General features: G+C 41.3%; 1 protein-coding gene, 2 long non-coding RNA genes and 1 pseudogene across 7 annotated transcripts; 3 read left to right on the top strand and 1 right to left on the bottom strand.

The window, feature by feature from the left end:
- The first annotated feature begins 12,087 nt into the window (after window positions 1-12,087).
- On the top strand, window positions 12,088-21,965 carry LOC149982913 (uncharacterized). The gene is made up of 2 exons (XR_016496746.1): window positions 12,088-12,380; window positions 20,343-21,965. It is a non-coding gene; the product is annotated as an uncharacterized LOC149982913 (long non-coding RNA).
- A 17,207-nt stretch (window positions 21,966-39,172) lies between these two features.
- On the top strand, window positions 39,173-40,924 carry LOC149982912 (zinc finger BED domain-containing protein 4-like; annotated as a pseudogene). Its single transcript, XR_016496922.1, has 2 exons — window positions 39,173-40,187; window positions 40,323-40,924. The product of XR_016496922.1 is annotated as a zinc finger BED domain-containing protein 4-like (transcript).
- A 3,927-nt stretch (window positions 40,925-44,851) lies between these two features.
- Window positions 44,852-45,772, bottom strand: LOC149982911 (uncharacterized). Its single transcript, XR_016496745.1, has 2 exons — window positions 45,350-45,772; window positions 44,852-45,141 (listed from the first exon to the last, which is right to left on the bottom strand). It is a non-coding gene; the product is annotated as an uncharacterized LOC149982911 (long non-coding RNA).
- sncaip (synuclein, alpha interacting protein) lies at window positions 45,061-71,790 on the top strand. 4 transcript variants are annotated; one of them, XM_021606782.3, is made up of 10 exons: window positions 45,061-45,192; window positions 56,917-57,014; window positions 57,317-57,368; window positions 57,485-58,329; window positions 58,443-58,622; window positions 59,026-59,139; window positions 61,033-61,158; window positions 66,209-66,378; window positions 68,216-68,305; window positions 68,425-71,790. In XM_021606782.3, exons 2-10 carry the CDS (start codon window positions 56,958-56,960, stop codon window positions 69,422-69,424), a joined length of 2,634 nt encoding a protein of 877 aa, XP_021462457.3. In that variant the 5' UTR covers window positions 45,061-45,192; window positions 56,917-56,957; the 3' UTR covers window positions 69,425-71,790. The 4 variants fall into 4 exon arrangements, with proteins under 4 accessions (XP_021462457.3, XP_090094299.1, XP_021462456.3 ...); XM_090238173.1 differs by having other exon boundaries at window positions 45,080-45,192; window positions 56,932-57,014; XM_021606781.3 differs by having other exon boundaries at window positions 45,080-45,192; window positions 57,296-57,368.
- Window positions 71,791-72,089: the final 299 nt, after the last annotated feature.

Below are 72,089 nucleotides of genomic sequence, written 5' to 3'. Positions count from 1 at the left end.
CTTATTTGATAAATCTGTCAAGTATAGTTAACAAGTTTCGGCAGAATGGGATTGTCTAAAACCAGACTGAATGTACTTTATAATCATGATATATGATGATATCAATATATATCAATTATCATAAATAAAAACATTTTTAAATAAAACAAATGACATCATCAAAAGACTACCTTTTATGCACATATTTACACCCATTTACAAGCTGGTCTATTTAAATCCTCTCAGGCTATCCCAACCAAAATCTAGGCTGCACAGAGGGAAACTAACATAACAGAAAAAGTAGAATTGGTGCTGTATGCAACAGTGTAATGTGTGTAACTATATCGATTATAATTTAAATGTTATACACCTGAATGCCACTTACCGGTTTTGATTGAATATGGTCCAGCATTTTTGTTCAAAGTGAAGTTTCCCATAACAAGCACTTGTTTACATAGATTTCACTATTTAAATGCATGCAATTGTCACTGACAATCTTAAATAAACTCAAACTAAAAGAAAACTATCTCGAAGAGGAAAACGGATCTTCTAAACTGTACCCTCCGGTAACCCGGAGGAAAATGGTAAAGTCTAAAAGAGATCCTTGGGACGTCCCAAACATTCCAGTTAGCACTAACGGAAAATAGCAGGCTACGATTCGTCAGCTCCCCATGTCAGAAGAAGCCTTTGTGCTTTTGCAAATCAGTCTAGATTAGCGTCACGACGGCAACATTAGCGTCCCTGCAGCAACATTAAGACTTCTGGTTTTCCGATTTTGCCTTCAAAATAAAAGTCTGCGACAAAACGATATTATACGAAAATGCTGTTACAAAATTATCTACTTCGGGGGTAAATCTAAACTAAAGATAATTAATACTTTTTGTGAGATAAATAACATTTTAAGTGCAGCATATTGAGAAATGGTTGGATCTGAAGTAAATGAAAGTTAAGAGCATAATATTCAGACCCTACTGATCTAGCACTAGAGTCTATATATGGTTCTTTTTCATAGGGGACTTGAGGTCTAAATACCCAGCAACACGTTCCACTGCACCAGTTCAATTGGTCCCAATAAAACACTGGAAGCCTATAAACTATATATTGGCTTATAGAGAGAACTATTCAATGTGCTGATGTAAATGTGGCATTGGGAATACTCAGTAGTGTCTGTAGAATCTATATATGGTGTTTTTTCATGGAGGACTTAGGTCTAAATACCCAGCAACACATTCTACTCCACCCATTCCATTCACTGCAATGCAACACACTATAGGCCTATGAATTACATATTGGTTTACATATTGGCTTTGAGAGAAAAATATATAAAAGTACAAAGTTAAAGTGGGGTTGGAATTACTCTGTAGGATATGTAGAAGTAAGTGGTACAGTGCCTTGCGAAAGTATTTGGCCCCCTTGAACTTTGCCACCTTTTGCCACATTTCAGGCTTCAAACATAAAGATATAAAACTGTATTTTTTTGTGAAGAATCAACAACAAGTGGGACACAATCATGAAGTGGAACGACATTTATTGGATATTTCAAACTTTTTTAACAAATCAAAAACTGAAAAATTGGGCGTGCAAAATTATTCAGCCCCTTTACTTTCAGTGCAGCAAACTCTCTCCAGAAGTTCAGTGAGGATCTCTGAATGATCCAATGTTGACCTAAATGACTAATGATGATAAATACAATCCACCTGTGTGTAATCAAGTCTCCGTATAAATGCACCTGCACTGTGATGGTCTCAGAGGTCCGTTAAAAGCGCAGAGAGCATCATGAAGAACAAGGAACACACCAGGCAGGTCCGAGATACTGTTGTGAAGAAGTTTAAAGCCGGATTTGGATACAAAAAGATTTCCCAAGCTTTAAACATCCCAATGAGCACTGTGCAAGCGATAGTATTGAAATGGAAGGAGTATCAGACCACTGAAAATCTACCAAGACCTGGCCGTCCCTCTAAACTTTCAGCTCATACAAGGAGAAGACTGATCAGAGATGCAGCCAAGAGGCCCATGATCACTCTGGATGAACTGCAGAGATCTACAGCTGAGGTGGGAGACTCTGTCCATAGGACAACAATCAGTCGTATATTGCACAAATCTGGCCTTTATGGAAGAGTGGCAAGAAGAAAGCCATTTCTTAAAGATATCCATAAAAAGTGTTGTTTAAAGTTTGCCACAAGCCACCTGGGAGACACACCAAACATGTGGAAGAAGGTGCTCTGGTCAGATGAAACCAAAATTGAACTTTTTGGCAATAATGCAAAACGTTATGTTTGGCGTAAAAGCAACACAGCTGAACACACCATCCCCACTGTCAAACATGGTGGTGGCAGCATCATGGTTTGGGCCTGCTTTTCTTCAGCAGGGACAGGGAAGATGGTAAAAATTGATGGGAAGATGGATGGAGCCAAATACAGGACCATTCTGGAAGAAAACCTGATGGAGTCTGCAAAAGACCTGAGACTGGGACGGAGATTTGTCTTCCAACAAGACAATGATCCAAAACATAAAGCAAAATCTACAATGGAATGGTTCAAAAATAAACATATCCAGGTGTTAGAATGGCCAAGTCAAAGTCCAGACCTGAATCCAATCGAGAATCTGTGGAAAGAACTGAAAACTGCTGTTCACAAATGCTCTCCATCCAACCTCACTGAGCTCGAGCTGTTTTGCAAGGAGGAATGGTAAAAAATTTCAGTCTCTCGATGTGCAAAACTGATAGACATACCCCAAGCGACTTACAGCTGTAATCGCAGCAAAAGGTGGCGCTACAAAGTATTAACTTAAGGGGGCTGAATAATTGTGCACGCCCAATTTTTCAGTTTTTGATTTGTTAAAAAAGTTTGAAATATCCAATAAATGTCGTTCCACTTCATGATTGTGTCCCACTTGTTGTTGATTCTTCACAAAAAAATACAGTTTTATATCTTTATGTTTGAAGCCTGAAATGTGGCAAAAGGTCGCAAAGTTCAAGGGGGCCGAATACTTTCGCAAGGCACTGTAAGTAAGCCTGGTTTAGTGGTAAGCCTGAACCCTCCAATATTTGCCTCATCTGACAAAACTCACTTCAGTGTATACTCACTTATTTCGATGTCAAGCTCTCCAGTTCCATGCTGCTCATCTGATTCAGTTTTCATCTGATAAACCTCTACCACAACTTTCTTTCTCTAAGTGGTTGTAGGGTCATTCCACGAAATGAGTTCCTTTTGATATTTTAAGTAGAAATTGTACACCAATATTTAATTTTAAAGTCCTGTTAAATTAAATGAAGTGCCCTTTAACATAGTCCAGATGGAGAATTCAATAAATCAAATTTTAAATACGAAAAAAGGCATGCTAAAGTGCCAATATTCAGCATTTTGACACGTCCTTCCGCCAACCCTGTGTCACTTCTAGGAAGATTTTAACCCACTTAATCCCCAAAATGTCTCTAAGTTTCACCATCATTGTAAAGCCCTAGTTATTTTGTTGCTTGACAAAGTAATTCCTGAAGATAATTATTTATTTCATATGATTAATAATTCATTTACGTCTGGCCCTCATTTTAAGGTCAAGCCTGTTGTGAACTGAACTCTCGTATTAATATGGTGAAACTATTCCTTTTTAAAATATTTATTTCAATACAAACATTGAACATCTAATAGTCAAATCATAGAGTAAAATCAGGTGATCTGATTATACTCTTTTTACCCATTTTCTGGTGTTTAGTGGTGGAAAACTGAGCGGGTCGAGCATAACATGTCAACTCTGTTACCCGTAGATAGACAGGACAGACATTTTTCAACAAGAAAGATGTTTTAGTGAAGCTTGCTTTCAATTGCCACTTCCTGCTGCACACAACAAGCTTCCATTCCCCCTGTCTCAATGGGATTTATGGGTGATTTAAGAACAAATCGACAACCCTGTTACTTTATTTGGCACAACAAATACTTATTTACAATGACTACCTATCCAATACATCAATAAGCACCATAAACAACCATTACACAATACATATCTATATATACATCAATTACACAATACTTGAAAAGCAAACAAAACACGAAGAGCAAAACACAATCATAAGAAACAAATACATACTTCAGTATAAAGGTTCTCTAACATGCGCCTCTTGATACTCCCCATCCTGGATCCGGGAGCGTAATCATCGACTGACATTTATTAGCATAACGCAACGGACATAAATAGTACTCGAAAATATTCCTATTCATGAAAATCACAAGTGAAATATACTGAGACACAGCTTAGCCTTTTGTTAATCACCCTGTCATCTCAGATTTTCAAAATATGCTTTACAGCCAAAGCTAGACAAGCATTTGTGTAAGTTTATTGATAGCCTAGCATAGCATATTGTCCAGCTAGCAGCAGGTAACTTGGTCACGGAAATCAGAAAAGCGATCAAATTAAATTGTTTATCTTTGATGAGCTTCTGATGTTTTCACTCACGAGACTCCCAGTTAGATAGCCAATGTTCCTTTTTTCCAAAAATATTATTTTTGTAGGTGAAATAGCTCCGTTTGTTCTTCACGTTTGGCTGAGAAATCGCCTGGAAATTGCAGTCACGAAAATGCTGAAAAATATTCCAAATTAGCTCCATAATATCGACAGAAACATGGCAAACGCTGTTTATAATCAATCCTCAAGGTGTTTTTCAAATATCTATTCGATAATCTATCCACCGGGACAATTGGTTTTTCAGTAGGACCGATTGGAAAAATGGCTACCTCTGTATTTTATGTGAGAATCACTCTGAGAGCCATCAGGTGACCACTTACACAATGTAGCCGCTTATGGGTATTCTTCAACATAAATGCGTAAAACTACGTCACAATGCTGTAGACACCTTGGGGAATACGTAGAAAAAGTAATCTGGTTGATAGCCCATTCACTGCTCAATAGGGACACATTGGAACGCGGCGCATTCAATACATGAGGCACTTCCGGATTGGATTTTTCTCAGGCTTTCGCCTGCAATATCAGTTATGTTGTACTCACAGACAATATTTTTACAGTTTTGGAAACTTTAGAGTGTTTTCTATCCTAAGCTGGCAATTATATGCATATTCTAGCATCTTGTCCTGACAAAATATCCCGTTTACTTTGGGTACGTTATTTTTCCAAAAATGAAAATACTGCCCCCAAGTCACAACGTAAAGTATTTTTGAGTAAATCTATTAGTTTTTTTGTTTTGCGCAAGCCCTAGAGGCACCAAATCCACCAACTTTAAAGACTTTTATAGATCATTCCACATGAAAAGCACAAAAAAAAATTAAAGCTGATTTACTGGTAACACTTTACATTAAGTTGCTCCTATATTCCCATCAGTGAAATGTCATGGAAAACAAAATTGTGAAACACTTAAAGTTATCATTTTTAGATAAAACTATACTAAATATGTTCATATGCCACCAAACAATTGATTAAAACACAGTGTTTTGCAATGAAGGTCTAAAGTAACTTCACTCTCTGGGGAAGCACCATTGTGCCGGAGGACAGCTAGCTTCTGTCCTCCTCTGGGTACATTGACTTCAATACATAACCTGGGAGCCTCGTAGGCCTCACCCCCTTCCATAGACCTACAAGGTAATTATGACCACTTCCGGAGGACGAGCTCCAACCAATCAAAGCTTTTTCAGTATGAACTGACATGTTGTCCATCCAATCATAGCATTAGAATCAGAGAATATAACTAGTGTGTTGTATTGGGGTTGTCCGCAGAGCATTGTGGGGGGATTTAAATTTGTTTCTTCAAATTACAGGAGACGGAGGAGGTAGATTTAAATCGTTTTCTTGGTTTTATAACTTTATTTTTGTGTCCATTTAGTGCAATTTATTTCAATTTTGTCACGATCGTCCTCCTCTTCGTCTGAAGAGGAGAGGCGAGAAGGATCAGAGGACCAATATGCGGCGTGGTAAGTGTCCATGGTGAATCTTTAATAAAGAAAGACTGAACACTATGCAAAAGAGTAACGAAAACAACAAACCAAATACGACCGTGAAGCTACAAAAAATGAGACCTGTGCTGACACAAGCCACTAACATAGACAATCACCCACAAACACACAGTGAAACCCAGGCTACCTAAGTATGATTCTCAATCAGAGACAACTAATGACACCTGCCTCTGATTGAGAACCATACTAGGCCGAAAACATAGAAATGCCCTAAAACATAGAAAAACAAACATAGACTGCCCACCCAACTCACGCCCTGACCATACTAAATAAATACAAAACAACAGAAATAGAGGTCAGAATGTGACAAATTTGCCTTGCCAACTTCGAGCTACCAGCTCGAGTGTGCACCTTTCACCACCAATGCTATCGCAAATGTTGATGACTTTTTGTTGCAGAACCACTTTCATTCTCTGGGGTACACGGAAAAGGTTTGAATTAAAACCGAGGATCGACCTCTACCTGAGATCAGTTTCATGAAGAAGTGACCTGAAGAACATTGATTGTTCAGCTAAACGGCAAAAGCAGGGAGCATATAAATGCCCACGTCAGATTCAAGCTTCTGAGAAAAAGCCACATCAATCATGACGAAGGTCTGCGATTTCAAACTGCGCAACACAACGAGAAAGTAAGAAGAAACAGAGATGTTCTCAAGCGACAAATCTACACCACTGCGTTTTTGGGTATGCAATAATTGGCTTTTAGAAGACACAACAAGAGGGAAAGTTTCTCTAACAAGTGGAACTACAAGGAGTTTGCAGAGGTAATTGCACATTACGATGCTTCACTTGCTGAACATATGGAACTTTTCTGGGATGTCGAAATCAATTCAGAATGATTTAATAGCTTCCATCGCATCATCCATTAAAAGTTAGATCAAAGTGAGAGGTAGATGCAGCGCAGTTTTTCACACGCGCTCAAGTAGGATTTTCACTTTCCTCCGGTATTTACTTAGCAAAGATAAATCAGTCTTGACAGACAAGCAAATACTCATTACAAACAGTACCAGTCAAAAGTTTGGACACACCTACTTATTCAAAGGTTTTTCTTTATTTTTTACTATTTTCTACACTGTAGAATAATAGTGAAGACATCAAAACTATGAAATAACACATATGGGATCATGTAGTAGCCAAAAAAGTGTTAAACAAATCAAAACAGATTTTAGATTCTTCAAAGTAGCCAACCAGTTTCATGAGGAAGTCACCTGGAATGCATTTCAATTAAGCGTGCCTTGTTAAAAGTTAATTTGTGGAATTTATTTCCTTCTTAATGAGTTTGAGTCTATCAGCAGTGTTGACAAAGTAAGGATGGTATACAAAAGTTAGCCCTATTTGGTAAAAGAACAAGTCCATATTATGGCAAGAACATCTCAAATAAGCAAAGAGAAACGACAGTCCATCATTATTTCAATTCTTATGGATCAAATCCCGTTAGCGGGATTGATTTGACAACATCCGGTGAAATGGCAGAGTGTGAAATTAAAAAACACTTATTTGAAATATTTAACTTTCATACATTCACAAAACCTCCCCTAACCCAGAAGACGGTGGACCAATTGTGCGCCGCCCTATGAGACTCCCGGTCATGGCGGTTTATGACACAGCCTGGGATCGAACTGTGATGCTGTGCTGCTGCACCACTTGGGAAGCCACTCGAAGTCAATCTTAAATTAATCATTGTTTATTAACAGTTAACTGGAGAGGTTCCAACCAACTTGATGCACCACAGTACACGTCTGTCAGGAGCTCTTCCGGGGCTGTCCCCCGGGGCCGTATTAGATCCCTCATATACTGCTTACAGACACGTTATATAGGCATAGTTCATAGGGTTGGTTCCGGCATGTTTCTGGCACCGTCTCCTATGATAACTTATAGAACATATGCAGGTGGTAGGTCTAAACATATTTTCCCAGTTGGAGCTCGTTTATTCCGACTTCCCAGGTGTCTTGAACTCACTGATGTCAAGTTTTCGCAGTTCCGTGTTAACAGTTGTTATGCGCGTGGCACATATCATGCTTCATTGACAGCATGGCCAATGTTGAATGTTTATCATTTTAAATTTGCAAAAAGAGACACTTAATTTGGGACCACACAGCCACTCCGCTGAATAGCAGGCTCGTGATTAGCCACTGTCACCGATTCTTTCCAAACCGCTAATTGTTGATTTTGTAATTTCCAACTTGTTGTGTAAAGTTTATGTCCAATAGCCGATGAGCACCAATATGTTTTATCAATAATTTCTCTTCATTATTTCTATTCAAATGACAAGGATTATAAAGGATTTGTCAGTAGATTGTCGACTTGATTCAGGATGATGTCCAATCAATGCTACTGTACATATAACGTGATTTGAAGTCATTTTATCTGTGGCCAATGATCTTGAGCCCTCTTGGATGGGCACTTCTAATGTAACTCTATGGCAGCACCCAAGAAGCCTCAATTTTCTAGCTCTATCCTTAGACTTGGCGGTGACGCAGTGCCACCATGAGTGACAGAACACTGAGCCAATCACAGCGCAATCCTCTGTATTTTCTGCTGGCTTGACCCACCACCACAGAAAGCACTGAGCTAGGCTTAAACACATGCATTTTGGAGCTGCCTTAGTCAAGAAAACAAAAAAGAGACCATGTTAGTATGCAGCTTTATTAACTCAATGATATATATTTTTTTACATTGTTTGTAAACTGATAAGTGACACGTATTCATGCCAAAATAACATCCAAACAGACAAGCCTGTTTTTCTTTTGCTAAAAATGTGGGGTTTAAAACCCCACCTACCCTGAATAACGGTTCACCACTGATCAAGTGTAATTTAAGAACAATGTAGTTACATATTATATACTTGTAATTATCATGAACCTACCCAGGAGCAAGCAACTTAATGTAAAGTTGAACCCAGTATGGTATAATCTTGAGAATTACTACGTAGTTACAATGTAACAACGTTTGCAGACACTAGGCAATTAGGTTTAACCCTTTTAGTTACATTGTACTTACTTTTCAGTTTAAGTTTTCTTTAATGGATTTGACAAAGATTCATATTCACACCTTTCAAATTAAATTCTCAATTTCAGACTCAAAGCAATAACTATTTGAATTAGTAAAACATACTAACACAAGGTGGTGGTAAACATAGCTAACTAGCATTTCCCCATCATTCACTAATGAGTGACTAGCTAGCTAGCCAGCTAAGCACTGGCACAATGCCAACATGTTTCCAACTCGGTCAATAAACGTTACAAAACCATCATATAACAAATTAAAATTTTAGTTAACAATGTTATTTCACAATTTTGAGACTTTGTACATTTGCATATTACAACCTTTATAAACATGAACAATAGACAGAAATAGGAAGAGGCAAAGTGAGGACAGAGAAGAAGAGGCAAAGCGAGAGGGATAATTGGGCCCAAAATCTGTCTCCTCCAGCAGGTGGAGTTTTTTTTTAATTGTAAATTATTATTATAATTAGTTTTTGTCCACCAAGAGAGGAGTTCTTGTATGGAGGTCAATAAGTGAGTGTTGAATTTGGTTAACAAAACATTTAATAGCTTATTTGCTACGTGTGGCTTACAAATATATGTTTGGTATTGCTTAGGTTTTTACGAGTGTACCAATAGTAGGACACGTAACATTTGTATTTTTGTATTTATTATGGATCCCCATTGCTACTCTTCCTGGGGTCCAGCAAAATTAAGGCAGTTTAACCTTTTGCGACTAGGGGGCAGTATTTTCATTTTTGGATAAAAAACGTTCCCGTTTTAAACGGGATATTTTGTCATGACAAGATGCTCGACTATGCATATAATTGACTTTGGATAGAAAACACTCTGACGTTTCCAAAACTGCAAAGATATTGTCTGTGAGTGCAACAGAACTGATGTTACAGGCGAAACCCAGATACAAATCCAATCAGGAAGTGCCACATTTTTTAAAACCTTATAGAAGACACAACAATGTATATGGCTGTGAATGAGCTTACGCTTTCTACGTATTCCCCAAGGTGTCTACAGCATTGTGACGTCTTTTTACGCATTTATGTTGAAGAATAGCCGTAAGGGACCACATTGAGCAAGTGGTCACATGATGGCTCCCGCAGAAAATCTTGCGTAAAGTACTGAGGTAGCCATTATTCCAATCGCTTCTAATGAGAAACCAATTGTCCCGACGGATATATTATCAAATAGATATGTGAAAAACACCTTGAGGATTGATTCTAAACAACGTTTGCCATGTTTCTGTCGATATTATGGAGCTAATTTGGAAAAAAGTTTGGCGTTGTAGTGACCGCATTTTCCGGTCGATTTCTCAGCCAAACGTGAAGAACAAACGGGAGCTATTTCGCCTACAAAAATTATATTTTTGGAAAAAAGGAACATTTGCTATCTAACTGGGAGTCTTGTGAGTGAAAACATCCGAAGTTCTTCAAAGGTAAATTATTTAATTTGATTGCTTTCCTTATTTTCGTGAAAATGTTGCCTGCCGCTAGCAGAGCCTAGCATAGCATTATGCCATGATAAACTTACACAAATGCTTGTCTAGCGTTGGCTGTAAAGCATATTTTGAAAATCTGAGATGACAGTGTGATTAACAAAAGGCTAAGCTGTGTCTCAATATATTTCATTTGTGATTTTCATGAATAGGAAGATTTTCTAGGAAGATTTATGTCCGCTGCGTTATGCTAATTAGTTTGAGGCGATGATTACGCTCCCAGATCCGGGTTTGAGAGTCACAAGAAGTTAAACGATTTTAAAAACATTACAATACATTCACAGATTTCAAAACACACCGTGTGCCCTCAGGCCCCTACTCCACCACTACCACATACCTACAGTACAGCATCCATGTGTACTGTGGTAGCAGAATTACAAGAGTATTTTATAATGTTTATGCACCAAATTGTTGTTTTATGAAATAGAGCAAGGTTCTTAGAACTTTCTCTGTTTTCCTTTCCGAGTTAACTGAGAGGAGTCTTTTGATTCTTGGGCTGGCAACTGTTTGAGAGATGGCTTGGTGAGGAAAACCAAACAGCTACATTCCATTCTATGATTAGTGTTGCATGTGAGACATATGTCTCCGGTCTGATTGGGCCGGCATTGTGTGTGTGACTCAAGATAGCCTGAAGGAATAGAACAGACATCTCATTGTTTGTTCTCATCCTTGCATCTGGGAAATAGCACCAGAGGCATATGACCACAGGACTTGAACCCAAAGTGGCTTATGGTGGTCTCCAATCTATATGGATGGGGTGGAACCAGCCATGATGAAGCATTCTTGGTATCAGCTATATAAGAAACAGCATGATCTGTAAAAGGTAAGCCACTGTTGGGAAAACCAGTCTCATTATTGCATTATTGCAATAATTCACCTATATTGAAAAAAGATGATTGTTTGAAGAAATTACAAAGTCTCTCACTTGATTACAATATTCCACCACAGTACATGTGTGTTTAGTGCATATGTTATCGTGTGTGTGTATGCATGTGTCTGTTTGTGTTGCTTCACAGTCCCTGCTGGTCCCTAAGGTGTATTTGTATCTGTTTTTAAATCAAATTTTACTGCTTGCATCAGTTATTTGATGTGGAATAGAGTTCCATGTAGTCATGGCTCTATGTAGTACTTTATAAGTTTCTTATAGTCTGTTCTGGGCTTGGGAACTGTAAAGAGACCTCTTGTGGCATCTTTGAGAAAAAACACTTCATATCGGAGTTGTGCCTGTTGTTCACACGTGTATAGTCCTCACATTCACTAGAATGATCCCATCTGATCTTGCCTCCACCTGAATGCCTACTATTTTTTAAGACAGTGATTTACATTGTTAGATCGGACAATAGAGTATCTGGTCAATATATTTGAAAGTCTGTGTTGCAGAGGAGAGTGAGAGGTCAGTGTGATTTCACTTCCTGGTGAACTCTCACTTATACATATTTGTTTAAGAAAAACTCAGCAAACATTTAGTCAACCTTTTTGTTCACTATTTAGTGACGGACATTGTACATTGCACATTCAAAAGAAGAAGTAAAAAGAACCAGGAAGTGACATCACATTGATCTCTCACCTCTCACACTCTGCTGCCAAAATGGAAGCCACATGTGGCAGCAACCCACACCTGGAAAGAAGAAGTTGGTGTCACGTGTGCCTATACAGTTTAGAAAGTTTGACAGCAGTTTTACATGGCGGTAATGTGTGATACTTGGCTGGGGCCTTCATGTTGGAAATGGCAGCAAGTAGTGTGAACGAAAAATACAAAATGGAGAAAAGTTTGGAGAAGCAACAGCTGTGCTGTAATGTGAACAATATGGGTGTCAATTCTGATGATATGGAGCTGGAGGAATAGGGTCAAAGACCCGAATGGTCTGTAGTGGAAAAATATAGGAAGAAGAGATATCATGATACTGAAAGCAGTGGACCATCTAGTAAAGGAAGCATAAAGAGGGCCAAGGTAGGACGCAAGAGTAATAATGTGTTGGAGTGTAAAGTCGTGATGGTGTTTGATTAGACCACAGGGCATCATTTACACCTTATCTGACTAACCAATGCCATAGAGAAAGAGATAGGTGAAGTCAAACTAGCCCGGTTCATTGGAAAAGGTAGATTGCACATGTTTTGTGGTAGTCAGGCTCAGCAAGGGAAGATTCTGCAAATGGAAAAGCTTAATGGGATTAAAAAGATTAGAAGCCATGTCCCTGGTGCTTACACTAGGTTGAGGCCAGACATCACTGGGGTCCCAATATCTATGTCCATAGATAATATTAAATAACATGTGAAGGGAGGCAGAGTGATTCAGGTAAAAAGCTTGATCAGTAGGAAAAAGGGTCAAAGAAGTGAAAGCTTATCAGTGCTGCTGAGGTTTGTGAAGATTTTTGCCTGGAAAAGTACAGATAGGATTCCTTAGTTTCAATGTCAGAGAATTTGTCCCATCCCCATTGCGGTGTTAGTGTTTTAAATGCCAAAGAATGGGATGTGTAATTACTCAGTGTAAAGGAAATAAAAATATGTGCCAAATGTGGAGGCTAACATGATTTTGGTGAATGTGGGAGCATAGTGCAGCATTTGGTGGATTTCAGGTGCAGATAGAGAGTCTCAGAGATATAGAATCAGTCACAATGTATCATATTTAGAGGCTGTTAAACAGACTGGTGGAACTACAGTCGGACTGATGGAGCTTCCATGGCTGCTCCTGTAATAAGTGGACATACTGTCAGGGCTGGTGCTTCTGCTGGTCCTGGCATGATTTCGAGACCTGTTCAGAAATCTTGCGATCATGAATGTGCTGTGTCAAAAGAAACTTTGATAGTGAATAAAGTTAACTTCATGGCTTTCATTGGTAAGGTTATGAACACGACTTGGGTTGTGGAAAGCAGAAATGCCAGGTCTAAGCTTATAGTGGAAAAGTGCAAAATAGTTATTGGCGGTAACAGGGCCTAGCTAGCCATCTAGCTAGCTAGCTACATTAGCGAATGATGTGAAAATTCTATCTAGCTTTGTCATGAGGCTTAGAGAATGGTACAGTGTTAAAGCTAATTCCCTGCAATTATACACATTTTGCTATTATGCGCTGTCTGGGGGCCCCCCTACCTCCAGCCTACTTTCTGACACAAAATGCAATGATGTATACTGAAACTATCACCCAAAATAAAAACATTGCGCTTCAATACAGTGGCAGCTTCAATACAGTGGCAGTTTCAATACAGTGGCAGCTGCATTCATATAGACGATAATTGCCATAGTCAGTAACCGTAATGAATGTTCACTGAATTATTTGTTTTCTGCTATTTAATGAAAGACTGGACCTGTTCCTATAGAAGAAGCCTATTTTAATTGTTAATTTCTTAACTTTTCAACATACTTTTTGAAAGCTAGCTTTTCGTCCATTCAGATGCCCAGATATATAAGTGGGGACACGATCCAAAGTACATACGCATAAATACATAGATACATTTTTACGTGATTTGGGAAATGATAAATGTTGTTTTACCTGCATTAAGTACCAATTTCAGTTTAACAAAGGCTTGCTGTCTGGCAATAAAGGCAGATTAAAGCTCTGACAGAGCCTGGCCAGCTGTGGGGGAAATAGCATAGACCACAGTGTCATCTGCATTCGGGTGAATGTATTTATAATATTTTTTACAGATAAACCAATATTGTTCATGTAAAATAAAAATAAAAAACCAAGAATCGATCCCTGTGGGACACCATTTATTATGTCCAGAAAATGTTTCTCCATCAGTAAATGTTCAGTCCTTTAAATAATTTTCAGCCTACACACAGCCTGGTCCAGGCCAATAGATGAAAGCCTCTGAATGAGTAATGAGTGATCCACAGTGTCAAAGGCTTTAGACAGGTCAAGAAAAAAGTGTTTTTTCTTATCCAAACTATTAATACGAACATCATTTAAAACCAAAGAAGTAGCAGAGATGGTGCTGTGACCTGGTCTCAAACCTGACTAGTGTATAGGGTTGCAAAGCTAACGGTAGTTTACCAAAGTTACTGGAATCTTCAGTAATTCTAGTAATTAACAGAAAATCTAAGGAACTATCATCATTTTGGTAATATATACTTGAAAAACCTAAAAAAATGTATTCATATATATACTATTCTTTTTTTAATCTATCTCCATATTGTCAATTAGTTAATTGTAGATATACCGTATGGTTCAAGAAAAAATTGCCTAATTAATGAAAAAAGCATCTAATCAAGAATGGCATTATTTTCAATTAACTCTGCAACTCTACCAACTATTGACTTTTTTTCACCACTGTCACCAGTTTGTCGGCAAAACATTGACAACAAATACAGTGCCTTCAGAAAGGATTCAAACCCCTTGACTTACTCCACATTTTGCTGTGTTACAGCCAAATCAAATCAAATCAAATTGTATTTGTCACATGCACATGGTTAGCAGATTAATGCGAGTGTAGCGAAATGCTTGTGCTTCTAGTTCCGACAATGCAGTAATAACCAACAAGTAATCTAGCTAACAATTCCAAAACTACTACCTTATAGACACAAGTGTAAGGGGATAAAGAATATGTACATAAAGATATGAATGAGTGATGGTACAGAGTGGCATAGGCAAGATACAGTAGATGGTATTGAGTGCAGTATATACAGCCTTGCGAAAGTATTCGGCCCCCTTGAACTTTGCGACCTTTTGCCACATTTCAGGCTTCAAACATAAAGATATAAAACTGCCTGGTGTGTTCCTTGTTCTTCATGATGCTCTCTGCGCTTTTAACGGACCTCTGAGACTATCACAGTGCAGGTGCATTTATACGGAGACTTGATTACACACAGGTGGATTGTATTTATCATCATTAGTCATTTAGGTCAACATTGGATCATTCAGAGATCCTCACTGAACTTCTGGAGAGAGTTTGCTGCACTGAAAGTAAAGGGGCTGAATAATTTTGCACGCCCAATTTTTCCGTTTTTGATTTGTTAAAAAAGTTTGAAATATCCAATAAATGTCGTTCCACTTCATTATTGTGTCCCACTTGTTGTTGATTCTTCACAAAATAATACAGTTTTATATCTTTATGTTTGAAGCCTGAAATGTGGCAAAAGGTCGCAAAGTTCAAGGGGGCCGAATACTTTCGCAAGGCACTGTACATATACATATGAGATGAATAATGTAGGGTATGTAAACATTATATTAGGTAGCATTGTTTAAAGTGGCTAGTGATATATTTTACATAATTTCCCATCAATTCCCATTATCAAAGTGGCTGAAGTTGAGTCAGTGTGTTGGCAGCAGCCACTCAATGTTAATGGTGGCTCTTTAACAGTCTGATGGCCTTGAGATAGAAGCTGTTTTTCAGTCTCTCGGTCCCAGCTTTGATGCACCTGTACTGACCTCGCCTTCTGAATGATAGCGGGGTGAACAGGCAGTGACTCGGGTGGTTGTTGTCCTTGATGATCTTTATGGCCTTCCTGTGACATCGGGTGGTGTAGGTGTCCTGGAGGGCAGGTAGTTTGCCCCCGGTGATGCGTTGTGCAGACCTCACTACCCTCTGGAGAGCCTTACGGTTGTGGGCGGAGCAGTTGCCGTACCAGGTGGTGATATAGCCCGACGGGATGCTCTCGATTGTGCATCTGTAGAAGTTTGTGAGTGCTTTTGGTGACAAGCCAAATTTCTTCAGCCTCCTGAGGTTGAAGAGGCGCTGCTGCACCTTCTTCATGATGCTGTCTGTGTGGGTGGACCAATTCAGTTGGTCTATGATGTGTACGCCGAGGAACTTAAAACGTACTACCCTCTCCACTACTGTTCCATCGATGTGGATAGGGGGGTGTTCCCTCAAGTCCACAATCATCTCCTTAGTTTTGTTGACGTTGAGTGTGAGGTTATTTTCCTGACACCACACTCCGAGGGCCCTCACCTCCTCCCTGTAGGCTGTCTCGTCGTTGTTGGTAATCAAGCCTACCACTGTTGTGTCGTCCGCAAACTTGATGATTGAGTTGGAGGCGTGCGTGGCCACGCAGTCGTGGGTGAACAGGGAGTACAGGAGAGGGCTCAGAACGCACCCTTGTGGGGCCCCAGTGTTGAGGATCAGCGGGGTGGAAATGTTGTTGCCTACCCTCACCACCTGGGGGCGGCCCGTCAGGAAGTCCAGTACCCAGTTGCACAGGGCGGGGTCGAGACCCAGGGTCTCGAGCCTGATGACGAGCTTGGAGGGCACTATGGTGTTAAATGCCGAGCTGTAGTCGATGAACAGCATTCTCACATAGGTATTCCTCTTGTCCAGATGGGTTGGGGCAGTGTGCAGTGTGGTTGAGATTGCATTGTCTGTGGACCTATTTGGGTGGTAAGCAAATTGGAGTGGGTCTAGGGTGTCAGGTAGGGTGGAGGTGATATGGTCCTTGACTTGTCTCTCAAAGCACTTCATGATGACGGAAGTTTTAGCTCGTTTAGCTCAGTTACCTTAGCTTTCTTGGGAACAGGAACAATGGTGGCCTGGTTTCATAATGGATTAAATCAAAATAAACATCTCACCCATCTACACACAATACCCCATAATGAAAGTGAAAACATGTTTTTAGATTTTCTTTCAAAACGACTGAAAATGAAATACATAAATATCTCATTTACATAAATATTCACACCCCTGAGTCAATACATGTTAGAATCACCTTTGGCAGCAAATACAGCTGTAAGTCTCTAAGAGCTTTGCACACCTTGATTGTACAATATTTGCACATTCTTTTATTTTTTTAATTCTTCAAGTTCTGTCAAGTTGTTTTTTGATCATTGCTAGAAAGTAATTTTCAAGTCTTGCCATAGATTTTCAAGCTGATTTAAGTCAAAACTGTAACAAGGTCACTCAGGAGCATTCAATGTCATCTTGGTAAGCAACTCCAGTGTAGATTTGGCCTTGTGTTTTAGGTTATTGTCCTGCTGAAAGGTAAATGTATCTCCCAATGTCTGTTGGAAAGCAAGACTGAACCTTATCCTGTCACGTCCGTTGAATAAATAAGTGTACCAAGGCCAAAATGAAACTTACAAAAACAATAACGATTTAACGAACGTGCAAATACATAGTACACACATGCACTAACTCTAAACAATATCCCACATCGCAGATGGGAAAAGGGACATACTAAGTATGAGCCCCAATTAGAGGCAACGGTATTCAGCTGCCTCCAATTGGGAACCAGACTCAAACACCAACATACAACTCAAATAACTAGAAACCCCCCCTAGTCACACTCTGACCTATTACACCATAGAGAACCCCGAAGGCTCTCTATGGTCAGGGCGTGACAGTTTCTCCTCCCCATTCTCTGTGTTTGATTGGTGTTTTTGTATCAATTAGTTTGATTTTGACTGTGTTTCATTGACTTCAGTTTGTGCTGTCATCGTCATCTCCTATGTCATTACACATGGGTGACGGGCTCAAAGAGTTGGTCACTAAACCTGTTCCTTAATCTGATTAACAAGACTTAGAATGTTACCTCGATTCTTGTCCCACATATTCCACAGATTTTTTTACACCATGTTTAGTGACAACCCACTGGGCACAAGCGTCAATTCAATGTCTATTCCACGTTGGTTCAACATAATTTCATTAAAATGACATGGAAACAATGTTGATTCAACCAATGTGTGCCCAGGGGGAATGGGTTTTCCAATTGGAAAAGTTTTGGCAACTTCCTCCCAAAATGTGAAATATGTATTGCCATTGAAATAGCATGATAATCCCAAAATGTATTTACTTTCCCTCCCATTTTTTGTGAGTCTTAACCAGTGATGGGGAGTAGTGAAGTAGATGTAGTTCAACTAGCAATTGAATTGTATTTTCATGTAACTTGGTGGTAGTTGAACTAAATTAATATCTTGGTTGTGTATTCAGTAGTTAATTACTTTGTGCCATGTAATGTAATAGCTAACTACAGGAACTACACGCTACTTATTTTGCAAATAGAAGAGAAAATACAGTGGCAAGAAACGGTATGTGAACCCTTTAGAATGACCTGGATTTCTGCATAAATTGTTCATTAAATTTGATCTGATCTTCATCTAAGTCACATCAATAGACAAACACAGTGGGCTTAAACTAATAACACACAAATTATTGTATTTTTCTTGTCTATATTGAATACATAATTTAAACATTCACAGTGTAGGTTGGGAAAAGTATGTGAACCCCTAGGCTAATGACTTCTCCAAAAGCTAATTGGAGTCAGGAGTCAGCTAACCTGGAGTCCAATCAATGAGACGAGATTGGAGATGTTGGCTAGAGCTGCCCAGCTCTATAAAAAACACTCACAAAATTTGAGTTTGCTATTCACAAGAAGCATTGTCTGATGTGAACTATGCCTCGAACAAAAGAGATCTCAGAAGACCTAAGATTAAGAATTGTTGACTTGCATAAAGCTGGAAAGGGTTACAAGAGTGTCTCTAAAAGCCTTGATGTTCATCAGTTCACAGTAAGACAAATTGTCTATAAATGGAGAAAGTTCAGCACTGTTGCTACTCTCCCTAGGAGTGGCCGTAAGGGAAAGATGACTGCAAGAGCACAGCACAGAATGCTCAATGAGGTTAAGAAGAATCCTAGAGTGTTAGCTAAAAACTTACAGACATTTTTTGGAACATGTTATCTTAGAGGCACTAGGTCACTTGACCAAGGAGCTATTGAAATTTTACATTTTGAAAAATTAATGTAAAATCATGTGAGATGAAAATGGACAAACTAAAGGGTGCGCAATATGTATGCCCACTGAGTGTACATTCTAAACCTTGTTTGAAGTCACTAGATCACATGACCAAGGAGCTATCAGCTGGACACCAAGTCCGCATCCAACAACTATTATGCATAATTATGGAAGAACCACGTTATTAATGACAGCATCATTTTAGGTGGTAAGATGACTCTTTCAGTTAGAAGCATTCGAGTTTGGATTTGTGCACCCATGAAAACGGTTTTCAGCCCGTAACATAAGAGGACACAACATGTTATGTAGTTACACTGCATTTCTGAGATCTCCATACAAAAACACAGTTGGACAGCTAGATCCAGGATTCTTACATGGGTCAAGTTCACTGTCTAATTGAACAGATTCCTGCTTAATCAAGGTTTTTATTGCTAACTTACAAAGCATTACATGGGCTCGCTCCTATCGATCTTTCTGATTTGGTCCTGCCGTACATACCTACACTTACGTGCCTCCTTATTGTCCCTCGAATTTCTAAGCAAACAGCTGGAGGCAGGGCTTTCTCCTATAGAGCTCCATTTTTATGGAATGTTCTGCCTATCCATGTGAGAGGATAGGTCCAAGTCTGTCTTTATTGAAGACTCATCTCTTCAGTAGGTCCTATGATTGAGTGTAGTTTGGCCCAGGAGTGTAAAGGTGAACGGAAAGGCACTGGAGCAACGAACCACCCTTGCTCTCTCTGCCTGGCCGGTTCCCCTCTCTCCACTGGGATTCTCTGCCTCAAACCCTATTACAGGGGCTGAGTCACTGGCTTACTGGTGCTCTTCCATGCCATCCCTAGGAGGGGTGTGTCACTTGAGTGGGTTGAGTCACTGACGTGATCTTCCTGTCTGGGTTGGTGCCCCCCCCTTGGGTTGTGCCGTGGGGGAGATCTTTGTGGGCTATACTCGGCCTTGTCTCAGGATGGTAAGTTGGTGGTTGGACATATCCCTGTGTGTGGGGTTATATCTGGCCTGTTTGGCCCTGTCCGGGGGTATCGTCGGATGGGGCCACAGTGTCTCCCGACCCCTCCTCCCGACCCCTCAGCCTCCAGTATTTATGCTGCAATAGTTTGTGTTAGGGGGGCTAGGGTCAGTCTGTTATATCTGGAGTATTTATCCTGTCTTATCCGGTGTCCTGTGTGAATTTAAGTATGCTCTCTCTAACTCTTTTTCTCTTTCTCCCTTTCTCCCTTTCTCTCGGCGGACCTGAGCCCTAGGACCATGCCTCAAGACTACCTAGCCTGATGACTCCTTGCTGTCCCCAGTCCACCTGGTCGTGCTGCTCCTCCAGTGTCCACTGTTCTGCCTGCGGCTATGGATCCCTGACCTGTTCACAGGACGTGCCAGCTGTCTCAGACCTGTTTTCAACTCTTTAGAGACCGCAGGAGCGGTAGAAATACTCTGAATGATCGGCTATGAAAAGCCAACTGACATTTACCCCTGAGGTGCTGACCTGTTGCACCCTCGACAACTACTGTGATTATTATTATTTGACCATGCTGGTCATCTATGAACGTCTTGGCCATGTTATGTTATAATCTCCACCCGGTTCATCCAGAAGAGCACTGGCCACCCCTCATAGCCTAGTTCCTCCCTAGATTTCTTCCTAGGTTCTGGCCTTTCTAGGGAGTTTTTCCTAGCCACCATGCTTCTACTCCTGCATTGCTTGCTGTTTGGGGTTTTAGGCTGGGTTTCTGTACAGCACTTTGAGACATCAGCTGATGTAAGAAGGGCTTTATAAATACATTTGATTGATATAATGACAACTTACACTGCCATAAATGCAAGGCCAAAAAGTAATGTTTTATGTGACACGATTTTGGACAAATCCATGAAGACACCAATAGGGCTGTGGCAGTCACAGAATTTCTACACATAGCCTACAAGACACTGACGCAGGAACATCTACATTTTAAAAAGTCTAATAAATCCATGTCATATAGCCCACACTTTCACAATGAATCCATTATTTCTCTTAGACAAGTCTAAAGAAATATATTTTATCCAAACGATTTGAGAGAGAGCGCACATGCGTCTATTCTGTGTTGAGCGGTTAACAAAGAAATAGGTACTCTGTAAGGGCAATTTCTGTTAAACCTTACTGATGCTTGTATACTACAAGATCTTTCTTTAAGCTTAGTTGCTTAGGCATAAATGTTTATATTGTTAAAGAAGCTAGATCATATAAGATAAATGTGTATGCATTAGTATAGGCCTGTTTTAATTTGTGTGTGTGTAGTATAGGAACCTACCTAGGGAAGTAGGTCCCCATTGTCTGATCTGGGCCCACAGCCAAGAGCTGACCAGAGCGACCAATGGTATCCTGTTAGTCAGAAGAGAATGAACTGATTACTCTTAATCTACTGAAAACAGAGCAAAGTGTTGTATCCTGGGCACCAGTGATAAAGATGTTGTCCTGGTATTAGCTTGTTGCTGGGTGAAAGATTCATGATTGTGTATGTGTGGGTGTGAAACCATCTATCAACTTGGCAGACAGCAAAAGGCGCTTGCTGGCAAATGTATGAGGAACTAGTGATTTTCCTGTTGCTCTGACACCTATTGTCCTTTTTCCTCACTAGAAGATTAGAATAACCAGCAGTTGCTACAGGACGAGACAACCAAATTCTGTACCTTTTTATCCCAGTTTAGCCCTTTTTCTCCACGCACATACAAAGATCATGTGTTTTGTATATGTTTGCATGAGACAGCCTGACTATATAAGGTTCCTGTATTTCTAGTGTCATTTGGGCTCTCGGCCTTCCACCTCAGAGTGGAGGACTGACCAGCTGCATTATTGCAATTCTTATTAAATAAAGGTTGATTGTTTGAAGAAATGACAGTCTCTCCTCATTAATTAGAATTTCCATGACAACTCCCAGTGGTGACCCTTCGTGTAGGGCAGAGGGTATTTTTTTCCAAGCTTAAAAGGATAAACATTCAACATTGGCCATGCTGTCAATCCAGCATGACTTTTGCCGCTCTCAAAACAACTGGAAACTCAGAACTAGGAAATCTCAGACTTCAGTAAGTTCAAGACAACTGGGAACTCAGAAAATACGAGCTCCAACTGGGAAAATACAATTTGAACGGTCATCCAACACGGAATTTCAAGTCAGGAACTCGGCCTCTTTCTAGAGCTCCGACCTGAAGATCACTAACATCATGATTTGACCTTGTTTTTTCCCAAATTTCCAGTTGTCTTGAAAGCACCATAAATTCAGAGAATGCCAGACATTGATGACAAAGGTTGATGACATAATCTGCCCACAAAGGACCGCCGCACCACCTTCCTGTTCAAGTGAGGACAGCACAACAAGGTGAGTCCGTAAATTTATTGTATGCTGCTGCATAAATTATGTAATATGCCAGCGAGATATGTATACTGTAGCTAAGAAAGTAATGCTAAGTGTATGTTGGGTAGTAAGCTGTTAGTAGCCCATGTGACTCACCATTTTCCCCTCATAATTTAGCCTACTGTTCTGACTTGTTTGTGCACATGTAGCCTATAGCCTGTTTTAGAGAAATTTCATAATCAAATATTGTAAGAGATTTAATTGTCTGCTTACATGCCTTTTTGTATTTATCCTACGGTTCTGACTTGGTGTACATGGAGAATACTGTAAGAACGGCTCATGTTCTGAATTCTGTCGCTGTACATTTCAAAAGTGTTGAACAAATAGTTATATTGACTACGTCCGTCCTAGCTCGCTCATTAATATCTTAATAGATATTATGGATTGCCTCTTATCCGCTCGGCGTCCTCTTATACCATAGTTTGTACATCTCAATTGCCAGTAGAAACTACATTCATATCAGCCTTGTTTTTTAAAAAGGCAGTAAATGAGGCTGAATGAACTGTTTCGCTGCCAGACAAGGCTCCACTGATAGCCAGGTGTAACAGTGGTAAGGTTGGGACTGCTGTTGGGACTCTGCTGTTGGGACAGCTTTATGTAGGACCTAACAGTTTGTGGGCCCCGTCTGTCACCGTTATAGTCCAATTAATGTATTGTTTTGTGCTGTGTAGTGGCTTTGTTGGCCTGCATAACCATTTTAGGGGGAGTTTGCCCCACCAAGATTGACTTACTAAAATTGCCACTTTTTAGCTTGAAAGGCATGAGCTTGGCTTTGTTTTTTTTTGTGCAGGCTGCACACTTCATCAGTCTCTCATTCACAATTTGACAAGCACTTGATAATGCCTCGCATATCCCGGCCGCATCGCCTTTGTGTGGCCAGTGGTCATTGTGCCCTTGGGCTAAGTATAATTATAATTCCCTGAGTACTGTGTGCTCCGAAGCACCTCTCACTCACATGGCTCTCCATGTGATCGGGTCTTTCTCACAGGCTACAAGTGAAGGCAAACACATCGGGGATGCAACTGCGCATGTCCTTATCCATTTCCGAGGTGCAACTTGAAGATATTGGAAGAACTGTCCACATTTACTTTCGTCAGCCAACAAGATGAGTAGGCCTAACGTACAGCAAAAGCACTAGACTATGTCAATCTACTATCCCCCATAGTACAAAAGTTGACCTATGCTAATTGGTCAACTGTTCTTCTGTGCAAGAAATAAATATTCCAAACCTACTCTGGGACAGTTGTGGGATGCAATAGATCCCAAATTAATTCAACCACTCACATCAATACAGTTTTTTAAAGCAATCTTCCCCAAACTTGAAACTCATCCGCGCCCTATGTATGCCTGTTTGGCTCTTCCCCAATTATAAAGTGGATTAATGTGCTTACTTTTAAGGAGTTATTTGGCCACTTTAGTTTTGATACAAACCTTATCAAAACATATAGGCCTATGGGCTAGGCTACATGAGGTGTGTGACTATGATTTGAAAAAGTAACAAAAAAAGGCATGCACTATACCTTGCTTACTGCACAAGCTGGGTGTCATTCACAAGTGATAATACATAATCCACAATTGATAGGATAAAATTGCCACCCATCAGACTATTCTTGATTTAATGTTGTCTTTACATATACTAGATAATATGTGTGAAATTAGTTTTGAATTCGAATGGACCATTATCATGCACCTGTCTTGGAACAGGGGCATGGGGAAAAAGTGTCAACTACGCACTTAAATAGCGAATGGACTACGCTTTTCCCATGATTCATTTTCATGCCAGCCATGTAGGCTATACTCTTGTTGTAAAGAGAAGCAATGTGTTTAATATTAGGAAAGTTTATAAATAGTAGGCCTAGCCTATAGAAAGTTGATGGGACCCTCTTTTTTTTGTATTTGATTTTTGATCTTTTTTTATTTAACCTTTATTTAAATTGGCATGTCAGTTAAGAACACCTCACTAGGGTACGCTAGCGTCCCACCTAAGCCAGCATCCAGTGAAATTGCAGAGCACTAAATTCAACACAGAAATACTCATAACAATTCATAAAACATACAAGTGTTATACATCGGTTTAAAGATTACCTTCTTGTTAATCCAACCATGGTGTCCGATTTCAAAAAGGCTTTAAGGCAAAAGTATACCATGCGATTATCTGAGAACAGCACCCAGCAGACAAATCATTACAAACAGTAACCAGCCAAGTAGAGGAGTTGCACAAGTCAGAAATAGAGAGAGAAATAATCACTTACCTTTGATGATCTTCATATGGTTGCACTCACAAGACTCCCATTTACTCAAATGTTTGTTTTGTTCGATAAAGTCCATGTTTATATCCAAAAACCTCTGTTTTGTTCACGTTTTTATTCAGTAATCCACAGGCAGACAAAAAATCAAAATAGTATCCGTAAAGTTCGTAGAAACATGTCAAACCATGTTTATAATCAATCATCAGGTTGTTTTTAGTCATGATAATCAATAATATTTCAACCGGACAATAACATTGTCAATAAAAAAGGTAAACAAGAAAGGTGCGCTCTCGGTCGCGCGCATGAAAAAGCTCTGGGGCACAGAATGGTCCACTCATTCAGAGTGGTCTTACTCCCTCGTTTTTCAGAATACAAGCCTGAAACAATTTCTAAAGACTGTTGACATCTAGTGGAAGCCATAGGAAGTGCAATTTGAGTCCTAAGTCAATGGATACTGTAATGGCATTCAATAGAAAACTACAAACATAAAAAAAATCCCACTTCCTGGATGGATTTCTCTCAGGTTTCTGCCTGCCAAATCAGTTCTGTTATACTCACAGACATTATTTGAACAGTTTTGGAAACTTTAGAGTGTTTTCTATCCAAGTGTACCCATTTTTGCATATCCTAGCTTCTGGGCCTGAGTAGCAGGCAGTTTACTTTGGGCACGCTTTTCATCCGGAAGTGAAAATAGTGCCCCCTACCCTAGTGAAGTTTTAAGAACAAATTCTTATTTACAATGACGTCCTACACTGGCCAAACCCCGGACGACGCTGGGCCAGTTGTGTGCCGCCCTGTGGGACTCCCAATCACGTCCGGTTGTGATTCAGCCTGGATTCGAACTAGGGTGTCTGTGTACTCTGTTTTCTCACGCAATTGCATAGGCTATTGAAATGTTGCGCAACATGAGCGCATGGGCTCAAATGAAGTGTTTTATTAGATTTTCAATCCCATTTGTATTGATGTCTGAGTGATTTAGAGGGACAATAGAGTGCTGAGTACCAGGCAGTTAGCACATTTGGTAGGATACTAATGACCATCAGCAGCATCAGAGCTTGGAGAAGCCTAATAACGTGAGCGGTCACGTGGTGGTAATAGGGTCAACATAACAGCCCTAGTTTTTAATCAACTTGTGAATTTGATTGAATATAGCTATGATCCCCCTTACTGTATATCTTAATATAATGACATGAGCAAAATTGGTAGATTATTATTATTAATGACTTATCAACAGCTGTAACAGGTTGTCCAGTGTAGGAAATCTTCACTGGTAGACTAGTTTATAGAAAGACCCATATACAGGGTGGGCGTGTGGATGAACAGGACAACAGAATTGGCCTCCTGGAAACAAATGTGCAAACTTTAGAAGAGGAACTGGACCAGCAAGAAATACTGAATGAGACCAAACATCATGAGAATACTGTCCCTAAATCCATGGCCAGTTCTTTCGATTCATCCAGGACATGTCTGCTAAGCTGTGGAAAAACGCAAGCAATTCATTACAATCAGACAGTCACTGAAGGAAAAAATAATAAAGTCTGAACTCTGATTCCCTGCAGTGCTGTGGGTATGGAAGGGAACACAGAGGATGGAGTTCACAAGCGCCAATGAAGCCCTGAATAGGCTGCAGGAAACCTGTCCAGTTGAATGAGAGGAAGAAGCAGAAAAAAAGTGATAAGCACACTAGGCTACATACAGTGATGCCCAAGACCAGCTTATCTTAAGTTGAGACAATATTATTTCCCTGTCCCACAATACAATCTAGACTTTATTTTCCCCATGTAACTGTTCCTCTCTAGAAAGTAACGACATAATTAGCCGATGCCTGAATGCCTATCGACACGTCTGGAGGAAACCTGGCACCATCCCTTTGGTGAAGCATGGTGGTGGCAGATGTTTCTCAGCGGCAGGGACTGGGAGACTAGTCAGCATTGAGGGAAAGATGAACAGAGAAAAGTACAGAAATATCTTTGATGAAAACCTGCTCCAGAGTGCTCAGGACCTCAGATTGGGGCAAAGGTTTACCTTCCAACAGGACAATGACCCTAAGCCCACAGCCAAGACAATGCAGGAGTGGACTTCGGGATAAGTCTCTGAATGTCCTTGAGTGGCCCAGCCAGAGCCCAGACTTGAACCTGATCGAACATCTCTGGAGAAACCTGAAAATAGCTGCGCAGCGACGCTCCCCATCCAACCTGACAGAGCTTGGGAGGATCCATAGAAAAGAATGGGACAAACTCCCCAAATACAGGTGTGCCAAGCTTGTAGCCCAAGAAAACTTGAGGCTGTAATGGCTGCCAAAGGTGCTTTAACAAAGTACTGAGTGAAGGGTCTGAATACTTATGCAAATGTGATATTGCAGTTTTGTATTTTTTTCTAAATTAGCAAAAATGTCTTAACCTGTCTCTGCATTGTCATTATTGGGTATTGTGTTTAGATTGAAAAAATGTAATCAATTTTAGAATGAGGCTGTAACTTTACAAAATGTGGGGAAAGTCAAGCGGTCTGAATACTTTACGAACACTGTGTGTTGGCAAGAGGGTGTGAGTGGGTGTATCTGTACATAAATTAAAGTGTGACAGAGGATGAATAGGTGTAGGAGGGCGGGAGAGAATGGGTGTGCGGAATCATGGGGTTTATGTTGTGTGTGTGTGTGTGTGTGTGTGTGTGTGAATGAAGGAGAATGGATGAGTAAGTAGATGTATAGAGGGGTGTAAATGTGTCTGAGAAGAAGAAAGGGGGGAAAGAAGGGAGTTTGATAAACTTGGGTGGGTAAAAAAGGGCAAGGATGGGAGGTGGTGATAAGCTTGGCTTGGGTGGGGTAAAGGTGGTAGAACTGGGAGGGGGTAGTGGAGAGGGATGGATTTGGTTTGGGAGAGAGAGAGAGAGAGAGAGAGAGAGAGAGAGAGAGAGAGAGAGAGAGAGAGAGAGTGAAGGAAGTACTTCATTATACTACAATGTAACTTTATTTAGTTATTGGGGACTTGCAAATCCACTGTAAAATGAATAAGAGTTCTGGACAAATTAGGAAAGGATGTTAAATCTTTCTTATTCCTTGTTTGTCATTATAACTAAGATTCAATGGTGGCTATTGGTGAGAATGGAGGGGAGCTTTATCCGGTGCATTGGGATGGGGTGACTGGGAGGGCATGAGAGTTGTCTCTCGGGCCTCCAAACACCCCATTTTAGTCTCTCGGTGGACACACACTCCCCAAGTAGACCCCCACCAGCCACTATATTTTGTATTTATTCATAAGGTAATACAAATTTACAACAGTATAGCCTTCCTCCAGTGTACAATGACATAATCCACAGACTTGTGGTACATTAGGAGAATAGTTTAAGTCCTAACAATGCACGTCAAGCACAATACATACATGTGTGATTCTTGTTAAATGTGTATTGTATACAATAACTATGCATTTATACTATGATCCTCCCATTCTATGGAATGCCCACTGCAGTCATATCTGCTAAAATGTTTTACTTGGTTCTTCAACAATAGACGGAACAGAAGGTTAACTTGTATTCTATACGTAAAGACCAACCATGGAATGCGCAGGTGCTCTCAAACACTTGGTTCTCGAACACTTACAGATTGTCAGCAGATTTTCTTGCAAGAGTTACATTTTTTTTTTAAAGGAGAAATGTAATATTTAAAGAGGAACTGGGTTGGCGAGGCCTGTGCTACCACTGTATTAACTTCAGAGGTGTAGGCATCCTGATAAATAACAATACACCATTTTCCCTTATATCCCAGCACATGGACCAAGAAGGCCACTTTCTAATGTTGAATTGTGGTGAAAAATACACATTGATTTCATTGTATATCTAACCAGGGGCAAATGTAGTGTTTTTAGACTGAATTGAATCTTGTCACGTTCTGACCTTTATTTCCGTTGTTTTGTATGCATTTAGTATGGTCAGGGCGTGAGCTGTCTATGTTTGTTTTTCTATGTTTTGGGGCATTTCTATGTTTTCAGCCTAGTATGGTTCTCAATCAGAGGCAGGTGTCATTAGTTGTCTCTGATTGAGAATCATACTTAGGTAGCCTGGGTTGCACTGTTTGTTTGTGGGTGATTGTCTATGTCAGTGGCTTGTGTCAGCACAGGTCTCATTTTGTAGCTTCACGGTCGAATTTGGTTTATTGTTTTTGTTACTCGTTTGTATAGTGTTCAGTCTTTCTTTATTAAAGATTTACCATGGACACTTACCACGCCACATTTTGGTCTTCCGATCCATCTCGCCTCTCCTCTTCAGATGAAGAGGAGGACGACCGTGACAAATCTATAATAGATCAGACAGGAACCATTATTTTTGCAGGTGACCTAAATCATACATTTGATTGACAGACGTAGTAATAAAAAAGGCACAATTAGGGAAAAAAATACTGATCACTACTGATATAGTGATCGGATCATTTTCTGGTATCATGCTTAATTACACCAATAGAATACACACTTAGCAACAGAATATGGAGAATGAACAGTGCATCTTCTGGACCCGAAACTGATTAAATATGTAAATGAAAACCTTTACCATTACAAAAACATAGAGGACAGAGACAAGCTGACCCTCGATATAATTTGGTATGCCTTTAAGGCGTACATTAGGCGAATGATAATCAGATTTAGAAAGTGATTTATTTTTCAAGAAATAACCTATCTTAGAAAAAGACCATAAGCAGGAATACAATCTTTTACTATTTGAAGAGCGCCAAGAACTACAGGTTAAACTCAAATAAAGCATACTACTTAATGGCAAATAAACCTGGTAAATATCTCACAGATTTTACAAAACGAATGCACTCTAAACCAGTTATAATTTTAAAAGACAAATATACAAATGTAATTAGAAACAACAACGCTATTAATGACAATTTTAAAAGCTTCTATGAAAATGTATATAAATTTTTACATCAGCCAATGTCAAAGTGCTATACAGAAACCCAGCCTAAAACCCCAAACAGCAAGCAATGCAGGTGTAGAAGTACGGAAAAACTCCCTAGAAAGGCCGGAACCAAGGAAGAAATCTAGAGAGGAACCAGGCTATGAGGGGTGGCCAGTCCTCTTCTGGCTGTGCCAGGTGGAGATTATAACAGAACATGGCCAAGATGTTCAAACATTCATAGATGACCAGCAGGGTCAAATAATAATAATCACAGTGATTGTAGAGGGTGCAACAGGTCAGCACCTCCGGGGTAAATGTCAGTTGGCTTTTCATAGCCGATCATTCAGAGTATTTCTACCGCTCCTGCTGTCTCTAGAGAGTTGAAAACAGCAGGTCTGGGACAGGTAGCACGTCCGGTGAACAGGTCAGTTGAAACTGGAACAGTTTGAACAGTTGAAACTGGAGCAGCAGCACGACCAGGTGGGACTGGGGACAGCAAGGAGTCATCAGGCCAGGTAGTCCAGAGGCATGGTCCTAGGGCTCAGGTCCTGAATAGAGAGAGAGAATATACAGTATACTTAAATTCACACAAGACAACAGATAAATATAACAGACTGACCCTAGACCCCCGACACACAAACTATTGCAGCATAAATACTGGAGGCTGAGACAGGAGTGGTTGGGAGACCCCAACCGGTCGAGAGAGAGTCCAAAACAGCAGGTCTGAGACAAGGTAGCACGTTCAGTGAACAGGTCAGGGTTCCATAGCAGCAGGCAGAATAGTTGAATCTGGAGCAGCAGCATGACCAGGTGGACTCATCAGAATTAAATAGCTTTTTTAGACTCAACAACCCTGAAGCAATTATCAGCAGACAAAAAAATTATCACTGAAAACAGAGATTACACAAAAATAAATATCAGATACTGTTAATAGATTTGCATGTTGAAATGTACCATGGATGAATACCTTTCCCATATTCAACATTTTGGGAAAAAGTCGCGCCCCTATTTACACATGAAAACATACACGTCACTCAGTTCAGTACTTTCTAGTTCCTTATATCAAACAGTTATTCCAATTATATTAAAACCAGGAAAGTCTGGAGAGTCCGCTGCTGATAAATACAAGAACATGTTTCAGTAAAATATGCAAAATAACTAAATGTAGATTGATCAATAATGGCTGTTGATGCTGAAAATTATTTTGAATTGCCTTTTCTATTCAATATTTTGGAAGCTTTCAACTTTCCAGCTGAAATAATACATGTTAAATGATGTAAACGTCCTAAAGCAAAAATCTATACAAATATTACATTATCTGATGAAATTGCTTTAGAAAGGGGCACAGGACAAGGATGTCACTTCTCCCCCCTCCAATCTAGCAATTGACAGGACTCAAACGTATCAGGTATGAGTATTGGTAAACACAAATATAAACTAAACTTGTTTGCAGATGTTCTCCTGATATACCTCACCAATATTGAAAACTATTGCTAAAAATATTATCAGAATACTCAACAATCTCAGGATATAAAATGAACGTGGAAAAAAACGAAATAATGGCAATAGGAAAAATAAAAAATAAATCACAATCTAAAGCAAAACTTTAAGTGGACTACAACAAAGATTTGAATACATAGAATGCATAATAAGTGACAACAAATATATGAGAACTTTTTTCCATTATTCAACAATATGAAAGCAGATCTAATTAATTGCTCATTCAGTGCACCAGTTCCGGAGTTCTACATCACCGGCCTTCTAGGCATCACTGAACTGTCTAATTACGCACTCCTGATTCCCATTTACCCATATTAGTAATTGTATATACATTTGAAGTCGGAGGTTTACATACACCTTAGCCAAATACATTTAAACTCAGTTTTTCCACAATTCCTGACATTTAATCCTAGTAACAATTCCCTGTCTTGGGTCAGTTAGGATCACCACTTTATTTTAAGAATGTGAAATGTCAGAATAATAGTAGAGAGAATGATTTATTTAAGCTTTTAATTCTTTCATCACATTCCCAGTGGGTAAGAAGTTTACATACACTCAATTAGTATTTGGTAGAATTGCGTTTAAATTGTTTAACTTGGGCCAAACATTTCAGGTAGCCTTCCACAAGCTTCCCACAATAAGTTGGGTGAATTTTGGCCCATTCCTACTGACAGAGCTGGTGTAACTGAGTCAGGTTTGTAGGCCTCCTTGCTTGCAAACGCTTATCCAGTTCTGGCCACAAATTGTCTATAGGATTGAGGTCAGGGCTTTGTGATGGCCACTCCAATACCTTAACTTTGTTATCCTTAAGCAATTTTCCACAACTTTGGAAGTATGCTTGGGGTCATTGTCCATTTGGAAGACCCATTTGTGACCAAGCTTTAACTGATGTCTTGAGATGTTGCTTCAATATATCCACATACTTTTCCTTCCTCATGATCCCATCTATTTTGTGAAGTGCACCCGTCCCTCCTGCAGCAAAGCACCCCCACAACATGATGCTGCCACCTCCGTGCTTCACGGTTGGGATGGTGTTCTTCGGCTTGCAAGCCTCCCCCTTTTCCCTCCAAACATAACTATGGTCATTATGGCCAAACAGTTGTATTTTTGTTTCATCAGACCAGAGGACATTTCTCCAAAAAGTACGATCTTTGTCCCCATGTGCAGTTGCAAACCGTTGTCTGGCTTTTTTATGGTGGTTTTGGAGCAGTGGCTTCTTCCTTGCTGAGCGGCCTTTCAGGTTATGACTCATTTTACTGTGCACATAGACACTTTTATACCTGTTTCCTCCAACATCTTCACAAGGTCCTTTGCTGTTGTTATGGGATTGATTTGCACTTTTCGCACCAAAGTACATTCATCTCTAGGAGACGGAACGCGTCTCCTTCCTGAGCGGTATGACGGCTGCTTTGTCCCAGGTTGTTTATACTTGCATGCTATTGTTTGTACAGATGAACGTGGTACCTTCATGTGTTTGGAAAATGCTCCCAAGGATGAACCAGACTTGTGGAGGTCAACAGTTGTTTTTCAGAGGTCTTGGCTGATTTCTTTTGATTTTCCCATGATGTCAAGCAAAGAGGCACTGAGTTTGAAGGTAGGTCTTGAAGGTAGACATCCACAGGTACACCACCAATTGACTCAAATGATAGCCTATCAGAAGCTTCTAAAGTCATGACATCATGATTTTGAATTTTCCAAGCTGTTTAAAGGCACAGTCAACTTAGTGCATGTAAACTTCTGACCCACTGGAATTGTGATACAGTGAATTATAAGTGGAATAATCTGTCTGTAAACAATTTTGGGAGAAATTACTTGTGTCATGCACAAAGTAGATGTCCTAACCGACTTGCCAAAATGATAGTTTGTTAACAAGAAATTTGTGGAGTGGTTGAAAAACGAGTTTATATAGTTTCTTATAGTTTATTAATAGTTTATTATAGATAAAACATATCGGTGCTCATCGGCCATTGGACATGCATATTACACAAGTTGGAAATCACAAATTCAACAATGAGTGGTTTGGAAGGAATCAGTGACATTGGCTAACATTAACTGCAAGCATTGCAAAGCAGTCACCAGCCTGCTAATCAGTGGAGTGTCTGTGCGGTCCCAAATCTGGGATTAAGGGGTTTAGGGCTAGGTGTCCCGGACACCTGTCGACAACATCCAGTGAAATTTTAGGTCGCACAATTCAAATAAATAATCATAAAAATTATGGATATTAAACACATACAGTACAAGTGTCTTATATCGGTTAATATTTAAACATTTTGTTAAAAATGTTGTTAATCTAACTGCATTGTCCGATTTACAATATGTTTTAAAGCAAAAGCATGCCATACGATTGTTTAAAGGACGGCGCCCCACATCAAAATATTTTCCGACCAGTATAGGCTTCGTAATATCACAAATAGCTATTAAATATTCACTTACTTTTTGAAAATCTTCCTCTGATTTGCAATCCCAAGGGTCCCAGCTACAACATGCATGGTTGTTTTGTTAGATAAAATCCTTCTTTATATCCCAAAAAGTCTGTTTAGTTTGAGCCATCGATTTGAGTAGTCCACTCGTTCAACATGCAGAGAAAGGAATCCAAAAAGCTACCTCTAAACTTTGTTAAAACAAGTCAAAATACGTTTCTATGTAATCCTCTGGTAACCTAAACTGTAATTAAACTATAATATTTCATACAGAAAGAAGTATGTTCAATAGAAAAGTAAAATTAGCAAATGTGCGTCCTCTTCGTCTGGAACTTCAAAGTGTTTTCTATCCAATGGTACCAATTATATGCATATTGTGGCTTCTGGGCCTGAGTAACAGGCAGTTTCCTTTGGGCATGTCAGTCAGACAGGAAGTGGAGAAAAATAGACCCTAGCCTGAAGAAGTTGGGGCTCTTTTCCAAGTTTAAAACTAATAACATTAAACATTCGCCATGCTGTCAATGAGGCATGATTAGTGTTGCGTTCAAAACAACTGTTCATTCTTAACTGCGAAAATTTCAAGACGACTGGCAAGTCGGGAATAAACGAGTTCTGACTGTGAAAATAAGTTTTGAATGGTCATCCAACTCAGAAATGTAAGTCCAGCCTCTTTATAGAGCTATGACCTGAAGATCAATGACGCCATTATGATTCGACCTTGTTTTTTTCTGAGTTCCCAATGTTTTGAAAGCACCATAATTCCAGAGATTTCCAGACTTTGATGACAAAATGTACCCAGAAAGGTCCACCGCGCCACCTTCCTGTTCAAATGAGCACAGCACAACAAGGTGAGTCCAAAAATGTGTTGTATGCTGCTGCATAAAATAATGTAATATATACTGTAGCTAAGAAAGTAATACTAAGTGTATGTAGTGATGTAAGATGTTAGTAGCCCATGAGCCTCACCCTAATCATTTTGTCTATTTGTCCCACTTATTTTCACCTACTGTTCTGACTTGGGGGTGCACATATATAACCTGTTTTAGAGAAATGTAATCATCAAATATTGTAAGAGCTTTCATTGTCTGCTTATATGCCCCCTTTATTTAAATCAAATCAAATCCAATTTTATTTGTCACATACACATGGTTTGCAGATGTTAATGCGAGTGTAGCGAAATGCTTGTGCTTCTAGTTCCGACCGTGCAGTAATATCTAACAAGTAATCTAACAATTTCACAACAACTACTTTATACACACAAGTATAAAGGAATGAATAAGAATATGTACATATACATTTATGGATGAGCAATGGCCGAACGGCATAGGCAAGATGCAGTAGATGGTATAGAGTACATTATACACATATGAGATGAGTAATGTAGGGTATGCAAACATTGTATAAAGTGGCATTGTTTAAAGTGACTAGTGATACATTTATTACATCCAATTTTTTATTGTTAAAGTAGCTAGAGATTTGAGTCAGTATGTTGTCAGCAGCTACTCAATGTTAGTGATGGCTGTTTAACAGTCTGATGGCCTTGAGATAGAAGCTGTTTTTCAGTCCCTAGGTCCCAGCTTTAATTTATCCTAAGGTTCTGACTTGGTGTACAGGGAGAACCCTGTAAGAACGGCCCATGTTCTGAATTCTGTCGCTGTACATCAAAAGTGCTAAACAAATAGTTATATTGACTACGTCCGTCCTAGCTCGCTCATTAATAATGTCTTAATCGAAGTTACTATTGCCTCTTATCCGCTTGTCGTCCCCTTATGCCATAGTTTTTACATCTCAATTGTCATTTGAAACCACATTTGTTTAAGCAAGTCAGCTATATCAGCTATGGTTATTTTAAAGGCAGTAAATTAGGCTGAATGAACTGTTTCGCTGCCAGACAAGGCTTCGCTGATAGCCGGGTGTAGCAGTGGTAAGATGCTGGGACTGCTGTTGCGACAACTTTTTGTAGGCCGTTTGTGGGCACCGTTTGTCACCGTTATACTGAAATTAATGTATTGTTTAGTGTTGTGTAGTGGCTTTGCTGGCATGCATCCCACCAAGATGTGCATGCTAAAACCTCCACTGGTAGTGAGATACCCAATAGGCTGGACGATTCTCTTCTCATCACTCATCTTCAAAAAAAATATACTAAAAACTTGGAAATCCATCAATCTGCCATCATTAACACAATGGAAAAATCTAATGATTTATTAAATAGCATAGGCACCATAAAAAATGTATTGGTACAATTTAAGGCCATGTAGAAAACATGAATGCAGGCGCTAGGGATGGGGGTGTGAGCATGTCGGTCTGGGCAGAGGAGATGTAGTCGTTGTTTGTGTGCATCTGTAAGTTGTTGTTCGTGTGTGTATGTTTACATCTAGTGTAATTTTTCTTTAAAGGAATTGGTCCTTGGAGTTCGTTGGTCCTCAAGTGTGGAGTATAACCAGAGATACTGGAATATAATGACTTCTCTGGTATAATTTAGTTAACGACCTTAAATAACGTTATTGCTGGTTATGTTGGTAGCTATCTTTTGATAAAGCGAGGCAGCAGTCTAGCTAACGTTTTAGCTAATGTTAGCGTAACTAGCTCGCTAGCTACCTCATTACAACATTACAGTTATGGTGGTAGCTAACTAAGTCTGACTAACAGAGTGAACTAGGAGCAACAAACAGTAATAATGTCACTAGCCCGGATCTAATCCAATCTGGTCGGTCTGTAAAGCATTGAATTAGGGTTTCCGCTAGTTACCACAGCCACATATGTTTAATTATTGCTGGTTATGTTGGTAGCTATCTATTGATAAAGCGAGGCAGCAGGCTAGCTAACGTTTTAACTAATGTTAGCATAACTAGTTCGCTAGCTACCTACCTCAGTACAACAATGCAGTTATGGTGGTAGCCACAAATATGATGACTTGCAACTCGACTTTGACTTTAACACCAATGACTCGTGACTTGACTTGGACTTGAGCCTTATGACTCGACCTGACTTGAGGTCGGCAGGTGAATTCAGATTGAACCATTGGAAAGATGATACCCAAAATTATTATTTGTGGTTATAACATCAACTCACCCCATTCCGTACAAATGTGCGCAACCCCAACATTCAAACGAGGCTACAAAGAAAACTAATGGGACTGTAGCGACTGTGTTGACGTCAAAATTGGGGGTATGAACTAGGTTTCTATTCAAGCGTTGATCGACATGGTAATGGCTCTATAGTATTGGAAAAAAGTTGAAAAAACTGACCCTCCATTACATCATGGCGTGTCATGTCGTAACATACAGCATGCATAAAGCAACTATTTCTGTCTTACAATCTCTCTCCACCAGGTGTAGCACTTCCATCATCCTTTAAAAACAAGAAATGGACAGTGACAGGGGTAAGGGGGGATAGCTAGTCATTTTTTTCGTCATTGCATGCGATCATCATTCTCAAAGCCGCTGTTTACTTCTAAGATCACTTTAGCACCGCCCTAAAAACCCGATTCAAATTTGACATAAACCTTCAAATAGGTAGGTACACATTATATAAACTCTTTATAGTGTTTTATTTACATTTTAGAGGCGATAAGGTGATAAGTTGGACAGATCGAGTGAAAAAAAAAGCAATTTTCCCACACAACATCTCTCCTTCTCAATATCACGCATTAGTTTCGCTTTCCCACCCGCCATTTTTAAAAAGACCCGACGGGGCTCATTGCCTGCTTGAATTATGCAGAAAATGGCAGCGTTTAGGTCATGTAATTGATTTTGTTGGAAAGTGGAGAAATTGTGCTTTACAATGGTATTGACATTACAGTTGATCTGGAAGTATTACGTTTTTGGGGCGCTAAAATAAGGGCAATTGTACGAACCAAGGCGATGTACGAGTTTACGTGAGTTTACGTTACAGACTACACTGTAGTCAACAAAAAATGGATTGCAACTTGCAAAACGTGCGGGAAGAAAATGACAGATGGAGGCATAACAACTTCCAACTTTATTCGACATTTGAAGCTACAAAAAGAATGGTAAGTCACGGCTAATATAGCCGACAGCTACAGTGCCTTGCGAAAGTATTCGGCCCCCTTGAACTTTGCGACCTTTTGCCACATTTCAGGCTTCAAACATAAAGATATAAAACTGTATTTTTTTGTGAAGAATCAACAACAAGTGGGACACAATCATGAAGTGAAACGACATTTATTGGATATTTCAAACTTTTTTAACAAATCAAAAACTGAAAAATTGGGCGTGCAAAATTATTCAGCCCCCTTAAGTTAATACTTTGTAGCGCCGCCACCTTTTGCTGCGATTACAGCTGTAAGTCGCTTGGGGTATGTCTCTATCAGTTTTGCACATCGAGAGACTGACATTTTTTCCCATTCCTCCTTGCAAAACAGCTCGAGCTCAGTGAGGTTGGATGGAGAGCATTTGTGAACAGCAGTTTTCAGTTATTTCCACAGATTCTCGATTGGATTCAGGTCTGGACTTTAACTTGGCCATTCTAACACCTGGATATGTTTATTTTTTAACCATTCCATTGTAGATTTTGCTTTATGTTTTGGATCATTGTCTTGTTGGAAGACAAATCTCCGTCCCAGTCTCAGGTCTTTTGCAGACTCCATCAGGTTTTCTTCCAGAATGGTCCTGTATTTGGCTCCATCCATCTTCCCATCAATTTTAACCATCTTCCCTGTCCCTGCTGAAGAAAAGCAGGCCCAAACCATGATGCTGCCACCACCATGTTTGACAGTGGGGATGGTGTGTTCAGGGTGATGAGCTGTGTTGCTTTTACGCCAAACATAACGTTTTGCATTGTTGCCAAAACGTTCAATTTTGGTTTCATCTGACCAGAGCACCTTCTTCCACATGTTTGGTGTGTCTCCCAGGTGGCTTGTGGCAAACTTTAAACGACACTTTTTATAGATATCTTTAAGAAATGGCTTTCTTCTTGCCACTCTTCCATAAAGGCCAGATTTGTGCAATATACGACTGATTGTTGTCCTATGCACAGAGTCTCCCACCTCAGCTGTAGATCTCTGCAGTTCATCCAGAGTGATCATTGGCCTCTTGGCTGCATCTCTGATCAGTCTTCTCCTTGTATGAGCTGAAAGTTTAGAGGGACGGCCAGGTCTTGGTAGATTTGCAGTGGTCTGATACTCCTTCCATTTCAATATTATCGCTTGCACAGTGCTCCTTGGGATGTTTAAAGCTTGGGAAATCTTTTTGTATCCAAATCCGGCTTTAAACTTCTTCACAACAGTATCTCGGACCTGCCTGGTGTGTTCCTTGTTCTTCATGATGCTCTCTGCGCTTTTAACGGACCTCTGAGACTATCACAGTGCAGGTGCATTTATACGGAGACTTGATTACACACAGGTGGATTGTATTTATCATCATTAGTCATTTAGGTCAACATTGGATCATTCAGAGATCCTCACTGAACTTCTGGAGAGAGTTTGCTGCACTGAAAGTAAAGGGGCTGAATAATTTTGCACGCCCAATTTTTCAGTTTTTGATTTGTTAAAAAAGTTTGAAATATCCAATAAATGTTGTTCCACTTCATGATTGTGTCCCACTTGTTGTTGATTCTTCACAAAAAATACAGTTTTGGTCTGTATTTTGGTCAGACATTTGGTCTGACCGAAAGATGAAGGGGGTTCCTTGGTGTCACTGTGCACTGTATGGAGAAAGATGGAGAGAGGATACAGCTCAAGTCCAATCTCTTGGCCTGTGACCGCTTCAAAGGCCCACACACGGCCGAAAGAATCTGTAAGCAATTTGAGGCCATATGTGGTGAGTGCAGCATTAAAGATAAATTGGACTATATCATTAGTGACAATGTTGCCAACATGAGAAAAGCATTCACGGTGTGCTTCCCCATTGAACAAGAAGATGAAGTACTTGACGAAGATCACCTTGATGACCCAGAGCTCTGGAATGACCTAACCCTGGAAGACCAGCAAACAGTGGATGCTCCTATTGCAAAAAACAGGGCTTGCAGTGTTTTGCCCACACTCTCCAGCTGGTGGTGGGAGATGGCTTGAAAGAAACAAAAGTGATGACTTCTTCTCTTTCAAAGTTATCAAAAATCAGCTCACTGCTACATACAAGCACAACATTCAAAGAGGTGTTTGAGGCTATATTTGGGGAAAGAGGCATCCCTGCTGCTGTCAACACAAGATGGAACTCAACACTGAGACAAGTGAAGGCAGTTATCCAATGTGACCATCTTAAGCTCAGTCATGTTCTACATAAGGCTGGGCACAAGGAGTTGTTGTTCACAGTATGGGAGTGGAATAAGTTGAAGGAGTTGGTAGACATCCTGAAGCCATTTGGAGAAGCAACAGACACAGGTGGAGAAGATAGTCACAATCAGTTCTGTTGTTCCCTCGGTCCTGTCCCTGAATCAACACCTGGAGCAGCGGAAGCCTCAAGTCCATTTCCTGAGCGGCCTGGTCAGAAGTCTCCAGGCATCCCTGAACAAAAGATTTCTTGGAATCTTCATCAATGTGAAAATGGCCAGGACACAAGATGGAATCACTGCCCCCTTTTCAGATCCAGTCTACCTCAAAGCAGCTGCCTTGAATCTGGCTTTTTCTCTGATGTGGGTGGAGCACCATGTGCTGGTCAAGGAGGAGTTGGCACAAAGAGTGAAAGGTAAATATTATTGAGTTTAATGTAACTTTTTCTCATAATTTAATCCAATAATAATGTTTAAGTTTAACCCACTGCATCACCAATACTCTAATACCAGCCTTTTTGTTTCTGCTATGCTTTTACATGTTTTGTCAGAACTGATTCTGCAAGATGCTACAGGGACTGAGCAAGCTGTGCCCCTTGTTGATGAGGAAGAGTGAGAGGACCATAGTCTTGGACAAGAAGAAGGGCTGTTTGCAGCATACTGTAAGAGGCAGAAGAAAGCTGTTGGAACCACTCCAGCACTACTCCTAAGTCACTAACTTGACATATGCGAAGGACAGAATGCCCTCTTGTTCTGGGCAATGAACAGGAAGGCTCTTCCTTCACCGACTGGCCATCAGGGTCTTGGCAGTGCCTGCCTCCAGTGCTACGGTGGAGCGTGTCTTCAGCTATGGTGGCATCATACTGTGGCCTCATCATGCACAAATGACCGACAGACTTTTATCAAATTTGGTCTTTTGCAAATGCAATGCATCATAGGGCCTTGAGATAAGAGAAACATTTTTACTGTTTATGCATTACACACACACACACACACACACGTGTAGTCTCCATGTTCAAGTTTAATCTCCCATCTTTGGGATCTGTATTTTTTTCTCGGACATTCAGGCCAGTGTTCAAATTGTAGGCCTACTTGAAGTTCAGTGTCAGTTGTTTTGATGTACCTTTAAATAAATGATTGTAACTTTATGGCAGGATTGTTTCAGGTGTCTAGAGTATATCTGGAGAGAGGGAGAGAGCACTACAATATTTTATGTCCTGAATACAAAGCATTATGTTTGGGGCAAATACAACACATCACTGAGTACCACCCTTCATATTTTCAAGTATGGTGGTGGTGGCATCATGTTATTGGTATGCTTGTCATCGGCAAGGACTAGGGGAGTTTTTTTAGGATAAAAAGAAACGGAATACAGCTACAGGCAAAATCCTAGAGGAAAACCTTGTTCAGTCTGCTTTCCAACCGACACTGGGAGACAAATGCACCTTTTCAGCAGGACAATAACCTAAAACACAAGATCAAATATACACAGGGGTTGCTTACCAAGACATCAGTGAATGTTCCTGAGGGGCCTAGTTACAGTTTTGACAATCTATAATAAAAATAATAAAATGTAAAAATAATAATTTGCAAATATTGTACAAGCCAGATGTTCAAAGCTCTTAGAGACTCACACTACCGTTCAAAACTTAGAAATGTCCTTGTTTTTTAAAGAAAAGCTATTTTTTTGTTGATTAAAATAACCTCAAATTGATCAGAAATACAATGCAGACATTGTTAATGTTGTAAATGACTATTGTAGCTGGAAATGGCAGATTTTTAATGTAATATGACAGAGGAGCCTCTTAAAGAAGAAGTTACAGGTCTGTGAGAGCCAGAAATCCTGCTTGTTTGTAGGTGACCAAATACTTATTTTCCACCATAATTTGCAAATAAATTCATTAAAAATCCTACAGTGTGATTTTCTGGATTTTTTTTTCTCATTTTGTCTGTCATAATTGAACTGTACCTATGATGAAAATTACAGGCCTCTCATCTTTTTAAGTGGGAGAACTTGCACAATTGGTGGCTGTCTGAATACTTTTTTTGCCCCACTGTATATTGCATTTTTTTGACAAATCAAAATGCTTCTTTGAGCATGCACTTCATATAGGCCTATAGCCTAATATAGACTATGGATCATTTGATTGAGACCACACTAAATATAGGCGCACTTGATGTTGTGCGCCCAGCAGAGAATCAGGGATGAGTGGCAGCATCGGGCATATATTGAGCTATAACTAGTGTTGGGGTATGTTCCTTGTTGCTTGTCAATCATTGGCTTATTGGTGAAATCAGCAATCAGACAATATCTTCTTTAAGTAAATCAATCAAACCTTTCTTAATGCAATTGCAGACAGAAGTTGACAATGGAAACATAGCACGCATGTTTCAGAGTAAGTTCTGCAAAATTAAAAAGGTCAAAGTTGCTTTAATATGCTTTCAGTCAACCCCTAGTGATGTAACTGCCGACGTCAACATCTTCTACGCATGAGACCAAGCCCATGCATTTACAGTTATACAAACTTGCAGGAGAAAACAGTAGTCCAGTGTGTTCTAAGGGCTCAGCAGTAATGTTCCATTCCCGTGTGGCTTACAGTGGTATGTCTGACTTGTCTCTTATCTCTTTACTCCCCTGCAGGGTTCTGTCTATGTATCACTTTTAGCCTTGAGGCGCTTTCTCACAGACACTCTGTTATGACTACAATAACTCACACATCTCTCAGACCGTTTCTTATAAGAGACAGAGACTAGAAAAGAACTGTGGAACAGTATTAAAGCTTATAATGCATATATTGCTAATCTGTGGTCCAGGACCCTATAAATGTAGTGGGGTAGGGGTCTTATAGCCCTTCCCCTTCTATTAATACAACATAAGTATAATCAATTATTATAATCATTTGGTGCAGCCCCTATCATGACCCCAAGGTGACCCCCATCACTAGCAACTAATTCTAAAACACTGAGCAATACTGAGATGAGATGAGAGAAAAATAAACTACCTGGACTTATGGATCATCAAAGAGAATGATGCATTACACTCAGACTTATACACAAAGCCCATAGTGGTTGTGATTTTTTTTTAAAGATGAATAATCAATTTTGAGTTTGATGCAATGAATCATGTAAAAAGTAATGGAAGTAATCAAAATTGATGTTTTTTTCTTCTTCTCTCATTTTGATTTCAATTAAACCAATTGCAGGGATAGATGCCACTGCTTTTTTTCTGTAAGGGCAGACATATTGCACAGTATTCTATTTTAAAAAAATTATACCTTGATATGTGCAGATAGTATACATCCTCGTCTCCTCAAAATATTCTACCATGTAGCCAGTTATGCAGGGTTAAATGAATCTGTGGCCACCAGACAGATTGTATCAGCAATGCTAAAAAAATCACATATTAATTTCAAAATGAGAGGCTACAAGGACAAAACTCTTGATGCTGCAATGATGAAAATATCTCAAAAACCAAGAGAGGAATTACTAAAAACTCAACCAAAGAGGAAAAACAAAGCAACCGTCTTTTGCACTAAGTACACCAAGGGTTCGGAGAAAATGATGGCAGTCCTGAAAAAGCACTGGCATATTCTGCAATCAGACAACAAAAAAATTGCACACCTCTTCAAGGAACCCCCACTGGTGGTCTATAAGTGTGGTCGCAATATTAGAGATAGCTTGGTGAGATCTGACATACCCCGTGAGCCCACCCAGCCCACTTCTTCAGACACCCACATACCGGTTGAAAAATCCCTGTTAGGGGTGTCTTCTCATGCAAGACCAAGGGAGTAATCTATCTCATCACCTGTTCATGTGAAAAAGCCTACGTAGAACAAACTATTAAGACAATTAAAACAATGCATAGCTGAACACTGCAGCTCAATCAGGTGTAAGAACATTGCCTATCCAGTAGCAGCTCACTTTGTTGAAGCTACCCATCCAATCTCCCCCTCAAATACACAGGCATTGAGCATGTTGCTCTACCAAGGAGAGGAGGTAACATCGAGATCCTACTACTACAACGGGCGGCTTACTGGGTATTCTATCTAAATTTTGACCCCTAGTGGTCTGAATATTGACTTTGCTCTCAGGCCCTTCTTATGAATAATTATTCCTTTTATGAACAAGTCTTAGAAATTGATATATTCTTTCTACAGCTTATTAGCATACCCCTAATATGTTACCCATGTTGATGATGCTTTTATGCATTGAGATTGAACCAAAAGATTACATGTAACAAATATGAAATGAAATACGAAACAATTAAATATGTGAAATTGAATTAAACAATAATGTATCTTGATGCTAATATTATGCACAATATTAAATTATGTTTCTATATGATAACAACAGCCAAATATATTTAATATGCCATAAACTATTGTTTTTTTTAACAGTTTCACTAATTAATTCTAAATGATTTAATCGTTATGACACACCCCTCACTATTGTCATTGGTTGCACTAATTGCCCTGTTTGTCTTCATAACCTGGTTCAAGTATTCATGACATTACCCTGAAGAAGGCACAGTGATGCCGAAACGTTGGTTAATACCCAATAAATTACTGGGAGTTTATATATGGAGTGTGCGACTCTCTTTATTTTGATAGTTTATTCGCCGTTAGTCAGCACCTCCACACAAACGAATCTTTCTGGGTGTGTGCCAGCTCATGTTTTTAATTCCAAACGTATTGTTCACCATATGTCTGCTGCAGAGGGACAAGTGAAGGCCATGAGAAAATTAGTTTCGATCAGACTCCCTACATAAAAAGGTGGAGAACAAGATACAAAGGAAAAGTACTAGTTTTGGCGCAAAAATAAGATTGCGTTATTGTCACAATGTTATGACATATCGTCAAAAATAATATCCCGATATGTACTGTAACTGTATCGATTGTTTTTACCCATCATTATGGAGTGGGTGGAGTAGAACGTGTTGCTGGGTATTTAGACCAGAGTCCCCCATAACACCATGTATAGGATTCTACAGACCCCACTGAGTATTCCCAACACAAACTTTACATCGGCACATATAATACTTTTTTCTCTGTAAACCAATATGTATTTCACACACAGTGTAGTGCATTGTGGGCATTTATTGAACTTTGGAAATATGTTTGAAACCCCCATTTAATGCAAATGTCACTTAAAAATGAACAAGTATGAACCATTGTTGATGTTTTGACAATCCTTTTTCATAAACAATATCATGAATAAATACAGGTTAATGATACTTTTCTACTATTACGTGGGGGACTTTTATTTTTAACGTTTTCCAAAATTCCGTGAACGGATGTACTTTTCAAATGTTGCTGATGAGACGCTGGTCCAGTCTGGGACCTCAAAAACAGCTGGAATCTGGAACTGAGCCTAGAAAATAGTCGAAGACAAAACCTGGGCATTAGCTAACTGAGCTAAAAGGTATTGTAAACGAAAACAATTATTTGTTATAATATTATATATTAAGCTATATGAAATCGTGTTTGTTGAATACTTGTGTAGCTATCTGCAATCCCTCTTTTTGATGACCCGATTCGTTTCCAACTGCTCGCTAGCTAACGTTAGCTAAAATGCTAACCTGCTTGCCTTGAGATGCTGGAGTCGATGGTCATTCCACAGAATGGTGATACTTGCTCAATTAGCTAGCAGTCAGACCTTTTTTTCCCATGTCAAATGTTCACTGCCTATACTGCATGTTAATTAGCTTGCTAGTTAGGCATTTAACGTTTGATGTAACTAACGTTAGCTAGCTATTTGTTTTCCAAATGCCAGCCAGCCATCAAGCTAGCTAGCTAACTAGGGACTCCCTAAAAACACATCACTTCGTACGAAGATATTTTCTTAGCAGGTTCGGGAAATATTTTTCGCTTACTACAAGCTTCACTCCGTTGATCTACGTGGGTGGAGTGGGATTTTTGTAGTAGGAGACACCTTTTGGTAGTGTGCAACTGCAGCCTGCAATTCGGGGCGTTGCTGCATGTTCAGCAATGCCCCCCGTCGAGCATCCCATTGGTTCCTTCATGAACACCGCCCATCGAGCGCCCGCATTTGTTCCTCAATGACTGCCAAGGTGTCGCCCGACAATGACTAGGGCGACACCATGTCCTAGCTAGCTACCCCCCCTCCCTACCGAAAATTGTAATTTATTTTAGACTGGTCTAAAGTAGCATGATATGAAGGAAATGTAGTCTATTTCAAAAGAACAGAATAGCTTACTCTGAGTTGTCCTTATGTTAGGTCCTGATCTGACTTTGCCAAATAGCTGTGGGCTACTCTAGTTCATTTAGCAGACAAGATTTGCTTAGAATTCTGTGGCATTATTTTATAGCATGAAGAATGAGAAAAAAGAAGAAACCCAAACACTGCTCTTGATAGTATCACTGCTCTTTAATAAGCTTTACTTATCGTCAGTGTTTTCTAGAATACAATTGAAGGATACAATTGGACAAATCTGAATAAAATAGAAAGGATATTTTCTCCAAGCGATTTGAGGGATTGCGCACATACGGCTATTTTGTGTTGAGCGGTGAACAAAGAAATGGGTGTTGATGTGTGCTTAATTTAGAGTTAATAATGTAACTTTAGTTGTTCTACAAATGTTGGGCTATATGTTTCGATGTTTAATACATTGTAAGGCTGCATGATGCGACTCTAATGATGATTTGAAAAAAGTTGCTTGAAAGGCATGAGCTCTGCTTTGTTTTTTTTGCGCAGGCTGTACACACTTCATCAGTCACTCATTCACAATTTGACAAACACTTGATAATGCCTAGAATTTCACGGCAGCATTCCCTTTGTGTGGCCATAATGCACCCTAAAAGAATCCATGCCTTTTGCAGCCAGTGGCCGTTGTGCCCTTCTCCCTGAGTGCTGTGTGCTCGGTAGCACCTCACTAACATGGCTCTCCATCATGTGATCGGATCTTTCTCACAGGTACAAGTGAAGACAGACACATCAGGGACGCAACTGCGGGCGTCCTTATACAATTCCGGGGTGCATATTGAAGATATTGGAAGAACTTTCCACATTTACTTTTCGTCAGCCAACAAGATGAGTAGGCCTAACGGACAGCAAAAGCCCTAGCCCATGTCAATCTGTATCCCCCATAGTACAAAACTCAACCTATTCTGTGTGAGAGAAACATTTCCAAACATAGTCTGGGATAGTTGCAGGATGCGACAGGTCCTAAATTAATATAACCGCTAGCATCAAAAAACATTAATTACGCAATGTGGCTGACACAACAGATCATAATGTTTAGCTTAAAATGTTGATAAACTACAGTGCCTTGCGAAAGTATTCGGCCCCCTTGAACTTTGCAACCTTTTGCCACATTTCAGGCTTCAAACATAAAGATATAAAACTGTATTTTTTTGTGAAGAATCAACAACAAGTGGGACACAATCATGAAGTGGAACGACATTTATTGGATATTTCAAACTTTTTTAACAAATCAAAAACTGAAAAATTGGGCGTGCAAAATTATTCAGCCCCCTTAAGTTAATACTTTGTAGCGCCACCTTTTGCTGCGATTACAGCTGTAAGTCGCTTGGGGCATGTCTCTATCAGTTTTGCACATCGAGAGACTGAAATTTTTTCCCATTCCTCCTTGCAAAACAGCTCGAGCTCAGTGAGGTTGGATGGAGAGCATTTGTGAACAACAGTTTTCAGTTCTTTCCACAGATTCTCGATTGGAATCAGGTCTGGACTTTGACTTGGCCATTCTAACACCTGGATATGTTTATTTTTGAACCATTCCATTGTAGATTTTGCTTTATGTTTTGGATCATTGTCTTGTTGGAAGACAAATCTCCGTCCCAGTCTCAGGTCTTTTGCAGACTCCATCAGGTTTTCTTCCAGAATGGTCCTGTATTTGGCTCCATCCATCTTCCCATCAATTTTAACCATCTTCCCTGTCCCTGCTGAAGAAAAGCAGGCCCAAACCATGATGCTGCCACCATCATGTTTGACAGTGGGGATGGTGTGTTCAGGGTGATGAGCTGTGTTGCTTTTACGCCAAACATAACGTTTTGCATTGTTGCCAAAAAGTTCAATTTTGGTTTCATCTGACCAGAGCACCTTCTTCCACATGTTTGGTGTGTCTCCCAGGTGGCTTGTGGCAAACTTTAAACAACACTTTTTATGGATATCTTTAAGAAATGGCTTTCTTCTTGTCACTCTTCCATAAAGGCCAGATTTGTGCAATATACAACTGATTGTTGTCCTATGGACAGAGTCTCCCACCTCAGCTGTAGATCTCTGCAGTTCATCCAGAGTGATCATGGGCCTCTTGGCTGCATCTCTGATCAGTCTTCTCCTTGTATGAGCTGAAAGTTTAGAGGGACGGCCAGGTCTTGGTAGATTTGCAGTGGTCTGATACTCCTTCCATTTCAATATTATCGCTTGCACAGTGCTCCTTGGGATGTTTAAAGCTTGGGAAATCTTTTGTATCCAAATCTGGCTTTAAACTTCTTCACAACAGTATCTCGGACCTGCCTGGTGTGTTCCTTGTTCTTCATGATGCTCTCTGCGCTTTTAACGGACCTCTGAGACTATCACAGTGCAGGTGCATTTATACGGAGACTTGATTACACACAGGTGGATTGTATTTATCATCATTAGTCATTTAGGTCAACATTGGATCATTCAGAGATCCTCACTGAACTTCTGGAGAGAGTTTGCTGCACTGAAAGTAAAGGGGGCTGAATAATTTTGCACGCCCAATTTTTCTGTTTTTGATTTGTTAAAAAAGTTCATGATTGTGTCCCACTTGTTGTTGATTCTTCACAAAAAAATACAGTTTTATATCTTTATGTTTGAAGCCTGAAATGTGGCAAAAGGTTGCAAAGTTCAAGGGGGCCGAATACTTTCGCAATGCACTGTATTAGGCTATTTCTTCACATAAGCTCAGCAATGAGCACATAGCAGTAGGCTATAAGCGCAAATGTTCCATTAGTGGGAAAACACCATTCTCAAAAGTGACCGCAAATGCAATTATGCATGTAATGCTTTTATTTAGGGATGGACCAGTATGACATTTTTTGGCCGATACGGATATCTGATATTTTCCTTGCCAAAAATACCCGATAACCGATATTAACATGTTTAGCGGACTTTTAAGCATTCTAGTATAGTTGAAACACACACACTGACCAAAAAGTTATTTTGTTGGCATTAACCTAGGTCCCCATCACCAGTCAAACATAATCAAAACTTATTTATTTCACAAAACTTGCTGTGCTGTTTCGTTGTTCATTTGTTCAGTCATTTCATTCTCAACCAGGATTTCATCATACATGTCAAGCAGTGAAGTTTCAGCTCTGTCTGTCCGTGGCCTCTCTTCCTCGGTGCGCACTGTCACTGTGTCCGTTTCCATCTTGTCCAGCTGTGTATGTAACATTTCACGTAAACCCCGTTTCTTGTCTGCATCGAAGTAGCGGTCCTTGTACCTAGCATCGAGCATGGTGGCGACACAGTAAAGAGGCTCAGAGAGAAAACCACCTAATCGCTCGTTCACAGCCTCGAGTACTTTTGTAAGTTTTAACCCCACGTCTGTGTCGACAGTATTGTTGAGCAGGCGTTTCAATGCCATGAGAGGGTATCACGTCTGCTGCAGACGCTGTTGATTAGCTTATTTCTCGAGTCAGTTGTTCGAATGGCGCTAGGAGTGTGTTTATGTTTCAAACATAAACACAAGCTAGACATCGGGCCAATATTGGCATTTTTAGCTAATATCGTCCAATTCCGATATATGCTCACCAATTATATTGTGCATCCCTACTTTATGAAAGACAATTTTCCACCCCCATGCTAGTGGCTAATGCTTAGAAATGATAATCCCAGATGTTGTGTATCGCTTTGAGCCAATCAGGTTGCAGTCTGTTGTTTACCCAAGACTGAATGTAAGGCGCAACATCAGAAGGTAGCATTCCTAGACATTAGCCACTCTAGCACGGTGGTGAAAATGGTGTTTCATAAAGAAAGTATGCCAGTTTTTCTCTGCCTTCTCCCCGTTATAAAGCTAGTTAAGGAGGAATATGATGCCCCACTGGGGACACGAGTGTATTACGGGGAATGCACATTGAGCCTTGGCTTCCCAGGCTAACCCAGTTTGATTTGATTTGATTTGCTGCTTGTGTATTCATTCATATATATCAGCTAAAAATGGAATGTTATCATGTTTTGGTCACAGAGTAAAAAAGCACATGGCTAGGTTTACTGTTTGAACAGTCGTTGAGATTATATTTGGTTAGTAATGCAAAATAGGCTACTTTGATGACTAGCCCATAGATCAGATCAAGGAACCAAGCGACAACACTGCCCCTTCAGCTGCGGAAGGAATATAGTAACATACTCAGGTAGTAAGAGTATGTTGAATGCCGAAGCATATGACCCTTTACTTGACCTCAGCCTAATTCTCCTAACCTGCTACTTAAATTCTATTAACATGTTACGAAACAGTCACTTTCGGTCATAGCTGTATTGAAGTGGCATGTTTTAGGCTATTCCAGCTTGGGAACGGGACTTGGCGGTTATTACTAATTACCACAGCCACAGAATACAAATGGTCTATATTGTAAAAATGTATGAAAACAAACATGATTTTTGGTCTTAATTTAAAGTTAGGGTTAGGCATACAGTTAACAGTGTGGTTAAGGACAGGCTTAAGATCAGATTTTATGAAGCAACATTTTTGAAATAGACAGGGTTTATGACTTTATGGCTGTGGTAACTAGTGACGACCAGATTTAGCCTAGATAGCGTACTAGCCTGGGCAGCCGGTAGTGTGCGCTATAGATAGTGGAGATCCATAGCGCCCATTAGCGGCTTTCCAGGCGCCGAAGAACATGGCTGTTGTTTTACATTCTCCCAACCAGTTGTGCTATTTTTTTTTGTATTTTTTTTTTGCGTTGTGTAACTTATTTCTTAACTTATTGTGTACATAATGTTGCTGCTGGCAACATCCGCATCGAACTAAAGGCTGAACTAAAGAGCTGCCACTTTCAAGGAGCAGGAGCCTAATCCGGGCGCTAAGAAATCCCGCTATGCCCTCAGATGAGCCATCAAACAAGCAAAGCGTCAATACAGGATTAAGATTGAATCCTACTACACCGGCTCTGACGCTCGTTGGATGTGGCAGAGAACGTCGCTCAGAACCCAAAACAGCCAGAGGAATATCCGCCATTTTGGAGTCAACAAAGTTAGAAACAACACCATAAATATTCATTTACCTTTGATGATTTTCATTAGAAGGCACTCCCAGGAATCCCAGTTCGACAATAAATGACTGCTTTGTTCCATAAAGTTCCATCATTTATGTCCAAATAGTCACTTGTTGTTAGCGTGTTCAGCCCAGTCATCCATCTTCATGAGGCGCAGGCACTTCGTCCAGACAAAAACTTGAAATGTTCCATTGCAGTCCTTTAGAAACATGTCAAACGATGTATGGAATCAATCTTTAGGATGTGTTTAACATAAAACATCAATAATATTCCAACCGGAGAATTCCTTTGTCTTCAGAAAAGCACTGGAACGAGAGGTAACTCTGTCGGGAGCGAGCGTCATGAGACCAAGGCACTCTGCCAGACCACTGACTCAGAGGTCTCATGAGCCCCTCCTTTATAGTAGAATCCTCCATTCAAGTTTCTAAAGACGATTGACATCTAGTGGAAGCCATAGGAAGTGCAACTTTATCCATATCGCAATGTGTATTCGGTAGGCCAAGCTTTGAAAAACTACAAACCTCAGATGTCCCACTTCCTGGTTGGATTTTTCTCAGGTTTTCGCCTGCCACATGAGTTCTGTTATACTCACAGACATCATTCAAACAGTTTTAGAAACTTCAGAGTGTTTTCTATCCAATACTGATAATAATATGCATATGTTAGCATCTTGGACATAATAGGAGGCAGTTCACTCTGGGCACACTATTCATCCAAAAGTGAAAATGCTGCCCCCTATCCCAAAAAGGTTATTAACATCAACGGGGCTGTAGTGGAGTGGGTTGAGCGTTTTCAAGTTCCTTGCTGTCCACATCACCAACGAACTATCATGGTCCAAACATACCAAGACAGTTGTGAAGAGGGCACGACAAAACCTTTTAAATCTCAGGAGACTAAAAAGATTTGGCATGGGTCCCCAGATCCTCAAAAGGTTTTACAGCTGCACCATCGAGAGCATCCTGACCGGTTGCATCACCGCCTGGTATGGCAACTACTCGGCATCTGAACGTAAGGCGCTACAGAGGGTAGTGCGAATGGCCCAGTACAATGGCCCAGTACATTACTGGGGCCAAGCGTCCTGCCATCCAGGACCTATATAATAGGTGGTGTCAGAGAAAAGCCCATAAAATTGTCAGCGACTCCTGTCACTCAAGTCATAGACCGTTTTCTTTGCTACCGCATGGCAAGCGGTACAGGAGCGCCAAGTCTAGGACCAAGAGGCTCCTCAACAGCATCTACCCCCAAGCTATAAGACTGCTGAACAATTAATAAAATCATCACTGAACAATTTACATTGACCACCCCCTCCCTCCCTCATTGTTCATTGTCTATGCATAGTCACTTCACCCCCACCTCCATGTACAAATTACCTCAACTAACCTGATCCCGCACACTGACTCAATACCGGTGCCCCCTGTATATAACCTCATTAGTTATCCTTATTGTGTTACTTTTTTATTATTAAAAAAGCTTAACTTCTTGTTAATCCAGCTGCCAGATTTCAAAAAGGCTTTACAGCGAAAGCACACCATGCGATTATCTTAGAACAGCGCCCCGCACACAAAAGCATTTTGAAAAACAATGTCAACCAGGCAGGTGCGCCACGAAAGTCAGAAATAGAGATTGAAATAAATGCCTTAGCTTTGAAGATATTCTTCTGTTGGCACTCCAAAACGTCCCAGTTACATCACAAATGGTCCTTTTCTTCGACAAAGTCCTTCTTTATATCCCCAAAAACCCAGTTTAGCTGGCGGACTTCATTCAATAATCCACCGGTTTCCCTCATTCAAAATGCATACAAAATGAATCCCAAATGTTACCAATAAACTTCTCCAAACAAGTCAAACAACGTTTATAATCAAACCTCAGGTACCCTAATATGTAAATAAACGATCAAATTTAAGACGCATGTGACAAAGTTTGATTTGTAGCCCATTAACTAACCTAAAGTAGCAGGCATAAAATAAACGCCTGAATCTAGATCTCCTTCATACTGGTCTTGACTAGTATGTTTTCTTCTGCACTGTTCAATCGAACCAGTAAATGTAGAGGAGGAATTAAGATGTGTCACCTTGTTAATGTCCAAAAGCAGAAGTTGTGTCATAAGCTTGCTTTTCACTTCCCCTGAAAACCGGAACATCCGATTGTTGGAGACGCGCAGCCATAGCCCATAAACCTAGCTAATTATTGTTGCTAATTTGGTTAAGGAAACAAAAATATAATTGCACCTTTTATACTTATATTCAATCTGGGGTTCATATTCAGTGATCTTTTAAATTCTTGATATGTAGTGCATTCAGAAAGTATTTTTTCCACATTATCTCATATGTATTAAATAGATGTTTTTCCTTCACCAATCTTCAAACAATAACCGTAATGACAAAGCAGAAACATGTTTTTAGAAACATTTACGCATTTATATTAAAAAAAAACATATCACATTTGCATAAGTATTCAGGCCCTTTACTCAGTACTTTGTTGAAACACCTTTGGCAGCGATTACAGCCTTGAATCTTCTTGGGTATGACTCTACAAGCTTGGCACACCTGTATATGGTGTGCCATTCTTCTCTGCAGATCCTCTCCAGCTCTGTCAGGTTGGATGGGATGCGTCGCTGCACAGCTATTCTCAGGTCTCTCCAGAGATGTTCGATCGGGTTCAAGTCCGGGCTCTGGCTGGGCCACTCAAGGACATTCAGAGACTTGTCCCAAAGCCACTCCTACGTGTTCTTGGCTTTGTGCTTAAGGTCTTTGTCCTGTCCTGAGGTCCTAACCTGCTCCAGGGCGCTCTTCATCAAGGATCTCTCTGTGCATTGCTCTGTTCATCTTTCCCTCGACTAGTCTACCAGTCCCTGCCGCTGAAATACATCCCCACAGCATGATGCTGCCACCACCATGCTTCACCGTAGGGATGTTGCCAAGTTTCCTCCAGATGTGTCTCTTGACATTCAGGCCAAAGAGTTCAATCTTGGTTTCATTTATCGGACCAGAGAATCTTGTTTCTCATGGTCTGAGATTCCTTTAGGTGCCTTTTGGCAAACTCCTAGTGGGCTCACTGCGGTGGCGATCTGCGTTCTCCTTTTGGCGCATCACAGCCTGCTGAAGGTGAACACGGACAGCTTCCCATGTCTCCTCTGCGCGCCTGAACCAGTCGTCCACCGCAGGAACCTCGGTCTGACTCTGATGTCAAGGCGCCAGAACCGGCTGGTACCCCAGTACGCACTGGAAGGGAGAGAGGATAGTGGAGGAGTGGCGAAGTGAGTTCTGTGCCATCTCAGCCCAGGGCACAAAGCCGCCCACTCCCGCGGCCGGTCCTGGCAATAGGTCCGCAGATACCTTCCCACATCCTGGTTTACTCTCTCCACCTGCCCATTACGCTCGGGGTAAAACCCTGAAGTAAGGCTGATCGAGACCCCCAGACGTTCCATGAACGCCTTCCAGACCCTAGACGTGAACTGGGGACCTCGATCAGACACTATATCCTCAGGCACCCCGTAGTGCCGGAAGAGGTGCTTAAACAAGGCCTTCGCAGTCTGTAGGGCCGTAGGGAGACCGTGCAGAGGGATGAGACGACAGGACTTAGAGAAACGATCCACAACGACCAGGATCGTGGTGTTACCCTGTGAGAGTGGAAGATCGATCAGAAAATCCACCGACAGGTGCGACCAAGACCGTTGTGGAACGGGTAAGGGGTGTAGCTTACCTCTGGGCAGGTGCCTAGGAACCTTACACTGGGCGCACACCGAGCTGGAGGAAACATGAATCCTCACGTCCTTAGCCAAGGTAGACCACCAGTACCTCCCCCTCAAACAGCGCACTGTCCAACCGATCCCAGGATAATCAGAGGGTGACGTGTGGGCCCAATAGATCAACCGGTCACGAACAGCAGACGATACATACAGACGCCCAGTGGGACACTGGCAGGGAGCGAGCTCTGCACGTAACTCCTGCTCAATGTCCGTGTCCAGCTCCCACAGGCGTGGAGTATGAGAGTGGGATCCATGGGCCACTCCTCTGTGTCATACAGCCGAGACAATACGTCTGCCTTCACATTCTGGGGGCCTGGTCTGTAGTAAAGGGTAAACACAAAATGGGTGAAAAACATGGCCCACCTTGCCTGGCGAGGGATCAGTCTCCTCACCGCCCAGATGTACTCCAGATTACGGTGGTCAATCCAGATGAGAAAAGGGTGTCTAGCCCCAACAAGCCAATGTCTCCACACCTTCAAGGCCTTGATGACATCCAACAGCTCCCGGTTTCCGCGTCATAGTTTCACTCTGTTGGGCTGAACTTCTTCGAGAAGAAGGCACAGGGGCGGCGCTTCGGTGGCTTACCCGAGCCCTGAGAGAGCACAACTCCTATCCCAGCCTCGGATGCGTCCATCTCCACTATGAACGCCAAAGAGGGATCTGGATGGGCCAGCACGGAAGCCGAGGTGAACAGAGCCCTCAGGTGACTAAAAGCCCTGTCCGCCTCAACTGACTTCTGCAAGCGTACCGAGCCCCCCTTCAGCAGTGAGGTAATGGGAGCCATTACCTGACCAAAACCCTGGATGAACCTCCGGTAGTAGTTGGCAAACCCTAAGAACCGCTGCACCTCCTTTACCGTGGTTGGAGTCGGCCAATTACACACGGCTGAAATGCGGTTACTAGAGCGAGAGCCAAATCGGCATGTTCAGGGGGAATGCGCATGGTGGAGACCTGGTCTGGACTCTCCATCGTAGTAGCACCAATAGAAACCCCTAAACACCTCCCCGAGCACTCTCACGACCACCCCGTGAGAGCCCTCTGTGGCCAAGAAACAGTGGGGTTATGACAAGCTAACCAGGGTAGGCCTAGCACCACGGGAAATGCAGGAGAGTCAATAAGGAAGAGAGTAATTCTCTCCTTGTGACCCCCCCTGCGTCACCATGCACAGAGGAGCGGTGACCTCCCTAATCAACCCTGACCCTAATGGTCGACTATCTAAGGCGTGAACGGGGAAGGGCACAGCCACGGGAACAATGGGGATCCCTAAACTATGGGCGAACGCTCTATCAATAAAATTCCCAGCCGCGCCTGAATCGACGAGCCCCTTATGCTGGGAATGCGGGGAAAACTCAGGGAAAGTGACATACATATGTTTGTGTACAACAGAGGGCTCTGGGTCAGAATGGTGCCGGCTCACATGGGGTAGCACCAGAGCCAATATACTGGTTAACTATTATGCATATAGCAACAAAGGGAAAGGTGCCAATTCTACAGGACACTGAAGATTGTTTCAGAACTGCAGACAGCGACCATATCCAAAATAATATTTGATTTATTAGTGTAGCACCATTATTTTTACATAATACAACCATATACCATATATATAATTTCAGTATCACATGTCTTACAGTGATGGGCTTTGCCATCCCCGCAGCCTCCGCAATAGATTAGTCCATTGAGACAGGTGCGAATCAGACGGGTGTCTTGTGCACCATGAAAAAGTAATGATAATTGCGACTGCTTGACTAAAGAAATCTGTCGACCAACAGCCTATCGACCAATCAATCGACCAGTCAACTAAATGGGGTCAACCCTAAACACTGCACAGCTAGTCACATTACGTTGAACAGTCTAAGTGAGTCACCTAAAGGATTTAGCCTGTAGACATTGATCAGCTGTGTTGGGTGACTTTTGGATCGAGACAGTTCAAACAGCCACTCTAGGTCATAGAAACTTGGTCATCACAGATTTGCAGGAAGTGGCCTATAGTCAATAGTGTGTCCCAAATGGCATCCTATTGCCTATATAGTACCCTATGGGCCCTGTTCAAAAGTAGTGCACGCAATATGGAAAAGGGTGCTATTTAAGACACGGTCCAGATCTATAAATCACAAAGTTGTCTTTACTTAGGCTGTAAATGAATGTGGAATGCTAATATCAGGCTTTATCAAACAGGTTGCTTCTCACTAGGGTGTCAAGAATAATGCTGACTGAAGATGGATGCTCCTGAGTACTTGGATTTGGATGAGATTGACTTCACTGATGATTCAGTGGTGAGTAAAAGTCCAAAACTCAGGTTGTTCTACAGTAAATAGTTACACACCATCTGGCTATGCCAGGGGATGTAATATAGTCTATGGGGCAGTTTCCTGGACACAGATTAAACCTAATCTCCATTGAGTTTGCTTTTTAGTCCAGGACTAGTCTTAATCTGTGTCGTCTGGGGAAACCACCTCTATATGGAGTACTTTCTAGGCTACAGTTGGCTAAATTAATATTTCAATGTAATAAGCACTTATAGACAAACATGTTGATGGTCTCTTCCCTGTAAAAGTATTCTGTGACATCCTTGAAGAACATTCCAGAGCTGTCCAGAAGAAACGATGGTCAGGGAGAAGAAAGACAAGGTGTGGCTATTATTGCAAATGTATTTTTTTATATATGAATGTCTTATTATTTTGTAGCACTACAGGTAGCCTAAATGGCAGATAGAAACGTTTTTGTTTTATTTTACCATCTTTAGCCCCAGCCATCAACTGGAGCCGTGGTGTGTCGTCACATAGTGGCGGTGGAATCAAGCCGACCGGCATCGCCGACGTCCACAGCAAATTCCGGCCTGTGAAGAGGGTCTCGCCACTCAAACATCAACCGGAGACCTCTGACAACGAGAGTGACAACGAGGCTCAGGCTCACAATGGGGAAGGCAGCAGCAAAGAAGAAGCCTCAGACAAAACACCTGCAGCCTGCGAAGGCCAGGGATTTAAAGCCAAGAGCCTGGGAACCGGAGGAGCTCTTTTTGGGGAGCTGGAGCACTACGACCTGGACATGGATGAGATACTGGACGTGCCTTACATTAAATCCAGCCAACATGTCTCTACTCTTCCCAGAGTTCCCCATGACAAAAGGACGGTGGGCGGCGGTGGCAACGCCAGTGACAGGTGCCACGGCGTTAAGGCCTCAACACTTACCCACCCTGAGAGCCTTGCAAGTGTCACCCAGTACTGTATGCTTTCGCCCGTCAAATGGTCTGATATGAGGAAGTTGAAATCTCTGGACCCGGACAATCACCGGCCACCCGCTGGGGGCTATGAACACTCCACACCAGGATCACTTAGCAGTTCCTCTGCCTCAGACGTGGATAAACTTTTAGCCAACAGGGCCTACCCAGAGACACAGGCACACAAGACAGGGGCTGACACCCCTGGGAGCAGCCAGGCTATGATGTTCCCCCTCCAGGGCTGTGCTGGGTCTAGGCAGGACAGCAGTAAGACCTGGAACGGTACAAGACTGCACGGAGAGTGTGATGACGAGACCAAGAAATCCCAGAACATCATCAATATCATCCGAGAGGGGCAGATCTCTCTGTTGGTAAGTCAACAGTATGGGGGAAAGCCATAGCAATATAGTTGTAGGCTATATGAACAATACCATTTTGTATCAGCAACTCACTGAGTGTTATTCCTGGTGTTCTCTGTCCATAGCCTCACCTGGCCGCTGATAACCTGGAGCTGATCCAGGACGAGGAGGGGAACAACCTGCTCCACATCTCTGCGTCCCAGGGCCACGCTGACTGCCTGCAGCACCTCACCTCCCTCATGGGAGAGGACTGCCTCAACGAGCGCAACAACCACCAGCTTACACCTGCTGGGCTCGGGGTGAAGGTGAGTGAGGGGTTAGACGACGGGTGAGAGAGAACTTAACTTGTGGACATTGCGAGTCAACCATGTCCAATGATGTCCACCTACAATGTCAACCAAGGCAGACGTCTAGGTTTCATTCTAAATGGCACCCTATGGGCCCTAGTCTAAGGTACTGCGCTATATAGTGAAAAGGGTGCCATTTGGAACGAATGCCTACTAGAGTTGGTTGTTAGTTAAGACCTTGATATTCCTGTGGGGATAGATGACACCATGTCTCCGGCTGTGCAAGTCTGGGTTTTGGATACTTATCTGTATTTTTCTCATTTACCCTCTTTCATTCCTTGTCTTCAATAAAAGAGCATCAGGACAGTGTCTATATCAAACTGATCTACAGAATAACTTGTGCATGTTTGTGTGCGTGCAGAACGGCCATTTGGAGTGTGTGCGCTGGATGGTGAGTGAGACGGAGGCCATCGCTGAGCTAAGCTGTAGCCGAGAGCACCCCAGTCTCATCCACTACGCAGCCCGCTACGGACAGGTGAGGGAGACAGACGCACACCGTTTTATAACCCTATCATTGGGGAAATATAACTATTAGAATTAGAACTATTAGAATTTTAGCAACCATGAAATGGCGGAGCGATTTCTGCGTAGTGCATCTTTTAAGTGTGGAAATTAGAGGTCGACCGATTATAATTTTTCAACGCCGATACCGATTATTGGAGGACCAAAAAAGCCGATGCCGATTTAAATAAAATATGTAAAAGTACAACGTTTGAGTTCCTTGCTCAGAACATGAGAACATATGAAAGTTGGTGGTTTTAGGTTGTAGTTAATATAGTATTTATAGGACCATTTCTCTCTATACCATTTGTATTTAATTAACCTTTGACTATGGGATGTTCTTATAGGCACTATAGTATTGCCAGTGTAACAGTATAGCTTCCGTCCCTCTCCTCACCCCTACCTAGGCTCGAACCAGGAACACATCGACAACAGCCACACTCGAAGCAGCGTTACCCATCGCTCCACAAAAGCCGCGACCCTTGCAGAGCAAGGGGAATAACTACTCCAAGTCTCAGCGAGTGACGTTTGAAACGCTATTAGCGCACACCCAGCTAACTAGCTAGCCATTTCACATTGGTTACACCAGCCATTAGGCTGATAGGCTTGAAGTCATAAACGGCGCTGTGCTTGCGAAGAGCTGCTGGCAAAACACACGACAGTGCTGTTTGAATGAATGCTTACGAGGCTGCTGCTGCCTACCATCGCTCAGTCAGACTGCTTTATCAAATCATAGACTTAATTATAACATAATAACACACAGAAATACGAGCCTTTGGTCATTAATATGGTCGAATCCAGAAACTATCATTTCAGAAACAAAACGTTTATTTCAGTGAAATACTTAACCGTTCGGTATTTTATCTAACGGGTGGCATCCCTAAGTCTAAATATTCTTGTTACATTGCACAACCTTCAATGTTATGTCATAATTACGTAAAATTCTGGCAAATTAGTTCGCAATGAGCCAGGCTGCCCAAACTGTTGCATATACACTGACTCTGCGTGCAATGAACGCAAGAGAGATGACACAATTTCAGCTGGTTAATATTGCCTGCTAACCTGGATTTCTTTTAGCTAAATATGCAGGTTTAAAAATATTTACTTCTTTGTATTGATTTTAAGAAAGGCATTGGTGTTTATGGTTAGGTACAAGTCGTCCAACGATTGTGCTTTTTTCACAAATGCGCTTTTGTTAAATCATCCCCCAGCGTTGCATCGATTATATGCAACGCAGGACACGCTAGATAAACGAGTAATATCATCAACCATGTGTAGTTATAACTAGTGATTATGTTTGATTGATTTGTTTTTTATAAGATAAGTTTAATGCTAGCTAGCAACTTACCTTGGCTTCTACTGCATTTGTGTAACAGGCAGGCTCCTCGTGGAGTGCAATGAGAGGCAGGTGGTTAGAGCGTTGGACTAGTTAACTGTAAGGTTGCAAGATTGGATCCCCCGAGCTGACATGGTGAAAATCTGTCATTCTGCCCCTGAACAAGGCAGTTAACCCACCGTTCCTAGGCCGTCATTGAAAATAAGAATGTGTTCTTAACTGACTTGCCTAGTTAAATAAAGGTATCAAATTAAATAATTAAAAACTGCAAAATCGGCACCCAAAAATACAGATTTCCGATTGTTACGAAAACTTGAAATCAGCCCTAATTAATCGGCCATTCCGATTAATCGGTCGACCTCTAGTGTAAATATATACAGTATATTGCAGTGTGGTCACCACTGCAGCATTTCTGTTACCGCAATATCTATCCACACTTAGTATTATATAGTATGACTTTTTAATCCCATTTTCTTTAATATTTTTTAGTGTATATTTTGTCCTTTTGGATGTTCATGATCTCTCTTTTAGGAAAAGGTTCTGCTGTGGCTGCTCCAATTCATGCAAGAGCAAGCCATTTCTCTGGACGAAGTGGACCAGTACGGAAACAGTGCAGTGCATGTAGCTGCTCAGTACGGCCATCTCACTTGCATTCAGGTATGTAGCCAATGTGGCTGTTGGAAAAGCATGGCGCCTTCGAACAAGGTATGGTAGTAGGTGCTAGGCGCACCGGTTTATGTCAAGAACTGAAATGCTGCTGGGTTTTTCACACTCAACTGTTTGCCGTGTGCTTCAAGAATGTTATTTTTGAAGATATTGATTCTTTGGCTCCCCAAAGAATATATATACAGTGGGGCAAAAAAGTATTTAGTCAGCCACCAATTGTGCAAGTTCTCCCACTTTAAAAATATGTGAGAGGCCTGTAATTTTCACCATAGGCACACTTTCAACTATGACAGACAAAATGAGAAAAAAAAATCCAGAAAATCACATTGTAGGATTTTTAATGAATTTATTTGCAAATTATGGTGGAAAATAAGTATTTGGTCACCTACAAACAAGCAAGATTTCTGGCTCTCACAGACCTGTAACTTCTTCTTTAAGAGGCTCCTCTGTCCTCCACTTGTTAACTGTATTATGGTGGTGAGGGTAGGCAACAACATTTCCACCCCGATGATCATCAACACTGGTGCCCCACAAGGGTGCGTTCTGAGCCCTCTCCTGTACTCCCTGTTCACCCACGACTGTGTGGCCACGCACGCCTCCAACTCAATCATCAAGTTTGCGGACGACACAACAGTGGTAGGCTTGATTACCAACAACGACGAGACGGCCTACAGGGAGGAGGTGAGGGCCCTCGGGAGTGTGGTGTCAGGAAAATAACCTCACACTCAACGTCAACAAAACTAAGGAGATGATTGTGGACTTCAGGAAACAGCAGAGGGAACACCCCCCTATCCACATCGATGGAACAGTAGTGGAGAGGGTAGTAAGTTTTAAGTTCCTCGGCGTACACATCACAGACAAACTGAATTGGTCCACCCACACAGACAGCATCGTGAAGAAGGTGCAGCAGCGCCTCTTCAACCTCAGGAGGCTGAAGAAATTCGGCTTGTCACCAGAAGCACTCACAAACTTCTATCACCGCCTGGTACGGCAACTGCTCCGCCCACAACCGTAAGGCTCTCCAGAGGGTAGTGAGGTCTGCACAACGCATCACCGGGGGCAAACTACCTGCCCTCCAGGACACCTACACCACCCGATGTCACAGGAAGGCCATAAAGACCATCAAGGACAACAACCACCCGAGCCACTGCCTGTTCACCCCGCTATCATCCAGAAGGCGAGGTCAGTACAGGTGCATCAAAGCTGGGACCGAGAGACTGAAAAACAGCTTCTATCTCAAGGCCATCAGACTGTTAAACAGCCACCACTAACATTGAGTGGCTGCTGCCAACACACTGACTCAACTTCAGCCACTTTAATAATGGGAATTGATGGGAAATTATGTAAAATATATCACTAGCCACTTTAAACAATGCTACCTAATATGTTTACATACCCTACATTATTCATCTCATATGTATATGTATATACTGTACTCTATATCATCTACTGCATCTTTATGTAATACATGTATCACTAGCCACTTTAACTATGCCACTTTGTTTACATACTCATCTCATATGTATATATTGCACTCAATACCATCTACTGTATCTTGCCTATGCCGCTCTGTACCATCACTCATTCATATATCTTTATGTACATATTCTTTATCCCCTTACACTTGTGTCTTTAAGGTAGTAGTTTTGGAATTGTTAGCTAGATTACTTGTTGGTTATTACTGCATTGTCGGAACTAGAAGCACAAGCATTTCGCTACACTCGCATTAACATCTGCTAACCATGTGTATGTGACAAATAAAATGTGATTTGATTTATTAATGGCACCTATTTGAACTTGTTATCAGTATAAAAGACACCTGTCCACAACCTCAAACAGTCACACTCCAAACTCCACTATGGCCAAGACCAAAGAGCTGTCAAAGGACACCAGAAACAAAATTGTAGACCTGCACCAGGCTGGGAAGACTGAATCTGCAATAGGTAAGCAGCTTGGTTTGAAGAAATCAACTGTGGGAGCAATTATTAGGAAATGGAAGACATACAAGACCACTGATAATCTCCCTCGATCTGGGGCTCCATGCAAGATCTCACCCCGTGGGGTCAAAATGATCACAAGAACGGTGAGCAAAAATCCCAGAACCACACGAGGGGACCTAGTGAATGACCTGCAGAGAGCTGGGACCAAAGTAACAAAGCCTACCATCACTAACACACTACGCCGCTAGGGACTCAAATCCTGCAGTGCCAGACGTGTCCCCCTGCTTAAGCCAGTACATGTCCAGGCCCGTCTGAAGTTTGCTAGAGGGCATTTGGATGATCCAGAAGAAGATTGGGAGAATGTCATATGGTCAGATGAAACCAAAATATAACTTTTTGGTAAAAACTCAACTCGTCGTGTTTGGAGGACAAAGAATGCTGAGTTGCATCCAAAGAACACCATACCTACTGTGAAGCATGGGGGTGGAAACATCATGCTTTGGGGCTGTTTTTCTGCAAAGGGACCAGGACGACTGATCTGTGTAAAGGAAAGAATGAATGGGGCCATGTATCATGAGATTTTGAGTGAAAACCTCCTTCCATCAGCAAGGGCATTGAAGATGAAACGTGGCTGGGTCTTTCAGCATGACAATGATCCCAAACACACCGCCCGGGCAACGAAGGAGTGGCTTCGTAAGAAGCATTTCAAGGTCCTGGAGTGGCCTAGCCAGTCTCCAGATCTCAACCCCATAGAAAATATTTGGAGGGAGTTAAAAGTCCTTGTTGCCCAGCAACAGCTCCAAAACACTGCTCTAGAGGAGATCTGAATGGAGGAATGGGCCAAAATACCAGCAACAGCGTGTGAAAACATTGTGAAGACATACAGAAAACGTTTGACCTCTGTCATTGCCAACAAAGGGTATATAACAAAGTATTGAGAAACTTTTGTTATTGACCAAATACTTATTTTCCACCATAATTTTCAAATAAATTCATTAAAAATCCTACAATGTGATTTTCTGGATTTTTTTTCTCATTTTGTCTGGCATAGTTGAAGTGTACCTATGATGAAAATTACAGGCCTCTCTCATCTTTTTAAGTGGGAGAACTTGCACAATTGGTGGCTGACTAAATACTTTTTTTGCCCCACTGTATACATACTGAACAGAAATAGAAATGCAACATGCAACAATTTCAAAGATTTTACTGAGTAAGAAATGTATCCACTAGCCATTGTCTATGGATTTCACATGACTGGGCAGGGTAGCACAGCCATATTGGTGGGCCTGGGAGGGCATAGGCCAGGAGATGCTAAATATATTGATGTTAATTCATGTTCAATTACCGTGAGACCGGAAGTTATTTGCTTGACAATCACCGGCTGATAACATTTTGTGACTGCCGTAATGTCGTTATTAAAGATTGAAAAAAGCAAGGGGCCTAAACAGCTACTCTGGGGAATTCCTGATTATATCTGGATTATGTTCCATTAAAGAACAACCTCTGTGTTCTGTTAGTCAAGTAACTCTTTATCCACATTATAGCAGGGGGTGTAAAGCAATAACACATACGTTTTTCCAGTAGCAGAATGATCGATAATGTTAACAACATGTCAACACCTCTAACAAGACAGCACCCACAATCATTTTATCAATTTCTCTCAGCCAATCATCAGTCATTTGTGTAAGTGCTGTGCTTGTTGCGTGTCCTTCCCTATAAGTGTGCTGAAAGTCTGTTGTCAATTTGTGTACGGTGAAATAGCATTGTATCTGGTCAAACACAATTTTTTCAAGAAGTTTACTAAGGGTTGGTAACAGGCTGATTGGTCAGCTATTTGAGCCAGTAAAGGGGGCTTTACTATTCTTGGGTAGCAGAATGACTTTAGCTTCCCTCCAAGCCTGAGGGAACACATTTTCTAGTAGGCTTAAATTAAAGATGTGGCAATATCGTCAGCTATGATCCTCAGTAATTTTCCATCCAGATTGTCAGACACCGGTGGCTTGTCATTGTTGATGGACAACAATACTTTTTTTACCTCTTCCACAATGACTTTATGGAGTTCAAAAATACAATTCTTGTCTTTCATAATTTGGTCTGATATACTCGGATGTGTAGTGGTCAGCATTTGTTGCTGGTATGTCATCCCCAAGTTTGCTTATCTTGCCAATGAAAAAGTAATTAAAGTAGTTGGCAATATCAGTGGGCTTTGTGATGAATGAGCCATCTGATTCAATGATGGTGCCGAGTTGGCTTTTTTTTTTTTTTTTTCATTTAAGGTGCCCCAAAGCTTTTTACTATCATTTTTTTTATATAATTTTTCTTTGTTTCATAAGTTTATTTTTTATTTACTTTAGTCACATGATTTCTTAATTTGTAGTACATTTGCCAACCAGACTTATTTGCCATACTTTTGCCTCATCCCTCTCAACCATACATTTTTTTAATTCCTCTTTGGTCCAAGAGGATCAAACAGTTTTTACAGTCATTTTATTACTGGATGCATGCTTATTAGTAACTGGAATAAGCAATGTTGTAAATGTGTCAAGTGCAGCGTCTGGTTGTTCCTGGCTTGCTGAATCAACAGCAGGAAACAAATCAGGAGTTATATATCCGCTCATTCTATTGTGCCCTTGTCTATTAAAGAGAGGATCTGGACTTTAGACTGTGCTTTTACAAAATAGAATGAGGATGCGGGGCCGGCTGTTGATTCAGCAAGCCAGACGTATCAAAGTACGGTCGGTGACCACATGAACTATGTTTCAGAGAGACAAGCTGGGCCTAGGAAACATTGAAAACACTGTTTTACTTTGTTTCTGCACTTCTATGTACGCTAGATAATACAGATTTCATTTGCATGTTTTGTTGTTAAACTAAGTTGTTTTAGAGGAAGAATACTGGACGATAAGGACATTTGTAAATGTACTTTTTGGATGTTTGCCCATCCGTTTGCACTAAATGCTTTCTGTACCATTTTCTTGAACAGCTATTCATTATTCTGGTAAGGATTCAATGCCATTTCAGACACTACTAACAGCCGATAGGTCTTTGTTTGGAGCTCCTACTACATGAACTGACAAAGCAGCATGTCTTTCTTTCCTCAGACCCTGGTGGAGTACGGCTCCAACGTCACCGTGCAGAACCAGGGCGGCGAGAGGCCTTCCCAGAGCGCCGAACGGCAGGGCCACACCACCTGCGCCCGCTACCTGGTGGTGGTGGAGACGTGCATGTCGCTGGCCTCCCAGGTGGTCAAGCTCACCAAGCAGCTCAACGAGTGAGTGGGAGGTTCCTGTCTGACTCTTTTGATCTGTCCCAAAAAGCATCCTATTGCATACATAGTGCACTACTTTTGACCAGAGGCCTATGGGTCCTGGTCAAAAGGAGTTCCCTATATAGGGAGCAGGGTGTTATTCAGGATGCGGCCTTTAACTCACCTCAGATTACTTGTTTTCTGAAATTATTCCCTATATAGTACTATTAGCAGAGTTCTGGATTTGAGTCACATGACTTGGACTCGAGTCTTGAGACTCGACTTAATAGAAAAGAAAATAACTTAATACTTGATTTGGACTCTCAGACTTGAGACTGATGACTTGAAATTATCCGGCCAGGTTTTGTAACATTTTGTCACTCATTGTGGCACAGAGTCTCCGTGGATCACTCTCCATGCAGTCAGAGACAGTAGCCACAGCATCACCTTAGCAAAAAAGGCAACAGATTGGCTAGTGAAATTCACACTCAACCCTCACCCTCAACACAGGTCAGGTAAGCTAGCGAACAGATTGCTGATTTGCTGTACAGGTGCAGCGCAAACATGAAATGGTAGTGAGAGAGGATTGCCATAATAAATAAATATGCATCTCCCCAAAAAATTGGTGATCAAGAATATTAACTGCCGACAGCCTAGTGGTGAAGAACGTTGGGCCAGTAACAGAAAGGCTGTTGGTTCGAGTCCTCGAGCTGACTAGGTGAAAAATCTGTCTGCCCTTGAGCAAGGCACTTAACCCAAATTGCTCCTGTAAGTCGCTCTGGATAAGTGCATCTGTTAAGTAATTAAAATGTAAATGAAAGTTCACCAGCAATGGGGCATCAAGGAACAATTAATAGCATAGGCTTACTGGTCTTTTGGTATGTCAAAATTGCTTAAAATGTATAGTTTACTTATGAATCTTGCATTTGGAATTTGATGTTAAAATTCATTATTACTGTGGCGCAATTCTCGCCAGTGTAGAGAGCTTTGTTTTCTTGTTGAAATGGTTGCTGTTACTTTCACATGTTTTAAATGCATACATGGTAAATCTATATTTAATCTAATCCGACAATAATTGCTAGCGTTTCATCATTCCATGCCCGTACTGTTTATTGCAACACTTGGACTTTTCTGTTTGATACGATACATTTTAATTTAACATTTCTTACACTCTGAGGCGGCGCAAGGTTTATTGTTCACATGAGCGTTTGTGAGACTCATGTGGTGGAAGTTCTGTTTCTTTAATTCAATGTATCGTTTCTCATATTTCCCTGTTTATGTCGGAGTTCCGTGTGTCTGTGTCCTATGTCTCTGTCATTCTGGTTGCGCCCACCTCAGTGCCTATTCTAGGCTACGTGGACTGTGTGCCACACTTTGGAGTCAGTACGTTGCACAAGAGAGAATTATTGTTCCATGTATGAATGTTGATGAAATATTATTAATAATCAATAAGTCTGATGAAGACGTATGTACCATTGTTACAACACTTGTTACTCGAATAATAGGGACTTGGTCTCACCTCTGGCTATCAGTGCACTTCGTCTCTGGTCAGAAGTAGTGCACTACATGGGGAATAGGGTGCCATTTGGGATGCACATAAACCTAGTCTTTACACCAATGTGGATAAAAATAAATAATAATTTCTTTAAAAGGGTGTAATAACCGCAGTATTTCAGAAAATGTACATTTTTAGCATGCAAACTTCTTCTATACAGCGTTTTGGAAATGGAGATGCACTGAGGATTTTTTGGAGGTTAATTTTTATGAATCAATGTTTTAAAAATGAAGATTTCCTTAGCTGGTTAATTTACCTTGAATGCATGTCAGTGTTATCATTATATATTGTTCCAAAAAATTTCAGACAAGCAACAAAGACGAATGCTCTACAGAATCAAGTTCAGCTACACCTGGATCCCTTAAAAGCAGAGGGAACTTTGCCACGATCGCCCAGGTCTGATCTTCCACCACATACTGTACTGTACACCATTCACCGTCTACACATTGATTACAAGCACGTACATGTAAATTAAATATTTCCAAATCAGTAATTTCTGTCTTTTTGATGATCAGCTCCCATGTCCCGTCTGTGGAGGCGTGGCCTGAGATGACCCTGACCGCAGAGGGGACCCCCGGGGATGGCCACTGGATCCTGAGGCAGAGGAGCGTCGACTCAGACACCGTCCTGCGCCAACTACTGGGTAAAGACATCTCAGACAAGGTGTGCACCAAGGAGAAGCTGTCCCTGGAGTTCCAGGAGGGCTCCAAAGCGGGGCCTCCTAGTCTGAACGGGGCCAACCCTGGGCCCCTGCGCAGGATGGGGGTGGTGGAAAGACGGGAGCTGAAGCTGGCCAGACTCAAGCAGATCATGCAGCGCTCTCTCAGCGAGTCCGACTCGGACACCTACCCCCCTGAAGAGGCCAAACATGGCCCCCCCCCAGGGGTGCGCCTAGAGAGACCCAGCCACCTGCCCATTGCAGAGAGCGAGGAACCTGTCGGCAGCCTGCATCTGGGCATGAAGAAGCACACATCGACCACTGAGCACAAGTCAGCTTTCGTCCTCAGCACCTCCAAGTCCATGGATGGATACCCCTCGCCCACATCGGACAAAAGCGAGCTTGACGCTGACGGGAAACCGGAGGCCGGTGGAGATTTCCCCGACTACAACAATGGACAAAAGATCACGACGAGCCCCAAAAGTGCACTCAAATCGCCTACCTCTCGAAGGAAGACCTCCCAGAACCTGAAACTGAGGGTGACCTTTGATGAGCAGGTGGTTCACAAGACGGGGCCACCAGAGAGTGAGCCGCCCAAGGGTTCCCACAGTAAAGAAGGAGCCGGAGGTAGGACTCCCACAGGGTCTGAGACGGTGAAGCGCCCGTTCGGGACATTCCGCTCCCTAATGGAATCGCTGAGTGGAAATCAGAACAGCAACAATAATAATGTCCAATCGTCTCCCTCTGTCAAACAGTCAAGCTGTGGTGTGTCCCAGGGCTCGCCTGGCAGGAAAACTGAGGTTAAAACCAGTCCATGTGGGCACTCCAAGGGCAAGAGCAAAGCTAGTGCTGTTTAGGGGCCTTTGTTTGCTTTTTTAAAGGACACAATAAAAAGTATTGTACTTTCTCTCACAGTATTTGATCAACTTGACAATTTATCTGTAACTGAAGTGTCCTCTGAAGTATCCAATACAATTGTATTAGAGTATGTATACTTATGCACACACAGTTATACCATTGGTAAAACAATCTGTGGTTTTTCTCATGCACTTAATGTGCACTAGCACAAAGCGTATACACTGAATTAAAAATATAAACGCAACATGCAACAATTTCAAAGATTTTACTGAGTTACTGTTCTTATAAGGAAATCACTCAATTGAAATGAATTCATTTGGCACTAATCTATGAATTTCACATGACTGGGAATAGAGATATGCATCTGTTGGTCACGGATACCTTTAAAAAAAGGGTAGGGGCGTGGATCTGGTTTAACCACAATTTGCCTCATGCAGTGTGACATCTCCTTCACATAGAGTTGATCAGGCAGTTGATTGTAGCCTGTGGAATGTTGTCCAACTCCTCTTCAATGGCTGTGCGAAGTTGCTGGAAATTGGCGGGACATGGAACATGCTGTCGATCCAGTGCATCCGAAACATGCTAAATGGGTGACATGTCTGGTGAGTATGCAGACCATGGAAGAACTGGGACAGCTTCCAGGAATTGTGTACAGACCCTTGCGACATGGGGCTGTTCATTATCATGCTGAAACATGAGGTGATGGCAGTGGATGAATGGCACGACAATGGGCCTCAGAATCTCGTCACGGTATCTGCATTCAACTGCCATCGATAAAATGCAGTTGTGTTCATTGTCCTTATCTTATGCCTGCCCATATAATAACCCCACCTCAACCATGGTGCACTGTTCACAACGTTGACATCAGCAAAACGCTCGCACACACAACACCATGCACAGCTGAAACCGGGATTCATCCGTGAAGAGCACACATCTCCAGCTTGCCAGTGGCCATCGAAGTTGAGCATGTGCTCACTGAAGTCGGTTACGACACCAAACTGCAGTCCGGTCAAGTCCCTAGTGAGGATGAGCATGCAGATGAGCTTCCCTGAGACGGTTTCTGACAGTTTGTGCTGAAACTCTTTAGTTGTGGGCTCCTGAGTGGCACAGTGGTCTAAGGCACTGCATCTCAGTGCTAGAGGTGTCACTACAGACCCTGTTTCAATTCCAGGCTGTATCAAAACAGGCCGTGATTGGGAGTTCCATAGGGCGGCGCACAATTGTCCCAGCGCCGTTCTGGTTAGGGTTTGGCATGGGTAGGTCGTCATTGTAAATAAGAATTTGTTCTTAACTGACTTGCCTAGTTAAGTAATGGTTAAATAAAAAACATCTGCTGCCGGGGTGGCTGATCTCAGATGATCCCACAGGTGAAGAAGCCGAACATGAAGGTCCTTGGCTGGCATGGTTACACATGGTCTGTGTTTGTGAGGCGTACTGACAAATTCTCTAAAAAGACGTCAGAGGCGCCTTATGGTAAATAAATGAACAGTAAATTGTCAGGGAACAGCTCTAGTGGACATTCCTGCTTGCCAATTGTACGCTCCCTCAGAACTTGAAACATCTGTGGCATTGTGTTGCGTGACAACTGCGCATTTTAGTGAACTTTTGTCCCCAGCACAAGGTGCACCTGTGTAATGATCATGCTGTTTAATCAGCTTCTTGATATGCCTCCCCTGTAAGGTAGATGGATTATCTTGGCAAAGGGGAAATGCTCACTAACAAGGATGTAAACAAATTTGTGCTTTTTTTCTTCTTTTTTTTTAGAAATAAGCTTTTTGTGCATATGGAACATTTCTGGGATCTTTTATTTCAGCTGATGAAACATGAGACCAACACTACATTTTGCGTTTATGTTTTAGTTCAGTGTATTTGCAACCACTGTATATATTTAAAGCTTCCTTCACATCACTTCTAGTAATTCGTAGTTTCATTATCTATGCAGTGGTTGGTTATTGCCAATATTTGAGTTCCTGTCTGTATCAGTGACATGTATTGATGAGAGGTTTGAATGCAGTGATTTAATATAACCACACTTTGAGAATGAGGACACGTGTCCTTTTCTAATTATGATAGCATTGTTAGGGCTCTGGTGGAATATAAATGGTTGATCATGTTTTTTGTTCTTATCTTTGGTGTAACACACATTTGACAAAATGTCAAACGATGAATTTGACACTTCCTTCAGTACAAATGCAATAGTTGCTCTAGTCTATGTGCGGTGTTAAACCTAAAGTGTATTTTACATTTTGTAAATGAGTTGTTAGGTTTTGTATGCACAAAGACGGAATTAACCAAATGTTGATGATGCTTTGCGCCCTCCCACTAGTTACGACAAACTCTGAGCTGAAATAAACCATTACTTGTCTTCTGTCTCCTGTTTGTCTGTATGATTCTGTGGATTCAAAACAAGTCTGAAATTGTTACGGTTTGAAACATTACCTGGGTCATTCTCAGATGTTAGTCCAAATGCAGTCATGAGTCAGTATTGGCTCACCACAATCCATAATCAAGATACAATGCCATCATGATGAGGTAATACAGAGTTATTACACATGTAATGTAAGTTGTGTCCCCCCCAAGTATTCAATTCGAGTAACTTGATTTTCCTGTGCAGGGAATGTCTTGTGGGGTGTGGTTCATAAAACAAAAATACAGTACATACAG

This window comes from Oncorhynchus mykiss, chromosome 6 (genome assembly GCF_057628025.1).
Source record: "Oncorhynchus mykiss isolate SJ-2025 chromosome 6, ASM5762802v1, whole genome shotgun sequence".
In the NCBI taxonomy this organism is placed as follows: Eukaryota; Metazoa; Chordata; class Actinopteri; order Salmoniformes; family Salmonidae; genus Oncorhynchus; species Oncorhynchus mykiss.
Note: the sequence above shows the minus strand (reverse complement) of the source record. Positions and strands in the feature narration are given on the sequence as shown.

Excerpts from the sequence above, each read along its gene's own strand:
- sncaip (XM_021606781.3), top strand. The coding sequence starts at position 56,958 with ATGGATGCTCCTGAGTACTTGGATTTGGATGAGATTGACTTCACTGAT. Across the intron at positions 57,015-57,295 it reads ACTTCACTGATGATTCAGTG|TATTCTGTGACATCCTTGAA; the intron begins GTGAGTAAAAGT and ends TCCCTGTAAAAG. Across the intron at positions 68,306-68,424 it reads ACTTTGCCACGATCGCCCAG|CTCCCATGTCCCGTCTGTGG; the intron begins GTCTGATCTTCC and ends TTTGATGATCAG.